The 72,089-nt window shown below is 36.2% G+C and overlaps 2 protein-coding genes and 1 long non-coding RNA gene across 4 annotated transcripts; 1 reads left to right on the top strand and 2 right to left on the bottom strand.

Moving 5' to 3' along the window:
• Positions 1 to 7,760: 7,760 nt before the first annotated feature.
• LOC129031614 (uncharacterized) lies at positions 7,761 to 21,244 on the bottom strand. The gene is made up of 3 exons (XR_010123269.1): positions 17,685 to 21,244; positions 15,967 to 16,063; positions 7,761 to 11,387 (listed from the first exon to the last, which is right to left on the bottom strand). It is a non-coding gene; the product is annotated as an uncharacterized LOC129031614 (long non-coding RNA).
• Positions 21,245 to 26,779: 5,535 nt separating this feature from the next.
• On the bottom strand, positions 26,780 to 31,890 carry LOC134737867 (uncharacterized). The gene is made up of 2 exons (XM_063649444.1): positions 31,399 to 31,890; positions 26,780 to 29,073 (listed from the first exon to the last, which is right to left on the bottom strand). The coding sequence occupies exon 1, from the start codon at positions 31,888 to 31,890 to the stop codon at positions 31,483 to 31,485; it is 408 nt and encodes a 135-aa protein (XP_063505514.1). The 3' UTR covers positions 26,780 to 29,073; positions 31,399 to 31,482.
• NUF2 (NUF2 component of NDC80 kinetochore complex) lies at positions 31,634 to 65,991 on the top strand. 2 transcript variants are annotated; one of them, XM_054478132.2, is made up of 14 exons: positions 31,634 to 31,842; positions 35,975 to 36,117; positions 37,426 to 37,500; positions 38,163 to 38,239; positions 38,772 to 38,833; positions 46,953 to 47,050; positions 48,228 to 48,301; positions 49,629 to 49,725; positions 50,612 to 50,674; positions 53,997 to 54,134; positions 55,940 to 56,080; positions 58,024 to 58,199; positions 59,180 to 59,315; positions 65,567 to 65,991. In XM_054478132.2, exons 2-14 carry the CDS (start codon positions 35,995 to 35,997, stop codon positions 65,699 to 65,701), a joined length of 1,395 nt encoding a protein of 464 aa, XP_054334107.1. In that variant the 5' UTR covers positions 31,634 to 31,842; positions 35,975 to 35,994; the 3' UTR covers positions 65,702 to 65,991. The 2 variants fall into 2 exon arrangements, with proteins under 2 accessions (XP_054334107.1, XP_054334105.1); XM_054478130.2 differs by lacking the exon at positions 31,634 to 31,842 and adding an exon at positions 31,848 to 31,984.
• Positions 65,992 to 72,089: the final 6,098 nt, after the last annotated feature.

Below are 72,089 nucleotides of genomic sequence, written 5' to 3'. Positions count from 1 at the left end.
GCTTTTCTCTTTTCTTTCGCTTATTAAACCTCTGCTCTTAAACTCACTCCTTGTTTGTGTCCACGTCCTCGATTTCCTTGGTGTGAGGCAACAAACCTTGGGTATTACCCCACACAAATGACACCTCTTCAATATTTAATCTTACAAACAATATCTGACCATTGTTGCTTTCTGTATAATTCTTGCCAAAACTATTGCATAACATTTCTTCATTGTTTACTAAGCCATCTCAGAGTGTTTATAGAGAAGTTTCTTTAGAATAATCTAATTATGCCTTTATTTGTTGCCAGCAGGGGTTTATTTATTCTCTTATAATAAACCCCACATTAATATCACATTTTCTCTCTCATGGCAACCAGTCCATATTTAGGTATCTTGTCCAGAAGACATGTGCAGCTCATACCAAAAAAAAAAAAAAATGAATATTTCAAAGATCTCACACTTTAGGGCTTCCATAGTTAGAAGAAAAAAGATCAGATTTCAAATATCAGAAAATGTGCTTCTCTTGATTCCTCTTTCATATCTTCACTAAATAGAGGATACATTTGATATTATATGAGATCAACCAATCTAAAGTATTTTATTTATAACACAATCCTAAACTTGGTGGTTATAATAAGAAATATTATTTGAAGTAAATTCTTTGGATTTAGCATTAGAGAGAAAAAGGCCAACATTACTTGTAAATGCCAACCACAGGAATTTAATAATTTAAAATAACAGAACAGTTTAGTCAAACTGTTCTCCTACTACATAGAGTTTACTGGTTTAATTAACTGAATCAAAAGGTTTTGTTTATATCATGTGAATCCCCAGTACTGCAGATAGTTTCGTCATTTCAGGGCATCCATTCTAAGAACGATAAATAAGCCCACTTATTAAAAAAAAAAAGGTTCTCTGTAGAATCATAAAAACTCTATGCTACTTCATGTCAAACCTGTAATGAAGCTTCCTTATTTTATTTAATGTGCTGTGAATTTTTGCCTTTGCAAAAATTATAACAGTGAGAAAATTACGGCGGGGGGCAGGGGGGGATCTAATCTAGCCAACCCCATCACGCCTTTACCCTTCAAGCTGCCCTAAAGTATTCCTGGGTTTATGGCAAGCTAACTTTGGGAGACATTTAGTTTATAGTTTAAGTGGTAATAGTACTTACCCCAAACTCAACCACCTTTGTGAAGTTAATGACAGACCACCAGGCTAGGAGGATAGAGGAGCCAGAATTCTGCTAATGTGTAGATATAAATGATAGCCGGCCATGATTCTAGAGGTCACAAGATATGCAACTTCCCCAATTACTTCAGCAGGTAACATCACTATTATAGAATCTAAGATTGGCCTTTTGAGACAGCATTTCAGTTTTTTTGCATGTCTGACAACCGATAGCTCCATCTGGATGCACCAACCACTCCTGTGGCCCCACCCAGAAGTGGCTCAGTGAAAGAGGCCAGCTTAGACTCCCTATGATTTCATCTCTGACCCAACCAATCAGCACTCCCCATAGCCTAGCCACTTGCTCACCAAGCTGTCTTTGAAAAACTCTCCAAGTCCTTGAGAAGATTGATTTGAGTAATAACTCCATTTCCTGAGTGGTGTGGCCAGCCTTGTGTTAATGAAATTTTTCTTCACTGCAATGACATGATCTCTGTGGCAATTGATTTTGTTTGTGCAGTGAGTAGGAAGAACTCGTTGGGATAAAAGGCATAGATGTGCCAATATAATTACTTTTCAAGCCCAAATAGAAATGATTTTTTTTTTAAATTTTCAACTTTTAAGTTCAGGGGTACATATGAAGGATGTGCAGCCTTGTTACACAGGTAAACATGTGCCATGGTGGTTTGCTGCACAGATCATCCCATCACCCAGGTATTAAGCCAAGCATCCATTAGCTATTCTACCTTATCTTCTCTCTCTTCTACCCTCCACCCTCTGACAGGCCCCAGTGTGTATTGTTCTCCAACATATATCCATGTGTTCTCATCATTTAGCTCCCACTTATAAGTGAGAACATGTGGTATTTGGTTTTCTGTTCTTGCATTGGTTTACTAAGAATAATGGCCTCCAACTCCATCCATGTCCCTGCAAAAGACATGATCTCATTCCTTTTCATGGCTGCATAGTATTCCATGGTGTATATGTACCACATTTTCTTTATCCAGTCTATCATTGATGGGCATTTAGGTGGATTCCATGGTTTTGCTATTGTGAATAGTGATGCAATGAACACACACATGCATGCATCTTTATAATAGAATGATTTATATTCCCTTGGGTATATACCAGTAATGGGATTGCTGGGTCAAATGGTATTTATACCTCTAGGTCTTTAAAAAGTCACCACACTGTTTTCTACAATGGTTGAACTAATTTACACTCCCAACAACAATGTAAAAGCATTTGTTTTTCTCCACAACCTCACCAGCATCTGTTGTTTTTTGGCTTTTTAGTAATAGCCATTCTGACTGGTGTGAGATGGTATCTCAATGTACTTTTGATTGGCATTTCTCTAATGATCAGTGGTGTTGAGCTTTTCTTCATATGTTTGTCGGCTGCATGTATGTCTTCTTTTGAGATGTTTTTGTTCATGTCCTTTGCCCACTTTTTAATGGGGTTTTTTGGTTTTCTGGTAAATTTGTTTAAGTTCCTTATGGATGCTGAATATTAGACCTTTGTCAAATGGATAGATTGCAAAAATTTTCTCCCATTCTGTAGGTTGTCTGTTTACTCTGTTGATAGTTTCCTTTGCTGTGCAGAAGCTCTTTAGTTTAATTAGATCCCATTTGTCAATTTTTGCTTTGTTGTAATTGCTTTTGGTGTCTTCATCAAGAAATCTTTGCCAATGTCTATGTCCTGAATGGTATTGCCTGGGTTGTCTTCTACGGTTTTTATAGTTTGGAGTTTTACATTTAAGTCTTTAATCCATTTCAAGTTGAGTTTTGTAAGTGGTGTAAGCAAGGTGTATTTGTTCATTTTCACACTGCTATAAAGAACTACCTAAGACTTGGTAATTTATAAATAAAAGAGGCTTAATTCACTCACAGTTCCACATGACTGGGAAGTCCTCAGGAAACTTACAATCATTCCAGAAGGTGAAGGAGAAGCAAGGCACATCTGACATGGTGGCAGGAGAAACAGCAAGGGGAGGAAGTGCCACACTTTTAAACTATCAGATCTTGTGAGAACTCACTATCATGATAACAGCAAAGGGGAAACTGTCCCCATGATCCAGTAACCTCCCAGTAGGTCCCTTCCTTGACACTTAGGGATTACTATTTGAATTACAATTCGAGATGAGATTTGGGTGGGGACACAGAGACAAACCATATCATTCTGCCCCTGGCTCCTCCCAAATCTCATGTCCTTTTCACATTTCAAAACACAACTATGCCTTCCCAACAGTCTGCCAAAGTCTTAACTCATTCCAGCATTAACCCAAAAGTCTAAGTCCAAAGTCTCATCAGAGATAAGCGAAGTCCCTTCCAACTATGAGCCTGTAAAATAAAAAACAAATTAGTTATTTCCAAGATACAATGGAGGTACAGACATTGGGTAAATGTTTCTGTTCCAAATAGGTAAAACTGGCCAAAACAAAGGGGCCACAGGCACTTTGTTTTCAAGTCTGAAACCTGGCAGGGCACTCATTAAAGCTTAAAGCTCCAAAATAATCTCCTTTGGCTCCATGTCTCACATCCAGGGCACAGTGATACAAGGAGTGGTCTCCCAAGGCCTTGGGCAGCTCTGCCTCTGTGGCTCTGCAGGGTATAGCCCCCACAGCTGCTTTCATGGGCTGGCATTGAATGCCTACGGCTTTTTCAGGTGTACGGGGCAAGATGTCAGTGGATCTACCATTCTGGGGGCTGGAGGATGGTGGCCTTCTTCTCACAGCTCCACTAGGCAGTGCCCCAGTGGGGACTCTGTGTGGGGACTCCAACCCCCCATTTCCTTTCTGCATTGCCCTAGTAGAGGTTCTCCATGAGGGCTCTGCCCCTGCAGCAGACTTCTGCCAGGACATCCAGGTGTTTCCATACATCCTTTGAAATCTAGGCAGAGGCTCCCAAAGCTCGGCTCTTGTCTTCTGTGTACCCACAGGCCCAACACCACATGGGAGCTGCCAAAGTTTGGGGCTTGCACCCTCTGAAACATGGACCAAGCTGTACCTTGGCCCATTTTAGTCATGACTGGAGCTGGAGCAGCCGGGATGCAGGGCACCAAGTCCTGAGACTGCACAGAGCAGCAGGGCTCTGAGCCTGGCCCACGAAACCATTTTTCTCTCTTAGACTTCTGGGTCTGTGATGGGAGGGGCTTCCATGAAGATCTCTGACATGCCCTGGAGACATTTTCCCATTTGTCTTGGCTATTAACATTTGGCTCCTGATTACTTATGCAAATTTCTGTAACAGGCTTGAATTTCTCCCCAGAAAATTGGGTTTTCTTTTCTATTGCACGGTCAGGCTGCAAATTTTCCAAACCTTTATGCTCTCTGATTCCTTTTTAAACCTAAGTTCTAATTTCAAACCATCTCTTTGTGAGCACATATAACTGCACACTTTCAGAAAAAAATGGGTCACCTCTTGAATGCTTTGCTGCTTAGAAATTTCTTCCTCCAGATACCCTAAATCATCTCTTTCAAGTTCAAAGTTCCACAGATCTCTAGGGCAGGGGCAAAACACTGCCAGACTCTTTGCTAAAGCATAGCAAGAGTCACCTTTGCTCCAGCTCCCAATAAGTTCCTAATCTTTATCTGAGACCACCTCAGCCTGGACTTTACTGTCCATATCACTATTAGCATTTTGGTCAAAGTGATTCAAGAAGTCTTTAGGAAGTTCCAAACTTTGTCACATTGTCCTGTTTTCTTCTGAGCCCTCCAAACTCCTCCAATCTCTGCATTTTACCTAGTTCCAAAGTCACTTCCACATTCTTGGGTATCTTTATAGGAGCACCCCACTCTACCAATACCAATTAACTGTATTAGTCTGTTCTCACAATGCTAATAAAATAAATCTTTATTAGCAGTAGAGGTATTCAAACTGAAAAAGATGCTTTAAAGCAAACATTTAGAAACCTTCTTGATTGGCTGCCCTCCAAACTAAAAAACTAGGTTATAATTTATTCTAACTATTAACCTTTTCCTTTTGTTTTCATAAAAATGGCCTAGGTCATGGGATAATCCACTAACTCAGTTTCTGGATTGTGAAACTTCTTGGGAAAGTTTATACCCTTAAAATAATTATTTGATGTTATGACTGATATATTCCTCATTTAACAAGGTGGCTGATTTTAACCTTGGCCATCTGATTCCAGAGAAGCTGACATTAACCACTACACAATATTGGTTCCCAGATGAGTACATGCAAATTGTTCTCTCTCCCTATGGTCTTCCTCTCTTTTTCCAAGATTCTTTATACTTTTTCTACCATCTGTTTATCCCCACACCCAATGCCAAGTACTTGAATCCATCCTGAAGTGGAATCTTCAAAGGCATCAAGGTTTTAAGCAAATATCCTGGCTTCAGTTTGATGGATGACATCAGATTGATATCGTGAATCTTCAAGTGAGGCTTTGAAGCCTTAATTTCTTCAAAACATGGTATTTACAAGACCAAAATCCCTTACTGTTGCTAATACTGACTGCCTGTTATTACGCTAAGTATCAATCTTTTTTTTTCAATCAACTCTCTGTTTTCACAGAAATGGGCAGAGTACAGACAAAGGAGTGAGAGGAAAAAAAATTTATCCTGCTACAATATCTGATGGCAAGTTCTTAGGTTGGCATCTTAGCCTTATGATGCTTTAAAAAGTCCAATCTGATATTTCTTATTAAAGTTCCAGTGAAGCCAACTTAAAAAGAGCCTTTATGGTTAATCACTACTCTTGCTACACTTATGTAAATAATCAGGACATGATGACAGTAGACTTATTTTGTAAACTAATCATTCTTACTGCAACTATCTTTGGCAGAAGTAGGGGTGGCTGTAGAGACAAAAATTATGTTCCAGTAGAAAACTATAGTACACCTGTTATTAGACTCTACTCCTATTTATTGTCTTTGAGGTTTTGCTATCTACCTGTAAATTTTAACTGACCCCGAATTCTTCTAATATTTGGCTAAGACTTTGCAAACCTCCTAAAACTAACATTTCAAATTTTCTTCCACCTTTCTGACATGGAATCACTAAAAATAAAGACTGCCCCTTTACTAAAGCCCTGTGAGCTAAAACTGGACTACTTGATATAAACTGCAGATAAATCATCATAACAGCTCATGCATGGACAACCTTCATGCTTGTTGCTGTGGGCCACTCAGCCATCACTGGAGGTATTCAAACTACAAAAGATGCTTTAAGGCAAACATTTAGAAACCTTCTTGACTGTTTGCACTCCAAACTAAAAAACTAGGTTATAGTTTATCCTATTAACCTTTTCCTTTTGTTTTCATTAAAAAGCCCTAGGTCATGGGATAATCTACCAACTCAGTTTCTGGATTGTGAAACTTCTTGGGAAAGTTGTAAACAGGAATATGGCGTGCTCAAGGTACACTACCCCAAAATATGACTGTAGAAGAACAGAATATGCCACCCTAAATCTTTGACATATTATTTTGAATGAGTTCTTTTGAGAAACACCAGACACAGGATTGGCCCTAAAAAATTACTTTTTTAGAGAGAGAAATTTACATCTGTAAAAGGAATCTTTATTTGTAAGAGTCTTTCTCCCTGCATCAGGAAGAAAAGGACACTAAATCACTAATGACTCTTAAACAAAATGGAAAAGGTATTGACTTAAGTTTGCATAATCATCCTTATCTATTGCAGATGGTGACTATCTGGGGCTGGTGTCAGATGGGTGGTTAAAATAATTTACCAAGACAGTTGGAGGTAAAGAAAGGCAGATTTATTAAAGTAGGAAAATGCATCCTAAGAAAGCCACAGGCAAATCAGCAAGAGAGGAGCTGACTACAAAGAGACAAAGGCTTGTTGGTGATTTTATAGCATGGTGCTTGTGCTGTGTGCTGAAGAGGGCTTTGTGCAATACAGATAATGTGTCAAGGTTTCAGTGAGCTAACTTGCATTTTTTGATCAGTAAAGAGTCTGGTGATAGCTGGACACACGAAGATTGTGAGTTATTTGTGTAGGAGAGCTATGTTTTCTGGACCATGAAGAAAGGTAGTCTTATACCTTATCTGCTTTTTCTTTTTGCTTTCCCTTGGTCCCACCAGCCTGATTCCCTTTCCCTAATTAGGATTCCCCATTACCTTTGTTTAAGATACTTTTCCTAGCTATCTCCTCTTAGCTGGGTCTTTCCCTACATCCTTCTTTCTTGTTTCAAAAAACAATGGCATTTATCCTAAAGTTTAAACTTTCTTTGAGATTTGCTCCACAGTTGTACTCATTTCTCTGGATCTTCTCCCATGTAACATGTAACATTAAGTATACATTTTAATAAACTTCTGCTTGTTAATCTGTCTTTTGTTACAAGGAATTTCAGTTAAGAACTACAGAGAAGAGAGAAAATTAGTTTTTCTTCTCTACAAGAACAAGAAACAAAATGAAATACATTCCCAATAGTTTCACAAAACAATTAAATCGTAACTAAATTTATAATAAACAAATTATTTTTGAAGACATTTGTAACAATAAAGGTACAAATCTTTTATCTTTTTAAATTTTTTTGAGCTGAGAATTGTTGACTGCCAAGTCATTAGGGAATATCTCCAAGACTGGTTTTGTTTGAAAACTGTTGACTTGTTTCTCTGAAAGAAAAGTACAGCCACTATTGTTTACTATTGATAGGTTTGTAGGACTTTTCAATCTTTAATTTCCTTGTTTGATATAACAAATATTTATTTGAACACTAACAATACACAAGGCAAAATGCAAGGGATGGAGGGAAAACAGGACACAGAAATATGAAATATGTATTTTACATATATATGTGCGTATCACTTCATTTGGAGTGACAGAGAAGACATATGCATGTATACAAATAAAGATAACTAATGATATAAAACAAGTAAAATTCTAAATTACTCTTATAATTGTGTAGGGGAGAGAAAATTTTCTATCCTCTGAAGGTTCAATAATTGAATCTATGAAATAAACTGACAGTAGACAGTTTAGTAGGAGAAAAGCTATTTTAATTACACACAGGAGTCCCACAAAGTAGAGGACTTGAAGAGGGGCCAGATGATAGAATTTTTTATAGCATCCTGAGCTAAAGAAAGGCGTAGGGGTTGGTGGTTTATGGGGGATGGTGTCTATACAAGCTGCAGGACAGTAAGAGGAAGGAATGCATGGAGAACAAAGGTTGTCTTGTTATACAGATAACATCTCTCAAGTAATAAAAGTTGTCTCCAAGGATCTCATCGGAAGAAGAGGTGATGGATAGTTTGTGACAAAGTCTTTCTGGAGCGTGGTGTCTCCTGTGAGTTAATCTTCCTTCACTGATGAGATTCCCAGGGAGGATACCTATGACTATTGTGTTACTTTTTGGAGGCTCTATCTTCAGCCACTTACGGGAGTTCAGAGAGAGCCCTTTCTTGTATTTGCTGTTTCCCAAGTGCCCTCAGTTTGAAATAATTAGCATACCAAAATGGTACATTTTGAGGTTTACTGAGCCCCAACAACTGCTACTATGCAGGTTAAGTAGATAATTACCTTGAAGCTGCTGGAAATAAAAAAAAAAATCCATGCTTGCCTTTAGAGAACAATCAAATTTCTGTGATAGAAGCACATACATGACAGGATGGCCATTTGTGTTTCTCACAGCCCTGCCTCTTAAATTCAAACACTGTTTCATGGGAATTGTTAAGCCAGTAGTATGTTGGGGGGTAGGCACCACAGAGATGAGAAAAGGAGCTGAATAGTATAGACATGTGAAACATGCAATTTAAGTATGCAGTGCAGTTTTACAACCTTATAAGAACAAATTATACTATTATACAGTAGGAGTAAATTTGAGCAACAGTTCAGTGTTTAAATTGTTAGTCTTCTGTCCTTTATTGCTGTATTTTATATATTGGGAAGAAAAGGCTGTGGAGAAGACAGTTGAGGAATGACAATCTAAGTGCCTATCTTGTACTTGCTTGTCTTTTCCATATTTGGAGGGCTTCAGCCATACCACAAAAGAGCAACAATGAAAAACTCAGGGAGTCCATTGAAGACAAATGGAGTAGTCTTTGGCAAGGACTTTTGGTTTTGCCTTTGTTCTGCCACCATAAGCTAAGTATATTGTGAAGGTCCCTTAATGTCTGAATCTGAGCTGCCTCATTTGTGAAATGAAGATAATAATGTCAACACAGGGTTATTATTGTAATAAACAATTGAGAAACAAGTGAAAATGCTTTGAAAAGGTGGAAACACATTATATGTGAAGGTGCTGCTGCTTTGTGTTGATGACAACTCGAAAACAAACACCGGGATATTTTCTCATGGAGGGAAGCTATCTTTGGGTCATGGAGATAAAACATTCTGAGAAATAATAGTTTAAATTATCTGTTTTCTTGTAGCCAGTACTACAGTTTCTGAGGAAAAAAAATCATTTCCATCAAGTAGATATTATTCTTTCCTGACTGAAAGACAAGAATATACAGTTTTCTTTCACCAATAGTGCCCCCAGTGTTTTGTCACAATTTTTCTCTCCAATTATTCTGAGACTATTTTTGAAAGGTAGCAGAAATTAACCTTTCTAAAATGACTCGTGTGTTTTCTTTTAAAAAGGAATACACATTACTACAGGGTATTAGGTCCTACTTTCAACTTTACAGCTTTCAATGCTTCCTTCATCTATCATTTACATTTATCATTAGTTTTTGTGTTTCCTGAGGTAAACAGTGAAATTATCTCTTTTCTAGAGAGGCAGAAAGATGAGCAGAAAAGAGGGGCTCACTCTGATATACCATTCCTGAAGTGTGAATGATATTAGTGAATCCCATGATGGTCTAAGGCTTGGAGAAAAGATGAGATAGAGGGCAGTGGTCTTGTGATTCTCACCTCAGTCTCACTGGGACAGAAGAGTGTCCTCTTGCAGGTGGAGGTCACCAAAACAAATGACAGCTAAGTTCTAAAGCAGCCTAATCTCATTGTTCCCAGACATTGAGCCCAAGATGCTTCTGTTCTGAATATGATTGATCGTATTTCTATCCTCTGTGATTTAGCTTCCATCACTTTCTCCATCTTACTTTAAATTCAAAATATCTTTCAGTGCTCAAGTACTAACCAGGTTATAAAGTCCTAAACCAAATCATTTGATAAAAATGTGTGATATGCCTGACCATTTTGTTCTTCTTTCATGTTGCAGCCTTAATTTTCTAGCAGCTCTTTTAAGACTGAAGGTACTCCAATAGTTAACAAGTGATAGCTGTAATTGGCCTCAAGAGGATTCATGAGTCTCATGGGAGATTCTGCTTGGTGAAGGGGAAGGTCACCTTCATCTAATCTGAAATAAATTTGAGAGTCTCACAAACATGAATCCAGAATATTAATAAAAACAAAGAAAGAAGCACTGCCAAAAATGTTACCCAAGCAAATCTCTCAAGGGCTAGTCTTCTGGGACTGATAAAATCACGTACATTTGCTTAAAGCCTGTAGGAATCCTAGTGTGTCACAGCTGTGCACTTACCAAGTGTATTGACTCCGAATACAAAGTGAGAATAAATCTAAGATACAGCTCACATTGTGTTGTGCATGGGGAATAAGTTTGAAAGCAGGCTACAGGCCTGGTATGGGAAGACAAGGGAATGAGTAGTTCTTCAGCTGCAAATCTATTTTAGATACTCAGCAATGAGGTTGCGGATAAAATATATGAATAAAGGTGGGTACTGGTGATAATTCATTTTTGAAAGAAAAATGCCAAAATAGGGAGGCATTATCTATAAACACATAATTTCAGCAATGGTGGTTATTTCAGTCTTTGACAGGGCACAGGACACTTTGGATAACTGTTCCTCTAGGTGCTATCTCAGAGAACAAATTTATCATCAATCTTTGTGGCCTATTTTAATGGACAAAGACACAACTGAGATAGAGGAAAAAAATCAGAATTCTAGAGGAAAAAAATCAGAAACAAGGGCAATTATCCAGAATGAGTCTTTTTTTTTTGAGACAGGGTCTCACTCAGTCACTGAGGCTGGAGTGCAGTGGCACCATCTTAGCTCACTGCAGCCCAGGCCTCTTGGGTTCAAGTGGTCGTCCCACTTCAGCTTCCTGAGTATCTGGAACTACGGGTGCATGCCACCACACCCAGTTAAGTTTTGTATTTTTTGCAGTGATAGGGTTTTACCATGTTGTCCAGGCTGGTCTCAAACTCCTGAGCTCAACCGATCCTCCCGCCTTGGCCTCCAAAAGTGCAGGGATTAAAGGTGTGAGACACCACGCCAGGCCCAGAATGAGTCTTTATAAAGAAAAAAAATGAGTCTATTACTGCTCAATTCTCCCCTTCACTCTGGCTTTCACAGGCCATGAGCCCCCGTGCTTTGTTATTCCTTTAAGTACACAGGATCCGTGAGACTCCCTGGTTCACCTGCTGACCTAAATTCTATACTATTTGGTCAGGCTGTAAATAATTAAATAGAAATTCTTGCTTTCACTTCATAATTATCGAAAGATACCCCAGCTTTTCCCAGGGTTCCTGGTTTAACCATGTGATATTTCAATTAGGAAGAAAATCTAGCTTTCTCTAGTATTGAAGAAATCAATTTAAAGTAAGTATTTGGACCAAATTTTCCAAATATTGGCTTCTTAATTTTTCCTGTTTTTTTTTTTTTTTAGTTCAGATAGATATGCTGTTCTTTATTTTAAGAAAAAGATTTTTTTCATAAAAAGAAAAATATTTTGAAAAACATTTTGTTAAATCTCTTGGGAGCATCTTCACCTGCTACATACAATAAAATAAGATACTCTGAAGACTAGAGGATAATAAGTAAATAACAATTCATGTGGCAATTAGTATTTAGTGAGCTCCCAATATGTGCCAGGTATACAGTGGTACTTATAACTTCCAAGCATAATGAGAGCATTTGTAGTCTTTTGTATATGCAAGGAAACTAAGTTTCAGATAGGAAATAACTTAAGATCATACAGAAGGAGAATGTGGATTTGAACCCAGAATCTTTTCATACCTAAACTTGTGATTTTCCCACTTACCTATATTTCCTTTTCACCTAATATGTTTCTTAAGCTATGTGTTAAAAACAACACTAACAGCCCAAGTTTTTCTTGGAAGTGATTCGTTTGGGATGATTCTTTACACTCTCCCTTGTCGCTACTGGTATGCAGTGTCACCCTGGATCAGAAACCTTCAAGCATCAAATCAAATTCTTTTGCTTATTCAGATTTCTAGCCTTCTTCCCTCCTACCTCTGGCTCTCTTGGTATGGCCCTGCCTTCCCTTTCTAATATTTTCTGCTTTAATTTCCCTTTACCCAACCAAGCCACAGTCAGACCAAATGACTAGCTGTCCTCTCTTCCTCTGTGCTTTCCCATCTCCAGGCTTTTACTCAAGCCATTCACTCTACTGGAAATGACCTTACCCCTTCCTTACACCACATTCAGAAGCCTTGATCCTGCCATCTTTCTCAGCCCAACTCAAGTTCTTCTCTTGCTTTTCTGACTGGAAGTAATTTCTCCCTCCTGCAAACCTTTATAGCACTCTCTTGGTATATTTCTCATGAACTCATCACTTTTTACTTTGTAATATCATTATTAATATTTGACTCTCATTTGCCCCTCTAGACTGAGTGAAGGATCTATGACTGATTCACCGTTTTGTCTTCCACAGAGCCTAGCTTCTATATTGAAGCTAACATAGATGTAAGAATGCTAGATTTTGAAAGAACACATAGTTAAATTTTAATTTCAAATGGAGAACAAATAATTTTTAAGTATATTTGGATATTTTTACATATTCAAATATTATATGAAACATACTTACATTAAAAAATCTTCATTCTTTATGTAAAATTCAAATTTAACTAAGTGTCCCATATTTTATCTGGCAATCCTCCCAACAAACCCTTATCAAGTAGTTTTTAAATAAGTGAATTGCATCTCAGTGGTTCAAATCTGCGACTATGGTATCATTAGCACTGGCTGAAGTAACTTCAAATAGTCGTAAATTAAGATAGCTTTGAAAAGAATCATAGTGGTAATTTAGTCCAATCTTCTAGCTTTTGGATTATTTTTTTAAAAACAGATCTCTCAGAGACTTGCTCCAAATCACACAACTAACACTCAATTACACACCTCTTTAAAATTGGAACTTAAAAATACAAAGTAGAATCATCAAAACGTCAGAGAGCTACAAGGATGAAGAGAACTTCTGTATACTTAAACTGTACTTCTGTATTTGCTCATTCACTCTTTTGAGACTGGCATTAGCAGCTCTATCAGTCCTTGTTTTACTGGTATACAATCAGGGGTTCCCAAACCCCCAGCTGCAGACAGGTACCGGTCTGTGGCCTGTTAGGAACCAGGCCACACAGCACGAAGTGAGTGGCAATGAGTAAGCATTACCACCTGCCTGAGCTTCACCTCCCATGAGATCAGCCGCACATTTGATTCTCAAAGGAGTGTGAACCCTATTGCAAACTGCTCATGCGAGGGATCTAGGTTGCACACTACTTATGAGAATCTAATTAATGCCTGATGATCTGAGGTGGAACAGTTTCATCCCAAAACCAATCCCCCCACATATCCAATGCGCTTGACACCCAACTCCTGCTCCCCTAACCCATCCCATGGAAAAATTGTCTTCCAAAAATGAGTCCCTGGTGCCAAAAAGGTTGGAGACCCGCTGGTCTACATGTCTCGCTATACATTTGTACACATTGTTGCAAATTGTAAAGTCTTAAGAGTCAGTGACTGTTCTATCTGGTCACTGATTAATCTTGCCTGGTTAATGAAATATGATTATAAAAGGACCCCCGAGATATATTCACAGAACCAGGGAAGACATAAGCAAAATGATCTAGGTCAGAATTTTTATTTCCTGCACTTCTGGCAGCAATTTTCTTCCCTAAATCTCTAGTACTTCTCGTTAGGATACTCAGGGGCTCCTGCCTGTCAGGCTTCTTTCCTTGCAAGGCCTTCTCTCTGAAACTTCTTCCTTTCATCAGAACTTTCCTGTCCTGCTCTTATCTGCTCACCAGATGGAAAAACAGCTCGAGAAACTAATCTGAGCAAAGGTGTTAAAGGCTGACATGGATTTAATAGGTTTAATATGCATCTCCTCCAAGAAGCAGGTCACTTCCTGTGAAGACTACTCATTTCCAAGGAGGCTAACTGCTTCCTCCTGCGAGCTACCACCACACTTCTATCAACCTTCTAGTATAGTACTTCTCTGGCTGAAGTTTAATTCACTGTATATTAATATGCACACACAATGTCTTCTTCATATTTATACTGCCAGCACCTACTATAGCATCTACTTCATAGTAGGCAATCAATATATATTTGTTAAGTAAGTGTTTTGTTAACTTGATTTAAACAGGTGATCCCTAGATGATTAATAGTCAATACAATGATTCTTCAATGATTACCAGGGCCACACATTGGGAATAATCAGTAAAGAAGTTTTTAAGGTCTTGGTCTAACAAGTAGCCTTCAATTATGTGTAGCATTTCAGTAATAGCATTATTATTGGTTCAAGAGTGTTTATAAGACAGAGCGTTATAAAACTCGAACTACTTGGTTTCTTCTAATTATTGTCTCCAACCATACTATCTTAAACTTTTCTCTCTCATTTTCTTTAATGCCATCCTGGCCAGACCATATAACTTTCTGGTTACTTATAATAATTAAAATACAGATTTGTCTAGTTTAAAACAGAAGGGGAGAAGGTAAAGTATGGCACGCTCTTTCACTCCTTCCTTCCCTCTTTCTAGGTCTGTTTCTCTGAAGTTAGGGGCAGAAAGGAGGAACAGAAAAATCATAGGTCATCTTACAAAACCATCCATATACTGGACTGAGATGTAAGGCTTTTATGGAATGATCCTGGTTTGGAATTTTGGAATGGCTGTGTGCTGTCCTGGTGGCTTCTGTTGATTTGGTGGTCTCTGTAAGGACAGAGTACTCACTTTCAGAAGTGTCTAGTTGTCCTAAAGCTACTAGCTCTCCATCCCTGCTGCAATCTTTTTTTCTGTGTGGGGGTTCCCTCTCTTTGCCCTGTGGCTGTATGGGCTGCTCTAGAGATTCCGCACCCCACCCCAACCACTGTATCTTTTCACACAGAGCTTCAGAAACTATTGGTTCTCTTTCAAGTAGTCATTACTTTGGTGGCTTGCAGCCCTACACGCTACACTAGTAAGCTTTCTGCCTGCAGAACATCTAAATGATTAATAGGTACTTTCCCCCATGTTTGCAAACACACTTTTCCCACAAATTCCTTGACAAGCTCTCCTAAGGATTCTCTCTTCATGCTCCACTGTACTCCAGTGGGAGCTCTACAGTGGGCCTGCAGGTTCTACAGATCAGAAAGGAACAGGAAGACAGACTCTCCCGTTTGTTGGCATCTCTATCTACTACGATTCTCTTGTAGCACATTCCCCTCACTTGACTATCCTCTTAGCCAACTGTTCTTAAGTAGGCTCACTAGTCCTCAGCTGGTCAGCTTGGAGTACTGCTACAAAACTGTGCTCCAGGGTGCACCTTCTGCTGCTGGTATATAGCTACCTTCAGATCTGCTATGGAGTCTATAACACAGATTATTAAAAGTTGGCTATACATCTGTTTCTTATTTTTTTTAATCTTTTTTATGACTATATATCTTAAACAGTTTCACCATTAGAAAACTATCATGTTATCTGAAAACTTGGGGCTTGAACACATTTTAATCATTTCTACACTGCTATTCCATTATTCTCATTTCAATTTTATCTTGTATATTCACTACATGCACAGCTTTAGGATTCACAAACACCGTCAGTCCTGGGTAAATGAGGATAATCCTCTCTGTGCTGTTGACTGAAACCTTACCTTCCTCTGTGAGAGACCCGAAGTGTCACCAATTCAATTAACTTTCTCCTTTTTCCCTCTGAAGATATCCAGACAGTGCTTTTTAAGCGCTCTGTTTCTAAGAAAAATAAAATGAATCACATGTACTCAGCATGTTGCACTCAAAGAGCATTGGTAATATAAAAATAAGTAATTAGTACTCAGTTTTCAAAGGAGGTAAAAATCCAAGAATTGCATCTTGTTCTAAGGCAAGCTGGTATAGTTGTCCTGGTTTGAGCCATCAGGCTATTTATATAGAGCCTGCCCAGGAAGGCTTCTGGCTCATGATGCTGTGAGCCATGTTTTATGGGTTGAATTTTGTCCTCCAAAAGAGATATGTTGAAATCCTAATCCCAAATACTTCAGAATGTGACCTTATTTGTAAATAGGGTCTTTGTAGAGGAAATCATGTTAAACTGAGGTAATTAGTTTGGGTCTTACTCTAATATAATATGATCAACGTCCTTATTAAAAAAAGGAAATTTGGACATAAAAATACACACAAGAATGCCATGTGAAGATAAAGGATATTGGGGTGATACATCTACAAGCCAAGGAATGCCAAAGATGGCCAGCAAACCACCAGAAGTCAGGGAGAGGCATGGAACAAATTCACCCTCACAGCCCTCAGAAGGCATCAACCTTCCTGATATCTTGATCTAGTACTTCTAGGCTCCAGGACTGTGAGACAATGAATTTCTGTTGTTTAAGCTACCTAGTTGGTGGTACTTGTTATGGCAGCCCTAGCAAACTGATGCATTATATCTTATTTCTAATCTCCTAATTTCTGAATTATATATATTCTGAATATATAAAAAGGGCTCACCTCCCACTTGGGAACAACTCCTTTAAGAAGTGAGGGCTGAAACAGAGGGAAGAGCTACTGAGATTCTGATATGAGATGAGGTTCCTCAAAGCATGGTTTTCCTGCCCTTAGATCTCTAGCTGCTATCCCTCTCTATCACATCCCTTTTCTAAGTCAAAGAGATAACAATGTCAAATAAAAATTGATTCTAGTGGATCCTCTACTTATTTTCTTCTCTGAAATGAAGTAATTTTCTTCCACATAAATCTAGGGGACTACATTGGCAAGTGGTAAAATAGTTGGAGAACTTAACAATGTCTTCTCAATTTTATGTGTGACATGAAAGTGAGAAATTTTTTTTTAACAGAAAGGAAATATCAAATCATGTAGAAAAAGTCCCTCATTTTACTAAGTAGGAATCAATACCCAAATGATTTCTAGTCCATTAATCCTTCCATTGGGTCCCATGCCGGTTAAGGATGGGAGATGCAGAAGCCTGGGGATTAGGAAAGTACTGTACTTCTGCAACTTAATGGCAAGTGAGATAACTCTGGCTTTAAGAGTAATAATAATAAAAAAAGGAGCTTTAGTAACACACGACCGGTTCAGTGATGAGATCTGCAGCCAAAAGCAATGTCTAGTACATGAATCAGAAATTATTGATACTACTCATCACTGAAGTACAACGGAATTTCAAAGGAAAGAAGTAAATTAATATTTATTGACCACCTTCATTGTAACACTACTTTATATCCATTATCTCATTTAAACTTCACCACAGCAGCCTTATTAGTAACCATATTTTATAGAGGAATAAACTGAGACTTAAAGATGTTTAGAAACCTTATCCAGAAAACAATGAGCAGTAACTGGCAGAAATGAGATAGAAACTTACATCTGCATCAGCCTGCCAGGATAGCAGTTGTTCTTTTTTTTTTTTTTTTTTTTTTGAGACGGAGTCTTGCTCTGTCGCCCAGGCTGGAGTGCAGTGGCGCGATCTCGGCTCAAGCAGTTGTTCTTAACTCCATGAACCATCTGCATCCTAATCACTTGCAGAACTACTTTAAAGTGTGAGTTTAAAGTTCCTAAACCCAGAGATCCTGATTCAGTTGGTCTGTGGGTGGGGTCCAAAAATTTGAGTTTCAAACAAGTTCAGCATCACATTTAATTTTTACACAAGTCAGCAGTGTGCTACATTTAAAAAAGTTATTCTTTGAAAATGATTCTCAAGTGATTCCTAATCTTTTACGTATTAGTTCAGATTAGTCACTATACCATAGAAACTGTGCCATTCTAAAATAGAATGAAAATAACCCCTCCCCATTTCAGTGTTTACCAGCATATTGTGTGACACAATAAGTATTTAATAAGTTCCAACTATGAGATTATTTGAATAAGTACAAGGAAAAGTTAGACATTGACACAGGATGGACAATGTTGTACTTTGACAAATAGAAACATTTAAAAATTATCATCTATTATAATCATCTAGAAAAAGAGATAACTTGACACAAAAAATATAGGAAAGGCATAATATTAAACTGTTTTATAAAGCAAATAAATTTAGTTTTATAAAAAACTTACTTCACTGTCCTTATTTTTCTCATTTAAATTAACAAAACTTCATCAGGAACCAAAACAGGTCAATGGATTGAGCCATGCCAATAGTTCACTGTCATGAGAATAAAAAGTCCAAAGAAGACTCAGTCTTTGACTTTAAAGGTATTGCAATTTAATTAAGATAATCAAATTTACCTGCATGAAATGACTCAAAACCAATATAAAATAGTATATAATTATGTACAGGCATACCTCAGAGATATTGCAGGTTCAGTTCCACACCACTGCAATAAAGTATCACAATAAAGGGAATGACACAAATTTTTTGGTTTCTCAGTGCATATAAAGAGTTATGTTTACACTATAGTCTGTTAAATGTGCAATAACATTATGTCTAAAAATATACAAATCCTAAGTTAAAAATACTTTATTGCTAAAAAATGCTAATGCTCATATGAGTCTTTAGTGAGTCATCACCTTTTTGCTTATAGAGGGTCTTGCCTTGGTATTGATGACTACTGACTGATCAGGGTGGTGACTGATAGGCCAGGTACAGTGGCTCATGACTGTAATCCCAGCACTTTGGGAGGCTGAGGTAGGAGGATCACTTGAGCTGGGGAGATAGAGGTTACAGTGAGCTATGGTAGTGCCACTGCACTCCCACTTGGGTGACAGAAAAAAAAGGGGGGGTGGCGGTTGCTGAAGGTTTAGATGGCTGCAGCAATTTCTTAAAATAATACAACAAATGAAGTTGGCCACATCAGTTGACTTTTCATGAAAGATTTCTCTGCAGAATGTGATGGTGTTTGATAGCATTGTACCCATAGAACTTCTTACAAAATTGGAATCAGTACTCTCAAACCCTGCCATTGCTTTACCAACAAAGTTTTGTAATATTCTAAATCCTCTGCTGTCATTTCAACAATGTTTAGAGAATCTTTACCAGCAATAGATTCCATCTAATGAAACCTTTTTTTTTTTCTTATCCACAAGAAACAACTCCTCATCCATTCAAGTTTTATTATAATATTGCAGCAATTTAGTCACATCTTCAGGTGCCACTTCTAAATCTAGTTCTCTTGCTATTTCCATCACATCTTCAGGTACTTCCTCCACTAAAGTCATGAAGTCATTCATGAGGCCTGGAATTAACTTCTTCCAAATTCCTATTATAATAAATTGACATTTTGACCTCCTCCCATGAATCACAAATAATCTTAATGGCATCTAGAGTGGTGAATCATTTCCAGAAAGTTTTCAGTTTACTTTGCCATATCTATAAGAGGAATCACTGAAGCAGGTCTAGCCTTATGAAATATATTTCTCAAATAATAAGATTTGAAGTTTGAAATTATTCCTTGATCCATGGGCTGCAGAATAGATGTTGTATTAGCAGGCAAGAAGCAATATTAATCTCCTTGTAAATCTCAGTCAGGGCTCTTGGGTGACTAGGAACATTATTAATGAGCAGTAATATGAAATAAATCTTTTTTTTCCGGTCTCAACAGAGTCTCAATAGGGAGCTTAAAATATTCAGTAAACCATGCTTTAAATAGATGTGCTGTCATCCAGGATTTGTTGTTCCATTGACAGAGTAGAGGCCGAGTAGATTCAGCATAATTCTTAAGGGCTGTAGAATTTTCAGAATGGTCAGAGAGCACTGGCCTCAACTTAAAGTCACCAGTTGCATTATCCTCTAACAAGAGTCATTCTGTCCTTTGAAGCTCTGCAGCCAGGCATTGACTTCTCTTCTCTAGCTATCAAAGTCCTTAGATGGGCCGGGCGCGGTGTCTCACGCCTATAATCCCAGCACTTTGGGAGGCCGAGGTGGGTGGATCACGAGGTCAGGAGATCGAGACCACGGTGAAATCCCATCTCTACTAAAAAATACAAAAAATTAGCCGAGCGCAGTGGTGGGTGCCTGTAGTCCCAGCTATTCAGGAGGCTGAGGCAGAAGAATGGCATGAACCCGGGAGGTGGAGCTTGCAGTGAGCAGAGATCGTGCCACTGCACTCCAGCCTGGGCGACAGAGCGAGACTTCATCTCAAAAAAAAAAAAAAAAAAAGTCCTTAGATGACATCTTCTTTCAAAAGAAGGTGTTTTGTCTACATTGAAAATCTGTTATTTAGGGTAGTCGCTTTCATCATCTTATCAAGATTTTCTGCATGATCTGTTGCAGCTTCTACCTTAGCACTTGCTGCTTCACTTTATACTTTGTATTAGTCCATTTTCATACTCCTATAAAGAACTGCCTGAGACTGGGTAATTTATAAAGAAAGAGGTTTAATTGACTTACAGTCCAGCTTGGCTGAGGAGGACTCAGGAAACTTACAATCATGGTGGAAGGCAAAGGGAAAGCAAGGCACCTTCTTCACAAGGCAGCAGGAAAGAGAAATGCTGAGCAAAGGGGGAAGAGCCCCTTATAAAACCGTCAGGTCTCATGACAACTCACTATCACAAGAACAGAATGGGGGAAATCACCCCATAATCCAATTACCTCCACCTGTTCTCTCCCTTGACACGTGGGGATTATGAGGATTATAATTCAAGATGAGATTTGTGTGGGGACACAAAGCCTAACCATAACACACTTTTATGTTATAAAGATGGCTTTTTTCCTTAAGCCTCATAAACCAACCTCTGCTAGCTTCAAACTTTTCTTCTTCCTCCTGTCTCACAGCCTTCATATAATTAAAGAGAGCTAGTGCCTTGCTCTGGATTAGGCTTTGGTTTAAGAAAATGTAGTGGCTGATTTGATCTATCCAGACCACTCAAACTTTCTCCATATCAGCAATATGGCTGTTCTGCTTTCTTATCACTTGCGTGTTCACTGGACAAGCACTTTTAATTTCCTTCAAGAACTTTTCCTTTGCATTCACAAATTGGCTGTCTGGCACAAGAGGCCTAGCTTTTGGCCTATCTTAGCTTTTGATATGCTTTCCTCACTAAGTTTAATCATTTTTAGTTTTTACTTTAAGTGAGACATTTGACTCTTTCACTTGAAGGCTTGGAGGACATTATATGGTTATTAATTGGCCTAATTCAAATATTGCTGTGTCTCAGGAAATAGGGAGGCCCAAGGAGAGGGAGAGAGATGGGAAAATGGCTGGTCAATGAAGCAGTTAGAACACACTCAATATTTACTTATTAAGTTTATTCTCTTATATGGGTGTGGTTCTTGGTGCCCCAAAACAATTATAATAGTAACATCAAAGATTACTGATTGCAGATCACCATAATAGATATATAATTAAAAAGTTTAAAATATTGAGAGAATTACCAAAATGTGACAAAGACACAAATTGAGCACATGCCACTGTTAACAATGGCACTGATAGACTTGCTGAATATGGGGCTGCCACATACCTTTAATTTGTCAAAAATGCAGTATCTGCAAAGCATAATAAAGTGAAGTACAATAAAACAAGATATGTGAAGTGCAATAAAAGATATACTTATATATAATTGATATGGTTTGGCTTTGTGTCACCACCCAAATCTCACCTTGAACTGTAATCCCCAGGTGTTGAGGGAGGGACCTGGTGGGAGGTGACTGGATCATGGGGGTGGTTTCCCGCATGCTGTTCTCATGATAGTGAGTGAGTTCTCATGAGTTCTGATGGTTTTATAAGCGGCTTTTCCCCCTTGGCTTCCTTCACTTGCTCTGTCACCTGCTGCCATGTAAGACATGCCTGCTTCCTCTTCCACCATGATTGTAAGTTTCCAGAGGCCTCCCCAGCCATGCTGAACTGTGAGTCAACTAAACCGCTTTTCTTTATAAATTACTCAGTCTTGGGCAGTTCTTTATAGTAGTGTGAGAATGGACTAATACAATAATTGTGTGGGACAGATAGTAATTATATGTAATGGGAGACAGAAAGATCTGTATGAAGTGAAGTGGCAACTAAAGGATTGGTGAAAGAAGTGGTAGCTGAACTAAATTTGGCTAGGTTGAAAAGAGGGCAAAGGGAATCCTAAATGGAAAAGGAGCAAGGCGCACAGGGTAGAAGTAAGCTACTGAAAATGACAGTGATATGAACCAGGATTGTTTAAGGAAACTAGCCTGATTAAAGCAGAGAATACATTTTAAACAGTATTGGATGATTAGGTTAGATAAAAAAAGGTAGATTGTGATGATGTGAAAAATGGATTACTAGACAGGAGTCTGGACTCCAGCAGATATAAGAGCATTACAGTTTCTCACACAGGGAAGAATCCAAAGTGAAAACATTATTTTGTACTGGTAAGTAATCTGTCCTAACTTTTGGTTGTGAAAACACAGGGTCTGACAAGTTCAAGTATAAAATGAATTCTGGTTGATGGCATGATGGCTATTGTATTTGTAATCCACACAAAATCTCTGCAATATCTGCCAAGTCTGATTTATCTTGAGATTAGAATCTTAGTTTAAACTTCTACTTTCTACTTAGCTAACTACCTGCATGGTTTCCCATTCTACTTTCTGTCTTTCAACCTAAAATAAAAATATAACAGGGTGAAATAAAATGTACTAATTCCCCATATAACGTTACACCTGAGCTGTGGTAAGGGGATAAACAGTGACTTCAGATAAATAGTTCAATATCAATTGGGGTAGAAATGTCTCTTAACACAATATAGTCTGGTTTATTCTAAAGAAATAATGTCAAAATTATGTTACTATAAATTCCTCATGCAGAAAAATAGTTATTTTCTTTAAAAAATTAATCCTCAGGGTAGAATAAATGGTTAAATGTGTTTTGTTTTAGTTAATACTAACTCTAGGAGAAAATCTTCAGAAAATCCCTAGCCAATGAACAGAACCAGAGGCAACTAGCAATCAACAAATCACTAAGCTGTGAAATATTTAACACAAAGGAAGAAAACTGAGAGAGAACTTTATTCTCTCTTTGGAGTGATAGGAGATTCTAGGAAAGAAAGGGATGGGAGAGACCATAGAGGCTTCCAGCGGAATGAAAAACAGTCAGGAATGAGACAATACATATGTAGGACATCTCTGAAGGCCTAGAAGGTCTGTGTGAGACTGCCAACCCACCCAAAGGCTTATGGAGGGAGAGAGACACACAATCCCTTGAACAACAAAGCATAGCAAAAAAATTCAAAGTATCCAATCAACTAAATCCTTCCCCACGGAACTGAGGAATCCTTCATGGGTCTACGTATTTTGTGTTGTACTGTAGGGAAGTGGTAGAATAGTAGGTATCTAAGGATACAATCCTTTCTAGAAGGATTCAGGGATAAAATCTGTAGAACATAAAAAGGGTCTGCTGCACAGGTTACAAAAATTAACACTGCCTCCACCAGTGTAAGGGTTTGAGATTAGGAAGCACAGTATAGGAGCTAGGGACAGAGCTTCTAACATTAATTACTTGGGTTCAACTTTTCTCTTCCTGGTTTCCTAGATACATGACCTTGAGCTAGTTGTTCCAGTTTTCTTAAAGTAAATAAGGTGTGTGTGTGTGTGTGTGTTTATAAATGGAATAGGAAGAGAAACTACTTCATGCAGTTGTTGTGATAATTAAATGAGGTAATACATGGAGAAGACCTGGCATCTGGTACATCTTCTGCAAATACGCACTATCATTATTATAAAATATTGTATAAAGGTGTATAAATGGAAATTATCTTAATGGATTGTCCTAGGAACAATATTCAGGTATTAATTTTGAATAGATATGGTCAATCTGTGTTTACGAGGTTGAACTTGCTTAATAAAGAGTAAAGAAAAACTGGCAGTCGATTTTTCCAAAGACTAAAGATGAAATGAGATAATATTACTTGGTACTTATATAGAAATGCATAGACTTAGACCCCTTTTTGAGAAAACAGGATTAGAAAAAGATATAGAGAACTTAGAAGTGATTTTCTCCTAACGGTCCATATTAGAAAATGTACTCTAGACAATATAAATCACTATCATAAAGAATTCATGAGAATGATAACATGGCACCAGAACTGTGACAAAACACCAATGAAACAAAACAACAACCAAAAAAACCTACTTATCCCCAAATTTTTCTGATTTATGATAGTTATTATGGGTTTCATTTTTTAAAAATTCCCCTTCTGCTATGGCATGAATGTTTGTGTCTCCCCAAAATTCATATTTTGAAATTCCAACTCCCAAGGTGATATTAGGAGGTGGGGCCTCTGAGAAATGATTAATTAATGACAGGGGAGCCTTCATGAATGGGACTAGTGCCCTTAAAAAAGAGGTCCAACAAAGCTCATTCAAGCCTTCCGTTATGCGAGGGCACAGCTAGAAGATGCCATGTATGAACCAGAAAGCAAGCCCTCACCAGACATCAAAGCTGCCAGAGCCTTGATCTTTCCAGCCTCCAGAACTGTGAGAAATACATTTCTGTTGCTTATAAGGTACCCAGTTTGTGGTAGCTTGTTACAGCGGCCTGAACGAACTAAGACACCCTTCTAAAATGTGTTATAACTGACTAATTTAAAAATTAGAGTACAATCACTGCTCGGGTGACACATGCACTAAAATCTCGGAAATCACTAATAAAGTATTCAACCATGTAACCAAAAATGATCTGTGCCCCAAAAACTATTCAAATAAAATTAGAATACATTAAGATCAGTATTTTTCCTGAGAATCTCATTAACTCATTTGAAATAACTGAAAAATAGCACTGGATATTGTAATACTAATATTGAAAATATACAGAATATAAAAATTGAAGTTAGTCCGGGTATGTTGGCTCATTCCTGTAATTCCAGCACTTTGGGAGGCCAAGACAGGAGGACTGCCTGAGGCCAGGAGTTCGACATCAGCCTGGCCAACATAGTGAGACCCCATCTCTATAAAAGAAAACTGAATTTTAAAAAGTCACATTGAACAAAAAATTTTAAGAATATCTAATTTGTTTCAGCTGATAATTCCTAAGGTTCTCTATACTAACTATATTAAAATAATAGAGCTTGCTGTGAAAGTTGGGGAAATGATACTAGAGAGGTTAGAGTTTAATATAGCAACTTTTTGCTTCCCTGGATCTTGTTTAGAGCTCACCACAAATTAGCAAAGAATAGGTACTTTATAGTTCCAAACTAAGAATTCCATGCGAGTCCTTAACAAAGATACTGTATTGCAAATGTACAGCTCAGTTCTCAAATCCACTAATAAAGATGAACACAGCTGAGAAGTCAAGTGGATTAACAGGCTTGTAATGATGAAAGGGTAATAAAGAGCAGATAGCTATTTTGAATTCAATGCTATTTTTCTTCTTAACCCTGGGCTCTAAACATGTATTCTAATGCCAATAAATTTAGAATCTAATTTTTTTCATCCAGAACATTGTGTTCAATGTTTATCACTCTAATTTACTTTTATGAATGAAAATGAAATAAAACTTTCAAAATATGTAAGGTTAACATTAATGCAACAGCGCCACCCAGTGAATATGCTGTATATTCAAAAGTGTTACTAGAATTTACCATTTTCTTTAAATACTAGTGTACTTTCAAAATATCTATCGCCTCAACCATTTATATAAAAGTATACACTACAATACTAACTCAAAAATATATAAAAGCATTATGCATTTTTACTTACCCATTTATAACTACAGTTAAGATGTGCTTTCTGTTATTTGTGATTAAAGGGTTTTGCATATTAAATGCTACCTATGTCAGCAAGCTAGAAATGTTGGCTGATGGGAGAGACATATCATTATTTCCTCTCATATGAAACATTAGGCAGGTATAAAACAATGACACTTGTTTGCTTTTGTAGATTTTGTATATATCTCATAATACAGTACATAGTTTCAAAGATTTTCTGTCTCATGCCCTTAATATAAAATGTGTGTTCATAATTTCACTTCATCTTGCTATTACTATTCATAATTCATATAAGTGAACTGAATGATGGCATCAATAATACAACCATAGAATTTGTAAACCAATCAATAACGTAATGTGGTGCTTGAGCACAGGAGTTTGAGGCTGCAGTAAGCTATGATGACACCAGCCTGGGCAACAGAGTGAGACCCTGTCTCAAAAAAAAAGCTAATATGATATAATATCAGATAGCATTTTAATATTCCACTCTATAGTGACTAGAACATCGTTGGAGTATTGCTTTCGGTATTAAGTCCACAAAAATCTAATGGAACACTTTTTATGTCATCTTTTTATTTCTCAGGAAATAGAAATACATTGGAGGAAAAGGCAAAAAGAACTAAAATATATTCAACAAAAAGAAAATTTCTTTTTCATTCTGACCTGCTAGTTTCCCTCCTCAGAGGCTACTACCATTACTTTGTTAGACGCATCATGTCTCAAAAGGAGTTCAGTTCAACAACAAACACTAATTGGGTGTGCAGTTTGTACCAGGCATGGTGTTAGGTGTTAGAACATCGAAGGTCATTAAGAACCAGCCCTGTGTAATAGTGGAGACAGGCACAAAACAGATCATTTCAATATAACATAAACTTTTATTTTTTTAAGTATGCAAAGAATCCATCTCAGACCTCTCTTTTTGAGTTTCAGAATCATTCATCCAATTGCTGTGTATCTGGACATTGTCATGTGTATGTTTCAAAGGCATGTTGAGCTAGACATGTTTAAAACTGAATCACCAGTTACCTCCCAAGTGACTCTGCCTCTGTGTTACCTAAATCAGAGACTGGCATCCCATTTATCTGGGTACTCAAGCCAGAAAATTTCATTCGTACTTATCAAGCATCTCCAGCATATAAAGATTTGTGCTAAGCTGTGGATACATGACAGCAAATAGGGTAGTCCCTGTCTTCACTAAAGCTTGTTTAAGAAACTCTATCCTTGATTTCTCCCACTTCTGCCCTCACAATTCAGTCACCAAGTTTTTTCACTTCTACTTCCTAAAATTCTTCTGAGATCTATTTCTATCCATACTGGCAATGCCCCAGTATAAACTGCCCTCTTTCTTTCCCTGGATTACTACAATTATCTCCTAACTGGTTTCCTTCTTGCTGGTATTGCCACCCTTTGAGTTCTTTTTCTCAGAGTAGCGATTCATCATCTAAATACTAACCTAATCATGTTGAAACCATTCAAAGTTACTATTAGCCTTAAGAAGCAGTCCAAACTTTGTGACATCATCACTAATGTTCTTCATGATCTGGTCCCTGTTTACCTCTCCACCCCTGTCTAGAATCTCTCAGTTCCTAGACTGTGTTCTTCTTCATAAACATTGTTAGCCTCTATCTAGAATACTTCTCTTTTACCCTTTCAATTCCTAGCTATTCTCAAGCATGGAGCCAATAAGACTGAACTGCTTTTTTTTTTTTTTTCTTTTTTCCCTATGAGAATGTAAATTCTGTCAGGAAATTATTAGATTGGTTATTGCCATATTTGCTTGTTCATTATTGTATTTCTAGTATCTAGCTCAGTGTCTGGCACAAAATAAGGGTTCAATGAATATTTTCTGAATGAATCCACAGATGTCAAGAAAGCAGAGAGAAAAGTCAACTAACTCAGACTATGGAATAAGGAAAGGCTTCTTGGAAGAGCCCTAAAAAATTAGTAAAGATAAGGAAGAGTCAGCCAAAGAAAACAAAGACAGTCCAGACAAAGTCAACAAGAATGCAAAAGGTCTCAGGTGGAAAGCAGCCTCATGAATGCGAAGTGGGTAGGATGGGAGATGGTACTGGAAAGGGAAACAAGACTGGGAAGGAAAACAGTGGCAAGATAATGAAGACCCTAGCACACCAGGCCACGGAGTTGGACTATCTTGAAGGTGACTGCAGAGGAAGATTAGAAATTTAAGGAGGCAAGTGAAATAGATTTACATTTGAGACTGGTCATTCTGGCTGCTACTTACAAGATGGATTTGGTAGTGTAGGTGGGGGTGGTAGTAGTTACAGCTGAAAGCAGTGAGATGAGATAGAATTGGGAGTGCAAATGAAAGCAAAGGACAAATTAGAGTTTGAAGGGCTTGTGAGCCTCCCAAAAGTCTGAACTTCAAGGAAGAGGTCAAGAATAGCAGTAGTTTTAGAATCCATGAGCAAATAGGTTAAAACAATGAGTGGACAGTGCTCACAGGGAAGATACAGACAGAAAACAACTCAAGGTTGGAACTTTGGGAAATACTATTTAATGGGTAGGCAGAGAAAAAAAGACCCCCAAGAAGCATGAGACAGGTAGAAAAAGATGGGAGAAATGCAAAACGAGTTTCAAGGAGGGTTTGATCAATGATACCAAATGCAGAAGAGAGCTCTAGAACAAGAAACAGTGGTCATACATTGGTGGAGGAAGTACATTTCATTTTCTGAGACAGACAAATAAGACAGGTGGATATATGTGGCATTGACAGAAGTGGAGAGGGAGGAAGTTATATATTGTATGATGGCTTTAATTTTCTCAATTAACTGGGAAAAAAGTACTGGGATTGTGTGTGGTCCCTATGGAATCTCTATTCATAAGAATGGGTGCCTGATGGCAAGTAGAGTGTAGGACCCAGTCTTAGTATTTCACCTATTCCTACCACATTAGACCAAGTGAATCAACTTTTTGTCCCTATTGATCTGTTAAACAAAGTAGAAATAACAATTTGGAAACCCTGTCACTTAAAAAAAGAGATTTTTTTAAAGCACTAGATATCACAGCATCACCACTTGCATTAAAGTCCTAGCTGCAGGCTGCCATGTTCTCTTTGGAGCACCCCCATCTTGTCACTCAAAGGTCCACTCAGTCCTGATAGGTCTGTCATCCAGAATTTAAAGTGCAGTCTAGAAAAGGAACATGAAATTAAAATTAGAAAGGCAATAGACACAACAAATTGCAGATGCATACGAATGTGTTATGTGCTTGAAACACACCTTAAGACCACTCTGGTCACTTTCTATTAAAGAGGGGAATTTAGGTTGGGAAGAGGAATGAAGAAAGGATAAAGTTTGTGAGAAATCACTGAAAGTTACAGGACAGGAAAATTACTGATGATAAAGGATTGTCAGGAGTCAGGGAAAGAGCTGAAGATGGAGACTGACAATCTGTCATATGTCACTTTGTGTCATTTTCTCCAGTGTTTCCAGCTAAGGATTTATAGACAAGATTCAGGGATAAGATTTTGACAGGCACCTGAGTCAGAGGCATCAGACACAGGAAGTTTGGATGCTGATAAATCATGCAGTCTAGGCTGTGAAGGGAGGTATTAGCAGGAGGGCTGACAGGGAAAATGAAATAGTAGGGCAAATGTAGCACATGTGAAGGTATAAAATTATGATGCTACAATCAGAAAGAATACTAAAGTTTTCTGCAATAGTCTGTGTTTTTATGGGTGATAACAAAACTCTTAGACTAATGTCTAGGGTGAGAATTCTGATGTTCCACCTTCTACCTTACACTGACCAGAATCAGGCAACTAAAAGTTTTAAAAAGTCAGATTTAACCTTCTAATTAAGGTAATTTGAATAAACACTCATTTTTTAAATAAATAATTTACTTCTAATATAACTCAATTTATCACATCAACAGTAATATTAACCCCCAAATAAACAATATTTATTGTCGATACAACAAAATGGTTGTCTTGCTCTTTTCTTCCTTTGCCTCATTTTTCTCTTTCTCCATGGTCCATTCTAATCTTGGCTTTCACATAAATCGCTTGTTTTTTTTTCTAGATCCTCAACAACAATTTAGACATTTGTTGAGCACTTGCCACTTGCAAGGTATTTTCCTAGGGACCATGTATAAATAATAATAGTCAAAATAACAGCTAATACTTTTCAAGTACTCACAATTTTGCCAGGCACTTAATTAAGCACTCTACAGGAACTAATTCACTTAATCTTCACGATATCCTATAAAGCAGATAAAACTGTCACCCTATTTTAAAGATGCAGAAACGAGCTCAGTTAGGTTAAATAGCTCACCTAAGTCCACCTAGGTAGTAAATGGTGTAATCAGGGATTTCAATCCAACTCCCTTTGACCGTAGAGATGTGCTCTCAGTCACTATGCTATGGTTCCCTTCCCTGCCTCTAAGGACATATGATTTGGTGGAAGTTATGCACGTATCAGTAATCAATTTGATTTGGCAAGTGTCAATGAGACAGGTCTCTTTTTTCTGCTTTCCTCACTGACTCTAATATTTTTTTAAAATCTATTTTCTTAACCTCCTTTTGAGTCTTACTAGATTCCGACTTTGAGACTTACATCAGTAAATAGACATTGAAAGGAAAGACACACAGCCCTGAACTAATGACATGAAATGTATTTTTATTTAGAATTGGTATAGACTTCACTATCAATAGGTTTAGTCCTTCAGGACAGGACAAAGCACCGGAATTTTTGTCTACATTCAATACAACCTTTCTAGCACTTTTTTTCACATAATTCAGTTCAGGCTCCCTATCCAACACACGACTGTCACCAGATGATGCTCTACTCTGTGACCAGATATAAGTCCTACTACGTCTTCTCGTGTCCCAAACCTCAACAAAACTTAATGGCTTTCTCCCCTGACAACTAGGCCTGCCATGGCTTCCTAACTTGTATTAAAGGCAGTGTTTCCACTCTTGCCAAAACAAACAAACAAATACCATGTAAAAAAAATACAGATTTCAGGGCCCGTTATCTGAAGAATGCAACTCACTCAGGAATGTGCAAGTTTGGGAAACAGTTCAGAGGGGAAAGCACTGATTGAAGAGGGAGAAGCTAAAATCAGGAGACCTGGTTTCTACTTTACAGTCCCACTTACTGTATAACTTCTAACAAATCACTTCTCTCTGAGTCCAGTTTTCATATCTGTAAAAGCGAGAGGATTTGACCAGATGAACTGTTATGTTCCTTCCACCTCTTGAAGTGGTGCTTATGAGCACAGAGTCAGAGGATGTGTGTTCGTATCCAAGCTATGATACTTGTCAACTACTGTGCGCAGAGAACTGCATTCTCTGATTCAGAGCCCTCACCCGAGGGGATGATAGTATCTCTCCACTCTCCCTTTTCTCCCCTTTAATGAAGTCTAAATGAGATGATGCTTACAAGCATCTAACAAAACCCGGCACATAATCAATGTTCAACAAGTTATTTTTACTCTGGAATTCTATAAATTACCTCTGTACTTCTTCCCTTGTCACCTGAACTTAGTGAAGTTTCCTTCACTTGGTTTTGCTCTTCAACTCGGACCCCGAAAACGCTCTAAACGCTGGCGGAAGTCACGCTGAGCTGCGCTAGACGCTCAACCCCGGTCTCTTCCCCGAAACCGCGGTGCTCCCACTTCCTACAGTCCGAGGTTCCGACTCGACGCCAGCTCCGCGAGCAATGGTTCCGCCCTGTGCCCTGCCCCTTCCATGACAACTCCAGCCCCACCGGCCTGGCGTCTCTTGAGCCCAACCGGCATCCGTCGCGGTTGGACTCGGGCTTGGCGGAATGGGGCGGGACTTCCAGTAGGAGGCGGCAAGTTTGAAAAGTGACAACGGTTGACGTTTGCTGATTTTTGACTTTGCTTGTAGCTTCTCCCCGAACTCGCCGTCTTCCTGTCGGCGGCCGGCACTGTAGGTGAGCGCGAGAGGACGGAGGAAGGAAGTCTGCGGACGCCTTCTCCATCCCAAGGCGCGGGCAGGTGTCGGGACGCTGGGCCTGGCGGTGTTTTCGTCGTGCCCAGCGGTGGGAGGAGACGGGAGAAACCAGAGCCTGGGAGGTAAGGGGCGGGCCCATCGTTACTTTTTATTTGATTTTAGCCCCAGAAACAACCAGAGCTCAGTTCCTACTAAACTAACGGGTGTTTTCTGGTGCAGCATAAACCGAAGAAGACGAGCTTGAGCTGAAGTTGTTCAATTTAGGCATACATTTGTGTGTGATTTTTGGAAAGGTAGTGGTAATGTGGCTTATTAGGCTGCAGATGCTTGTCAGCTTTTTACACATCTGCGTTGCCAAACGTTTCTTAACCAAATCCAAAACCATGAATGAAAAGGCAAAAATATCACACCTAATCCAAAATTCAAAGGAAGAGAGCAGCATATATATATATATATATATATATATGTATATGTATATGTATATATATATATATGTATATGTATATGTATATATATATATGTATATGTATATGTATATATATATGTATATGTATATGTATATATATATATATGTATATATATATATATATATATATAGCACTACGCATGCGTAAAGCGATCATTTTTTTTTCCCCTTTAAAAGTTCAAGGAACGTTTTACTTAATTCATTGAAGTTGGGAGCCATTTCTGTTTATTTTTGTTTAATCTCTGCCTCGTGGAACTGTGATGTCCACAAATAGTTTATTTTAACAAAACGAAGTGTGTAAAATTTAAGAGTACTACTAAAATTTAACAGTAGTACTACTACTTATTCTGCTCAGCATCGTGGTGCTGCAAATAAACGAGAAACTAGAGAAGTAATTAGCAGTTAATCTCTGCTACTCGTTAGACAGAGTATTACTGCATATATATTAAGTCATTTATATACTCTATCCCACCTAGGAGCTCAAACTATGTAGTTGGAAAGTGTCTTTCTCCATCTCTCGTTAATGAATAAATTGTAACTGAAATTGTGCTTCGAAAGAATGATAGAATTTGGATATTGGAGGAGGTTCCAAAAGGAAATACTGGAAGTTTGGGGAAGTTAGAAGACTAACTTGGAGCAGAAATTTCATTCAATTATTAAAGGGTTAGAAGCCTAGCAGAAAAATTTGAATTTGATGTGGTGGGTAAGGTGAATAATTGAAGTATTTGCATACAAATATTATATGATGCATTAAGTGTTTTTATAAGGATTAATCTGATAGCAGAGTGCCAAACATTAGAGAAGAGAGGAACGAGTGATAATAATTATGAAGATACTTTACACCTACGCTTTCTATTGCAATACTCTCTAATTCAGATGCAGCTTTTTTGGAAAAGTGACTTTTTCTGAAGTCTTTCTTTGGTCCAGTCCTTTTATGAACAGTTTTTAAGTCTGTGACTTAGATGAAAATGTAGAATGCATATTTATGCTGAAGGGAACATCTAATATGTGATGCATCAGAATCTGGATTCCAAAAGATCCTAGCTCTGTGGCCTGGCAAGGTGGCTCATGCTTGTATCCCAGCACTTTGGGAAGTTGAGGTGGGAGGATCACTTGAGCCCAGAAGTTCAAGACCAGACTGGGCAACATAGTGAGACCCCATCTCCACACACACACAAATTAACAGGGCGTGGTGGTGTGTGCCTGCTGTAGTCCTGGCTACTTGGGAGACTGAGGCAGGAGGATAGCTTGAGCCTGGGAGGTCGAGGCTGCAGTGAGCTGTGATTGTGCCACACTGCACTCCAGCCTGGGTGACAAACTGAGACCCTGCCTCATAGAAAAAAAATAGACAAAAGGTCCTAGCTCTAAAAGGAAAGCTTGCAATCATGAAATTTAATGGCAGAAAGTACAAATCCATGCTTAAGGTTCAAATAATCAGTTTATACAACAAGAACACAAGTGACACAGCAGATGTGACCAAAAAAAAGAGAGGAAAAGGGGGGAAGAAAGAACAGGGAGAAGCCGTCTTGATACAAGACGGTCACGATGAAGTTCTTGGAGTTTCAGTTGATCAGTAAGTGCTACAGCAGAGGCCATTAATACTGTGTCCTAGACCGACCATATCTGGAGTGTCGTGTTCAGTTTGGGCACTACATTTTAAGAAGATATTTACAAAATTGTGTTAGAGGAAGATGAATAAGCTGGTAGTTTCTAAAACAACGTCATATAAGGAGTATTTTAAAGTTACATATAGCCATACATAAAGAAATTATGCTTATTTTAAAAAAGGGAGGGCTTAGCAGAGGTATAATAGCTTTCTTCATGTTTTTGAAAATGGCGTCATGTAAACAGAGATTAATATATTCTATTTAGTTGCAGTGACCGTACATAGGACCAGGAGGTAAAATTACAACAAAACATATTTCCACACACTATGAGGAAGAGTTATTTAATTTGGAACCATAATAAAGTGGGAAAAAGTTGCATTGAGAGTGAATTCTGTGATGTTGTCACATGTTCAAGTTGAACTGGGAAGTTATTTGTTAATTGTTGCTTAGAATGGCTTCCATTTATTAGAGGTTAGGCAAGTTGCCAAAGCTCCCCTTTTTAACCCTAAAATTCTAAAAAAATTAGGAGCCTAAAGAAATAGATTCTCAGAATTGTGGGCCACTTCAATTTGTTTGCAAAATTGAATATATTCACATTGGGTCTCCAAGATCATTTTGCTTCACTGGAGAGTAGGGGATCTGAAGGTAACACAACAGGTATTTAAGGGAGTGGCTGAGAGCAATAGCAGTGGCTGCTGTTGCTGCTCATTTCCCTCTTGCTGTTACTACTGCTATTTTTGTGGTTACAGAGAGAGATATGAAGAAAATGAAAAGATCCTAGCTTACGGGAATCTCACATTGTGGTGTCAGAGTTCTTTAAACATAATTCCAGTACATTGCAACAAGTATTATAACAGGGGTAAATGCAAGGCTCTAGGACAAGTTTTCTTTTCTTTTCTTTCTTTCTTTTCTTTTCTTTTTTTTTTTTGACACAGGGTCTCTGTCACCCAGGCTGGAGTGCAGTGGTGCGATCTCATTTCACTGCAACCTCTGCTTCCCAGGCTCAAGTGATCCTCCCACCTCAGCCTCCCAAGTAGCTGGGACTACAGACATAGGCCACCATGCCTGGCTAATTTTTGTGTGTTTTGTAGAGATGGGGTTTCATCATGTTGCCCAGGCTGGTCTTAAACTCCTGGGCTCAAGTGATCCACATGCTTTGGCCTCCCAAAGTGCTGAGATTACAGGTACAAGGTTTTTTAACATCAGCATATATTGACCTTTTGAACTGGATAATTCTTTGCTGTGGGGGGTCACTTCATATGATGTTTGGCAGCATCCCTGGTCTTTATCCACTAGATTCTAGTTGCACCCACACTCCTGTGCTGACAAACAAAAATGTCTCCAGCCATTGCCAGATGTGCCCTTGGGGATAAAGTTAGAGAACTACTACTCTAGGGGGACAGAGGTAGGAATAAGTCACTATATGAAGACAGTAGGAGAAATGGTTTTTTGTTTTCTTAAAGTTCTCACTCTGGTGATAGGATTTCCTGCCAATTATATCATCTATTCTTACTCAGTTTTTTTTCTCTCTTCTATTTGCATCTACAACCTTATTAGCCACCTCACTATATATGTATTGAATAGGATGTCAAAACTGAATACAATTTTTTATGCCCTATATTACTGTTGTTTATATATAGCTTCTGCTGATGATGTTGCCTATATGCCTTGCTTTGAGAATTAATTATTAGGATTGGTCTTGTTAAGCTCCCTGGCCCTCAAATGTAAAAGAGAAGCACGTGGTTTCTCATCTACCTATTCAACCAAAGTCCTCCTTCCCAAATGTGTTGTTCTCTTTCTACAAAAGAGAACAACACTAGGAAAATTAGCAGAAAATAACTGTGTCACCTTAGAATAAAAGTAATTTTAGGATACATATATAAATACTTGTCTTTATCTTACTAAGATATTTGATGATAGTTAACACTACTATGAATAGTTCAACTTTGGCTCGTTCATTTTGTCCTTATGTTTATTAGTTTCTGGATAATGAGAACTACTGATCATGTGGTATTTCTAATTTTTTTTTCTTCCTTCAGATTAACAGGAAACTTCCAAGATGGAAACTTTGTCTTTCCCCAGATATAATGTAGCTGAGATTGTGATTCATATTCGCAATAAGATCTTAACAGGAGCTGATGGTAAAAACCTCACCAAGAATGATCTTTATCCAAATCCAAAGGTAAAAGGTGGTTATGTTTGCATGTGGTTAATGGTATTTAAGGAAAAAGTAAGCTACTAGGTCTATCATGTGGCAAGAAAGGGATATGACCTCCTATTTGATGGAGACCAGTCATTTTCATCTAGAGAGAATCTCTCACCTAGCGTAATTTAAAAATAACACTAAGTTTATATGTGTGGTGACTTCTACATTCCCATTAGGATTCAATTCTTTAATATAGTCGTTTTCTTAAAAAAAAAAAGCTTCTAAACCATATTAAAGTATATTAAATTTTTTATTATTATTATTGGAATGGTGGTCTGAGAGTATCATTTATTGGTAGGGCTCGAAGGAACTTATTCCAAGTGGTTTTCAGCCACAAAAAGTGCTTAGAAATAATCCTCTTTGGAAGCCTACAGATTAATTTTCATGCATTATGCCCCAGGGGGAATTGACTTGTTTTGACAGGTATTGTTTTTTATATCTTTAGTTATTAAATACAAAATGAACTATTTATGTGTCACAGAAAATCCCAAAGTCTCCTTCCAGTTTCTTGTGTTGGACTTGAAGTGATAACAGTAAAACCTGGTTTAATGATGTAGAACTCAAACTTTCTGATCTCACTACCCACTTTGATTCTTGAAAATGGAAGAAATACTCTTAGAATAACTGATGTCTTCAAACTGAGTAAATTCAGCTTTCTTAAAAGATTACCACATTTTCCCTATATTTCCCATCTTAATGCTCACCCAATAAACTTGTATTAATATATGGATCAGAACAGATTCACAGGCCAGCATTTAGGAACTGCTGTTTTAGAAGATCCGGTTTTTAAAATTCTATGTAACCCTATTACATTTATACCTCCTGATCAAGGGTTCCCTTAAACTTCAAATCTAAGGAAACCTTAATATCTATGGCAGCAAACAAGATTTCCTGTGTTCTTTAAAACACACACACACACACACACACACACACACACACACATTTTCAATGTGCCATTATTTTTGCCACATGCCTGACAGCCTGTTCTGAAAGACTAACTCTTCTTCCATTTCCTAAGGTGGGTGAGTTGCTTGGATTGGATTTGGATATACTTGCTCTCATTCTTAAACAGCTGATCCCATTGACCACTTATATATGATCAAACCAAGCATCATAGGGTGTTTTTAAATTTGGAAAAATTAAGGAATATTTCAAAGGAAATGGAATAATTTTGTTGCCTTTTTCTTCTTTGCTTTCATTGATTATAATATTGTATGGTAATGACGATAGTGACATAGCTTTAGAGTTATGCATCGGAGTATTCAAAGTTGTTTTTTGCTGTAGCCTGAAGTCTTGCACATGATCTACATGAGAGCCTTACAAATAGTATATGGAATTCGACTGGAACATTTTTACATGGTGAGTTTAAGATGAGGCAAAATTATGGGTTTTTGTTTTGTTTTGTTTTTGTTTTTTTGCTGCAATTCTGCTTACAATGCATACTGGCTTTTAGGATAGGAAGTTCTTTATTTTTAACAAATTCAAAGACATATAAAATTAGTGTCACTTACAATGGGATCTTATGCATAATAATGGTTTATATCCATAGCTTTAGTAAGATGAAAACCATAGTAAAAGACTTAAATGACACAGATCATTGATGCTATGCAGTTGTTATAGATTTATAGATTTGTTTTCAGAGACTACAATAAACAATAGCTAAGTCTTCATATTGTTCACTTCTCAGGAAGAACTCCCAAATTAGAGTAGAAGATATGCAGTAAGATTGAAACAATTGAAATGAGGCAACTGAGCTTTTAGCAAATTAAGTATTTGCATAGTACCTGATATTTAGTAAATGCTAACCTTATTCCATTTTTAAAATTCATTTAAAAATCTTTATTAAGCACCTAGTATGAACCTAGCGTTAATAATGATGAAAACTCTGTATTTATACTAAGATATGTATTAAGATTTTTAATTTAATGATAATAAGTTAATATATTTTTATCTTGGTTGAAGATTTTTCTCATTTTGTCTAATCAATGTGCAATGTTGATTTTGTGGTTTATTGCATTTAGATGCCAGTGAACTCTGAAGTCATGTATCCACATTTAATGGAAGGCTTCTTACCATTCAGCAATTTAGTTACTCATCTGTGAGTAAAGAGTGATTTTATTGTCTTAGTCTACATTCATATTTATATTACATTAAGTTTTCTTAATGACATGGTTTTCTTTGGTAAGGAATACCTACTATGTTCCTCTTCATTTCATGCCATATACATTCAAACTTTCAAAATTGTAGACTGCCACCAAACAGAACTGCCTCCGACTGTGCCACTTTCTCAGCATATTTTCAATTGAACTTCTAAGATACTGTGTCTAAAATTGTTTACCGTCTTTGTGAAGAGGTTTGAGTTCTTAAGAGTCTTAGTGTCACCAAGTTTATGTACTATTTATTAGAATCTATAACTATACTTTAGTATTGCATGACTACATGATTAATATACAGAAAAAATAGATTTCAGTGCTATAGGGTTATACATTATAGTAGAATTCTGGCTTCGTCCACTGACCTTAAGAAATATATCCAGAAATCTCTTTCTGAAAATAAGATGTTTATATCCTATAGCTTAGTATTTAATGTGCAAAATACTTTTCAATATCTTTTTGTACTTCATCTTCAAGGGACTCATTTTTGCCTATCTGCCGGGTGAATGACTTTGAGACTGCTGATATTCTATGTCCAAGTAAGTGAGAATTTAAAACAATTTTAATGTCTGGCTTCAATCTACCATTTCACCTTTCCATCAGTAAATGTAAAAAAAAAAAAAGAAAAAAGAAAAAAACAACTTCAAGGAAATTGGCTTTAAAAAGTATATCCCATTTTTAAGTATGAATTTTTAATATCTTGTTGGATTTCTTTTTTTCCTTTTGAGAGCCACAGAAAAGCTGTTTTTCTGATTTTTTTTTAAAAACTCCTTCCATTTAAAAAGTGTTCTATAAATTTGGGAATATGAGTACAAATAATATGTAAGTATGATTTTGCATAGTGGATTCATCATACCAATTTATCAAATGTAACAATTACTATTTACCATATAGAAATTATCTTTTATCATTAAAAGAATAGTCATAATGTTATATTAGAATGTAAAATTCTAGCTTTAATTGTCCTTTAATTCGACTTTGATATTTATCCATCAAGTTATTGTAAGTTAAGAGATTTGGTGTGTGTATTAGGCTATTCTTGCATTGCTATAAAGAAATACCTGAGACTGGGTAATTTATAAAGAAAAGGGATTTAATTGGCTCACAGTTGTGCAGGCTTTACAGGAAGCATGTTGCTGGCATCTGCTTGCTTTTGGGGAGGCCTCTGGAAGCTTAGTCATGACAGAAGGCAAATGGGGAGCAGACATGTCACATAGCCAGAGCGAGCAAAAGCACAAGGGGGAAGGTGCCACACACTTTTAAGTGACCAGATCTTGTGAGAACTCACTCACTATAGACAGGACAGCATCAACCATACTCTTAACTTTACAATCCAGCAGTCATGCTCCTTGGTATTTACCCAGATGAATTAAAAGCTTGTATTCACACAAAAACTTACACACAGATGTTTAGTGCAACTTTATTCATAATTACCAGAACTTGAAAGTAGCCTAGGTGAATGAATAAACTGTAGTACATCTAGAGAATAGAAGTTATTCAACACTACAAGGAAATTAGCTAACAAGCTATGAGAAGACATAGAGGAACATTAAATGCATATTATTAAGTGAAAGAAGCCAGTCTGCAAAGCCTACACAGCTATATATCATTCTGGAAAGGGCAATATTGTGGAGACAGTGAAAAGATCAGTGGAAACCACTGGTTAGGGGTGAGGGAGGGATGAATAGAATCCCTTTAGCACTAAGGATTGTTAGGGCAGTAACAATACTCTGTATGCTACTCTAATGGTAGATACATGTCATTATGCATGTGTCGAAACTCAGAATGTACAGTACCAGGAGTGAACTCTAATGTAAACTGTGGATTTGGGATGATAATGATGTGTCAGTGCAAGTTCATCAGTTGTAACAAATATACCACTCAGGTGAAGGAAGTTGGTGGAGAGGAGTTTGTACATGTGTGGAGACCCAAGGTATATGGGAACTATCTACTTCCTGTTTAGATTTACTTTGAACTTAAAACTCCTTTCAAAAAGGAAGTCTATTAAAAATTAATTGACTGTATATTTATATGTGTCTATTTTTGAGCTCGCTATTCTACTCCATTATCTGTATGTCTATCTTTATGTCAAGCAGTACTTTGATTACTTTAGCTTTACAGTAAGTCTTGAAATCAGTGTTATTCCTCTTTCTTCATCTTTTTCAAGATTATTTTGGCTATTCTTGTCCTTTGCATCTCTATATGTATTTTAGTATTTCCAGCTTGTCACTTTCTACCCTTGTTCCCCTGAAAAAGCCATTTTGATTGAGATTACTTTGAATGTATTGTTCATTTGGGGGATATTTGACAATTTAATAATATTGGGTCTTCTGATCCGTATGCATGCTATATCTCTGCATTTATTAACGCTGTTAAATTTCTCATAATGATGTTCTATAAATTTCAGAGTGCAGGCCTTGTATAATAAATTTGGTTAAATTTATGCCTAAATCAAATTTTTAGTGGTTCTGTAAATTAAATTTTCTGATTAGTCATTGTTAGTGTAGACAAGTACAATTGATTTTTATATATTGACTTTGTTAAAATCACTTATTATTTGAGTAGATTTTTTTTTTGTAGATTCCTTAGGATTTTCCTTATTGACAATTCTCAATCTTTGTTTGAGAACAAAATTTTTTTCTAATCGAGATGCCTTTTATTCTTTTTTTTTTTTTTTTTTTTTTGGCGTTTCTGCACTGGCTAGGACTTTTAGTATAATGTTGAATTGAAATGATGAGAGCAGTCATCATTACCTTGTTTCTGATCTTAGGGGGAAACCATTTAGTCTTTCATTATTAAGTATTAGTTGTAGGATTTTTCTTAGATGTTTTTTATCAGAATGTACAATTTTTACTTTATTTCACTGACAGTTTTTATCATGAAGGGTATTAAATGCCTTTTTGGCCTCTAGTGAGATAATCATGGGTTTTCTCTTTTTTAATCTACCAAATTACATTATTTGATTTTTGAATATCAAGCCAACCTTGCATTCAGGATGTGTCCTGATTGGTTATGATATATTTTTAATATATTGCTAGATTTGATTTGCTAATATTTTATTAAGTTTTTTTGTCTGTGTTCACGATGGATATTGTTCTGTAGTTTTTTTGCAATGTCACTGCAGTGACTGATCTGAATATCAGGATATACCAGTCTCATACAATACATTTGGAAAGATTCCCGCTTCCATTTTTGGGAATTGTTTTATAAAATTTGTATTATTTATTTCTTTTTTGAATATTTGGTAGAATTTACCAGTGGATCCATCTTGGATTGCAGTTTTCTCTCTGGGATAAATTAAGAATTCAATGTCTTTAATAGGTTAAGGGCTATTCTGGTTGTTTATTGTCAAAACTCCTGAGTGAGCTTTGGTGATTTATTTTTTTAAAGGAATTTTTAGGTTGGCAAATTTATTAACATAAAATTGTTCATTATATTCCCATATTATTTTAACGTCATTGGGGTAGGTAATAACATCTTCTCTATCATTTCTGTCATTAATAATTTGTTTCTTTTTTCTTTTTTTTCCTAACCAGTCTGGTTATCAGCTTATCACTTTTCAAAGAACTAGCTTTTGACTCCATTGACTTTTCTATATTTCTGGTTTTTGATTATTATTGAATTTTGAGCTTATTTTTATTCTTTCTTCATGGTTATTTTGGGTTTCATTTACTCTTTTTTTCTAGTTATTTTTTTTTAAGGCAGTAAGCCGAGTCCATTAATTAGATACCTTTCTTCTTTCCTAATATAGGTATTTATTGCTGTAAATTTCCCTCTAGCACTGCTTTAGCTGCATCCCCCAAACCTTGATATGTTGTATTTTCATTTTTATTAGGTTCAAGATCTTTTCTAATTTCCCTTTTGATTTCTTTTTTCATGTATGGGTTATTTATAAGTGTGTTGTCTGCTTTCCAAATATTTGGGGATTTTCCCACAATTTTTTCTGTTACTGATTTGTAAGTTATTTCTTTTGTGATCAGAGAATATACTTTGTATCATTCGAATCCATTTAATGTATTCACACTTATTTTATGGCCCAGAATATGGTCTGTATTTGTTCACTATGGTGGCTGTAATAAATTACCACAAACTTGGTGACTTAAGATAACATACATTTATTCTCCTATAGTTCTAGTGGTCAGAAGTTCAAAATTGGTTTCACTGGGCCAAAACCAAGGTGTTACTAAGGTTGCGCTCCTTCAGATGGCTCTAGGAGAGAGTCAGTTTCTTTGCCTTTTCTAGCTTCTAGGGTTGCATTTCTCAGCTCATGACCTTTCTGTCTTCGAAGCCAATAGCATATTTAAATATCTTTCTACTTTCATGATCACATTGCTTTCTATTTTCTGTGTATAGTCCAATCTTTCTCTACTTTGCTCTTATAAGGACACTTGTGATTGCATTTAGGGCCCACCTAGATATTCTAGAATAATATTCTCATTTCAAGATCTTCAATTATACTTATAAAGCCACTTTACAAATAAGATAACATGCACAAATTCCAAGGAGTAGGACCTGAACATCTTTGGGTGCTATTATTCAGCCCACCACATGGTCTACCCTTGTAAAAGTTCCATGAGCCCTGTTGTTGATGAGTGGAGTGTTTTAAACATGTTAATTGGATCCAGTTGGTTAATAGCGTTGTTCAAGCCTACTGGGTCCTTACAGACTTTTTTGCTGGTTGTTCTTTGAACTGTTGATAGAGAGATGTTAAAATCTTCAGCTATGATTGTGAGTTTGTCTGTTTTGTCTGTTCTTTTAATTTTTGTTTTATGTACCTTGAAGCTCTAGTTTTAGAAGCGTACACATTTAGAATTGCTATATCCTCTTGATGACAGTCTTTGTTCTGAAATATACTTGATTTGATATTAACATAGCTACTTCAGGTTTCTTTTCAGTAATATTACCATGTCATATCATCCTTGTAACTTGTGCCTTTAGATTCAAAACGGGTTTCTTGTAGACAGCATATGGTTGGGTCTTGCTTTTTAAATTCAACATCACTATCTCTGTCTTTTAATCCGAGTCTTAGACCATTTACATTTAATGTTATTATTGATATGATTGGGCTTAAATCCACCTTTACACTATTTGTTTTCTCTTTGTCCTGTTCTTTAGTCCTGTTTTCTCCACTTCCTGCCTTATTTTGGTCTATTAAAATAAATTTTATTTTATATAATACTATACATGAAAAAGATATTCTACCTTGTCTGTTATTGGCTTATCAGCTATATGTCTTTTTAAAATGGTATTTGCTCCAAGTTTCAGTATACATGTATATATCTTTAACATACCATTGTCTATCTTCAAATATATTATACCTTACAGTAATATACTTTTATTTTCTCCACCACTGGTCTTTGTGCTATTGTGTCATAAATTTTACTTTTACAGGTATCATAAACACCTTAATCGATATTAGATTTGTGTGAAACTGTTATGTTTTAAAGGATTTTCTATTTTGACATTTAAAAAATCATGTAGAGGGTACAAGTCCAGATTTCTTACATACATATATTGTGTAGTGGTGAAATCTCGGCTTTTAGTGCACCCATCACTCAAGTAGTGAACATTGTACCGAATCAGTAATTTTCCAACCCTTGTCCCTCTGCTACCCTCCCACATTTTGTAGTCTCCAATGTCTGTTCTACTTTGTATGTCCATGTGTACCCATTGTTTAGTTCCCACTTACAAGTGACAATGTGCAGTATTTGACTTTCTGTTTCTGAGTTATTTCACTTAGGATAATGGCCTCAAGTTCCAACCATATTGCTGCAGAAGACATTATTTCTTCTTTTTAGTGGTTGAGTAGTGTTCTCTGGTATATGCATACCACATTTTTAAAATCCAATCCTCCACTGATTGACACAGGTTCATTTTATATGTTTGCTATTGTGAATAGTGCTACAATAAACATAAAAGTGCATTAATCTTTTTGATATAATGATTTCTTTCTTAAAGGGATTTTTTATATGAGGAAAAATGTCTTCTATATTAACTCACATTCTTTTAAGTACACCAAATTTCCATCTGGTATGATTCTTCTTACACATGAAGGATTTTATTTAACACTTATTATAGTGCTGTTAAAAAGCCTTTATTTCACTTTAATTTTTGAAAGGTATTTTTCTTGAGGCCAGATGCAGTGACTCTCACCTGTAATCTTATCACTTTGAGAGGCCAAGGTGAGAGAATTGCTTGAGTCCAGGAGTTTGAGACCAGTCTGGGCAATATAGCAAGACACTTTTTCTACAAAAAAATATTAAAAATGATCCAGGTGTGGTGATGCATACCTGTAATCCTAGCTATTCCAGCAGCTTAGATGGGAGAATCCCTGGAGTCCAGGAGTTCAAGGCTGCAGGGAGCTATGATCGTGCCACTGCATCCCAGCCTGAGCAACAGAGTGAGACCCACTTCTTTTTGAGAAGGAAAGAAAGAAAAATGGATAAATAAAAGGTATTTTTCTTGAGCACTCAGTGGATATGAAAAGTCAACTTTTCAATCCACAGTTGGTTGAATCTGCAGATGCAGAATGCACAGATATGGAGGGCTGACTGTACTATGCCATTTTTTGTGTGTTTGTTTTGTTTTGTTTTTTGTGGGTTTTTTTTGTTTTTATTTTTGAGATGGAGTCTCACTCTGTCACCAGGCTGGAGTGCAGTGGCACAGTCTCGGCTCACTGCAACCTCCGCCTCCCAGGTTCAAGTGATTCTCCTGCCTCAGCCTCCCGAGTAGCTGGGACTACAGGTGCGTGCAACCACACCCAGCTAATTTTTGTATTTTTAGTAGAGAAGGGGTTTCATCATGTTGGCCAGGATGGTCTCAATCTCTTGACCTCGTGATCCGCCCACCTCGGCCTCCCAAAGTGCTAGGATTACAGGTGTGAGCCACCACACCCGGCCACTATGCCGGGTGTAAGGGACTGGTGCATCTACAGACTTGGGTTCTCTAGGCATCTTGGAACCAATATCTAGTAGATACTGAGGGACTACAATATAGAATTCTTAGTTGACAGTTTTTTCAGTGCTTTAAATATATTGCTCCATTGTCTTCTGGCTTACATTGTTTCTGATGAGAAGTCTATTGCTTTTCTTATCTTTGTTTCTCTCTGTATAATGTGTTTTGTTTTCCTCTGGCTGCTTCTAAGATTTTTTTTGCCTTCTAAGCTAGTTGTTAGCAGTTTGAATGTAATGTGACTTTTAGGTGTTTTTTTTTTGTTTTTGTTTTTTTGTTTGTTTTTCTGTTCTTTCTTCCCTCCCCCTACACCCCTGCCCCCCATTTAGGTTTGTTCACTTCCTTGGATATGGTTATTGTTTTTATACAATTTGGAAAATATTCAACTATTCTGTAAAAGTCTTTTTGTCCCTTTTTGTAGGATTCCAATTACACATTAGTTAATGCTGTTTGATATTGTCTCTCAGCTCACAGATATTGTATTCATTTTTTTCTCTCTGGACTTTATTTTAGATAACTTCTATTATGTCTTCAATTTCATGAGTCCTTTTTATTTTAGGTCTAAACTACTGTTATTCCCATCAGTGTAATTTTTATTTCAGGTATTTTTCAACTCTAAAAGCTTAATTCAGATCTTTTTAAAAAAATCTTTGCTTTTATTTCTTCATATTGCTGATTCTTTTCTCTGCCCCCTTTATTTATTTATAAAGGCTGTTTTCACATTCTTATCTACTAAATCTACCATGTATTTATTTGTGTTATTTTTTAATATGTTTCTGTTGATTGATTATATTTCCTTATTATGGATCATGTCCTTTTTCTTGGCATGTCTGGTTATTTTTAGCAGATGCCAGACATTGTGAATTTTACATTGTTTGGTTGCTGGATTTTTTTTTTATTCCTTCAAATATTTTTGATTGTTTTCCTGGCCTTAGTAGTTTCTTCATATTCATGAACTAATTAGTACTTAACTGAGAACCTGAGGGGATTCCTCTACAGATTTCCAGAACTCTTTCTCTTTACAGCTTCCTCATCTTAATACTCAGTTCCATAAATCCTAGTTGCTTTGGCTTCTGCAAACTCTAAACTCTTGTCTTCTTGACCTAGCAAGATGCATAAGTTTTATTTGTGTTCTGTTTCGCTGGAGTACAGCCTGAAAACTCTTCAGTCATGGGCTGGTGCAGTAATGGAATTCACCTCATTTGTTTCTCTTGGAGATTGCTGTCCTATATTGCCTGTTGTCCAGCATCTAAAATTTGTTGCTTCATGTATTTTTGTTTTTCTAGTTTTTTAATATGGGAGGGTAATTCTGGTTTCTGTTATTCCTTCATGACCAAAAGTGGTTTGCTTTTTTATTTTTTATTTAATTAATTAATTTATTTATTTTTATTAAAGTTTTAGGGTACATGTGCACAATGTGCAGGTTACTTACATACGTATACATGTGCCATGCTGGTGTGCTGCACCCGTTAACTCATCATTTAGCATTAGGTATATCTCCTGATGCTATTCCTCCCCCCTCCCCCCTTAAGTTATTAATACAAAGATAATTTTTACCTTTAAGTTAGAGCAGATTTTCTACACTTTGTTATATCCTATACAGTTTTATATATTATGAGCAGAATATATAGTGGAAGAGGATGAATTTTCATTTTCATATTATGTTAGTTCAAAGGTTTATTTAAAGAGTCTTGCTTTCTATTTTAGAAGCAAAACGGACAAGTCGGTTTTTAAGTGGCATTATCAACTTTATTCACTTCAGAGAAGCATGCCGTGAGACGTATATGGAATTTCTTTGGCAATATGTAAGATTTAAATATGTTTTGGGGTTACATGCCAGATCAGTAACATTATTTATGAACTTATAATCTGTTTTGAAATGATTGTCATAGACAGCAAATTGCTGTATTGCCTTTAGAATTGAATTCATTTTTATATTTATATTAACTTGCAGATTTTAGTTACTGGATAGCATATCTCAGAATCAGATTTTCTTTGAAATTTGGTAACATTATGGAGAGGCTGAGTTCTGTTTGTTTTAAAATCTTGTAGCTGAGGCTTGTTTTCCTATATTAGGAAATGTTAGAGAATATTGATATGTTTACATTTTTTTCTTTGAAGTTTGCGTAGCTAGTGTAGCTTTTATTAAATAATGGACGTATTTGAGGTTTATATTTGCCTTGTAAATAATGGCATAATTGGACTGTTTGTGGTGGTGTTTATCATGCTTGCCCAGATTCAGTCCAAGGCAATCTCTTTAACAGACAGAAACTCATTTTCCTTTCATCAACAATTTAGAGAATTGGGGGAGATTATGAGTCATCTGTGTGATTTTTCCCATTTATCTTCAGTAATGGGGTACCATACTCTTAGAAAAGCACCAGAGTAACTCCAAACAATTAGACCCTAGGCTTCAGCTTTACCGAGCTATGTAGATCCATACTTCTTTGCACAAATCATGCTAACCTTATAACTCCTAAACATCATATAATCTTCAAAGCTTACCACATTCATGTGCCAAAATACACACACTCTCATAATTTTGCTTGGTTAATTACTCTACTATGTTTAAGACAAACCTCAGACATCTATCACCTCTACGATGTCCTATCATCCTTCTTCCCAGCCATTACCCAAGTTGGGTTAGATGTCACTCTTGTTGGTTCCCATTATGTTAAAAATAACAAGCTATTTTGTGGGTTTTTATTCTTGTATCTGGCTCCTCAAGGAGGCTTAGCTACTTAAGGTCAAGACCTAATAAGTTAGTCTTCTTGAGAATTCTCAGTACCGAGCCCAGTGCCCATGATGAGAACCCAGCATTTGTGTTGAGTAAAGAAATTCCTAATTCATTTGTCATGAAGGCCTAACTCTATCTTAAATTTTTTATTTCTGATGGTTCAAACTATAGTATGAGTAAGCATTTTGGACACACTGATTGTGTTGAAATGCACTAATATGAGATGATTAAAATTGCTTTAATAGAAATCCTCTGCGGACAAAATGCAACAGTTAAACGCTGCACACCAGGAGGCATTAATGAAACTGGAGAGACTTGAGTAAGTGAGAGATTTACAAGTAAAATAAATGCAATTTCAAAATGCAAAATGAATTGTTAAGTAGTATTTTACAACCCTATAGTCCACCTTGAGTCTCTTTTATCTCCCTTAATAAATAGCAGAGTATTTATGAGTTTGCCTTTTCTAAAAAAAAAAAAAAAAAAGAAAAAAGAAAAACTAGTTTTTCTTCTAACTCTTAATTATATAATACATCCTTTGGCTTTTTTTGTTGTTGTTGTTAATGTGTTAGCCTGATTTGTTTAAAGCCACTAGCTTACTCTCCTGATTTATGTCTGGAATATTGTCTTATGTAGGTGAGCAGTAACTGCCTGGACTGTCTTCCTTCAGATCAGTTGATTCCATCAAATGTTTACTCCTACAACAGAGTTTTCATTTATTTGTTTTGTTTTTGGCTTATAGGTAATGTAGGGGAAAGAGTCACTCAACAGTTGTGATTTCTTGGCCTTCCTTATATATATATTGATTTTGAGCAGGATTTTTAAAATCTCTTCTAATTTATAGATGTCTTTGAGGTTATCTGTTTTAGATGAGAGATTTTCTAACCTGCCGCTGGTTAAAATTGCCTTTACAGGCAGCAGTAAGCTGAAAAGACTGGGGACAGGCAGACATTAGAATATAACAGGGTAAAAGATGCCACCAACTAAATCAAAACAAGAATGACAAAGTGGAGAGAATATTTGCAGCACATGCCACAAAGCCTTACCAACTCTAATAACAAAACCCATGTAATATTCCTAATATACAAATATAATATACAAAACTACAAAGCAGCCCTGTAAACTGACAAGAAAAATGATAACTTTAAAAAAATAGACAAAGGCTTTAAACAGGCAGTTTATATAAAAATAGCTAATATATCAGATAGGCAAAAACTAAATTTGAAAACGTTCTTATAGAAGAGACTTGAACACGTGTAAGTGTTGTAAGGAAGGACTAGTAGCGGAAGAATGGATGGTATGGTAGTAAGAGATGTGAGGCAATGATAGCCAGTGCAGAGGTAGAGAAATCAGCATTACCAGAAGGAATACAATATTCATTTTATTAGGAGTGAAGTTAGAAAGGATAGGTATGTGTATGGATGGATCCATAGATTTAATAGTAGAAAACTGAAGGAGCTCATTTGATTTTTATTTTCTGCCTGTAGTGGAGGCCAGATCTTTCATTTTAAATGATTGCCACATGAAAGGGTGTAATTCAGAAACATAAAAGTAGACGATTTCTTCATGTAAGTTATTTGAGGACAGGGATTTCATTTTAGCCTTTCAAAAGTGAAGAGCAGTATTTTAATCTATTTTGCTGTGTTAAGTTCTGTTCCAGTTGAAGAGCAAGAAGAGTTCAAGCAGCTTTCAGATGGTATTCAGGAGCTACAACAATCACTAAATCAGGATTTTCATCAAAAAACGGTATCTGTTGTGAGGCACCTTAAACTTTAAAAAATAAAATTTGTTTGTAGATGTGGTGGGACATACAGTGGAGGTAACAGCACATTGCTTTCTCTATTACCAAAGAAATAGAATATATTTCTATGCCCATTTGTGCCCCTTATAATGACTATATACTTCTCTCAACCATCTAGAACCGTGATGGTTTTTGTTGGCAAAGTTTTTTGTTGTCTTATTGAATAGAATTTTTTAGGGTTTTCCTGGGTGTAATTTCACTGCTTCCAAACCATGCACTGTGGCACCCTGGATACTGCAGTAAACCCTCAAGAATGCCTCAAAATATCTTAAATTTTCAAGGGAACCACTGTAGTACTCAGCATCTGTCATATCCTTCTTGAATTCAAGGTAGTTCAGTTTCAGTTTTTGGTCACATTCCTTTCATATCCTTGTGAAGCTGGGATTTTGGCATTTGCTGTGATAAAAGCAAGTACAATGTAAAAATCACTGTGACACAGGAAATGAGAATGTCTATATCCAATCTGAAATATACGCTCCAAGGTATGTGAATTTATGCAGTGCCCAATAGATACATACATCTAATTTGGAAGTACTCGAGGTTATTTAAGAACAAAATAAAAATTTTTTCTTTCAACTTATATGTATTATTTTTCAAAGGGCTACAATGTTAGGACATAAATACTAGGCCATTATTTGGAGTTAACTACTTAGTAAAGGAACTCTTAGATATTTCTTTTGGCTTAGGAGCATCATGAACAGAGAAAGTTTGAAGAATATCTGATCTAACACATTTAACTCCTTTCTTACCTTAATTTTATGAGACAGCAGTGAGTGGCTAAATCTAAATGTTTTGAATCATTATAAAACATGTGTTTGCTTTTTCCCTTAGATAGTGCTGCAAGAGGGAAATTCCCAAAAGAAGTCAAATATTTCAGAGAAAACCAAGCGTTTGGTAAACATCTTTTCTTTTCACTAGCATTTAAAGTTTGAATATATTGTGTGGAGGAGTATTTTAGCTGTGTGTGTTATTATAGTCAAATGTTTCTCCCTTTTTCCCTTCAAAATGAAACAATCTTTTTCAACTTAAATATAATAGATGACTATTGTTTTAAAAAATATCAAAACACAGAAATATATGAAGTAAACATCACCTGAAAGCTCACTATACAATCTGATGTATATCAAAGATTATGTTTGCTATGCAAATGTAAATATGCATGTGTAATTTTACATAAATGATATTAGGCTCAATACAGCTTACCTGCTTTTTTCTCCACTTAGCAATATAATACAGTTATGAATTTTAAATAGATCCTCATTATATTAATGCTTGCATCTAGTTGAGCATTATATGTATGTGCTGTCTTGTAGATCCTTTTAATCCCCTTCTGATAGACTTTTACATTGCTTCTAATTTTTTGCTATTAAACAAATATATGTATGTGTATATCATATGCATACATATGTACATACATACACTTCTGCAACAGGCTGCTTTTATTTAAAATAAATTTTTTTGTTTAGGATTTCTGGGTCATAGGAAATACACATGTAAAATTGACCAATGCAGCCAAACTGATTTCTAGAAAGATACCAATTTATATTCCTACCAGTAGAACAAGAGACTGTCCCTTTCCCTATACCCTTGCCAAAATTAGATGTTTTCAGGCTTTTAAAATCTTTGTTACTGTTACATTGAAAAAAAAAATCTAATTTTATTTTTATTTATTTTAGTTTTTAGTTTTTTTGAGACAGAGTCTCACTCTGTCACCCAGGCTGAAGTGCAGTGGCGCAATCTTGGCTCACCGCAACCTCCACCTCCTGGGTTCAAGCAATTCTTCTCCCTCAGCCTCCTGACCAGCTGGGACTACAGGCGCGTGCCGCCACGCCCAGCTAATTTTTGTGTTTTTAGTAGAGGTGGGGTTTTACCATATTATGCAGGCTGGTCTCAAACTCTTCACCTCGTGATCCACCTGCCTTGGCCTCCCAAAGTGCTGGGATTACAGGCATGAGCAACCACACCAGGCCAAAAAAATCTCATTTTAATTTAATTCCTTTAATTCTAATGATTTTTGTCCATCTTGCTTAGTGATTTCTTGTTATTTCTTATTTTGTATATTACTTGTTTGTGTACCTTGTTTATTTATTTATTTCATTTATTTATTTTTTTATTTTTTTGAGATGGAGTCTCACTCTTTTGCCCAGGCTGGAGTGCAGTGGCATGATGTCAGCTCACTGCAACCTCTGCCTCCCGGGTTCAAGGGATTCTCTTGCCTCAGCCTCCCAAGTAGCTGGGATTACAGGCATCCACCACCACTCCCAGCTAATTTTTTTGTGTTTTTAGTAGAGATGGGTTTTTACCATGTTGGCCAGGCTGGTTTTGAACTCCTGACCTCAGGTGACCCGCCCACCTCGGCCTCTGAAAGTGCTAGGATTACAGGTGTGAGCTACTGCACCCGGCCACTTATTTATTTTTCAAGAAACTCCATGAATTAGGGATTTTAGCTCTCCATTTATTTGTCTGTCAAATTTATATATTTTTTTGCCCATTAAAAGGTTTATGTTTTTATGTAGTAAAATTTATAGATACGGCCTTTATGGTTTTTGGCTTTAATTGTGTACATAGAAAGGATTGTCCTATTCATCAGATTATTTTTTAATACTACATTTTCTCATTGTACTTTTATAGTTTCCTTATTGTTTTAACATGTATACTTTAGATCCTTGAGAAACTTACTCTGGTGTTATATTTCCCTTATTTTTCAGTCTTTTTTTAATTGGGAAATGCTTTCATCTGAGTAGTATTTACTATGGCTCAATTTTATTATTTATTTCTTTCTGTCTCATTTAAATCCAAGTTAAAACAAGCACTTTGTACTTATTAAGTTTAGACCTTTTATAAAGAGGAGAAAAGTGATGAAAGTTAACACTATTATAAGGAAAATAACCTCTAATCTTGTAGAGCATTAAAAAAGAGTAGATAATGTGGTGTTTTGCAGAACTCTAAGAATGAAATAACAAAATATACAGAAATTACAGGAATGCATTGTATCTAACATTCAGTTTTGGCCTCTGAGTTAGCTGATCAAAAAGTAAGAATCTTTTCTTTTAAGTTAAAAATATTTAGACAAATTACACAACACAGTAATACATTCCTGTTATGAAATATTCTCTCTTTACATATACACACACCCATACATACATATATATATACGTATGTATATATAGAGAGGGGAGTATACACATATATAGAGAGAGACAGAGAAGGGTACGAAATGTGAAAGGCCTTCTCTCAGCCCATTTTACCTTGAGGTAATACTATTCCCTTCCTTTTTCCAACACCATATGCATACACATATAGAGGCACATAATCATGTGTCACTGTTTTGTTGTTCTGTTTTTATAGAAATGTATTTATGTGTTATATGTTGATCTGTGAATTGGTTCTTTCAGATAATATATCTGGAAAATCTTTCCTGTCAGTACATAGAGTCATAAAGGGTCCCCAAACAATGTAAATACAACTTATCAACAAATATCTGAGAAGAAAATTCATAGGAATTTTTTTTGACATAATTTCAGACTTACAACAAAATTTCAAGAGAATTTCCAGCTATCCTTCACTTTGATTCTTCAAATAGTTACACTGATTTTTGAAATTCAGGAGAAGGGAATTTGTTTTCATTCGGCAAGCATGTAGTGAGCACCTTCTCAGTGCTATAGCTTTGTTTGGGTACTGGGAAAACCAGGATACATTTTCACAACTCCAATTTGCTCAGTCTTATGAAACACATATTAAGTACATAATTATAGTATAGAGTTGCATGTACAAAAATTGTACTATTTAAAGAAGAAATGTAGAGAAAATGGGAGCAGGATTTTCAGGGATCAGTACAAATTTAGCAGGCAGACAGGAGTGGGATAATGATATTCTAGGAGGACCCTGCTGGTCAAAGAAAGATCACTTATACTTGTCTAAACATAAGATCAGAATTACCAGATTGTAGGGTGCAGTAGGGAACTGGTGGGAGATGAGACTAGACAGGAAGAGAGTTAAGAGCCATGTAATGAAAGGCTTTGAATGTCTTGCTAAGGAGCTTGATCTTTGGCCTATAGACAAATGTGAGCAATTAAGTAGGTAAGTGATGTGTTCAGAATTTAATTTTACCCCCATTACAGAGAACATGGACCTAATTTCTTTGTTCTTTCCCATTACTAGAATGGTAAATCACCAAGTTTATTATATCTAATATATAAAAATGTTTTCTCAACAGAATGAATTAAAATTGTCAGTGGTTTCTTTGAAAGAAATACAAGAGAGTTTGAAAACAAAAATTGTGGATTCTCCAGAGAAGTTAAAGAATTATAAAGAAAAAATGAAAGATACGGTCCAGAAGCTTAAAAATGCCAGAGTGAGTTTTCTTTTTATTTTAATGCTTTTGTATCTAAAAAAAAAAATTGGCAAATTCTTGTTTAATTATATGTTAATTTTTGGATTTCTGAATTATCTATACTTCTCTTCCTCTTAAACTTTTTTGACCTTATTTCTAATCTGTAGCTTTTCTCTAGAGTGGATATGGGGAAAATAAATATAATTTCAAGACATTTGTTCAATTATGCAACAATTTTTCGAGGCTTTTCTCTGGGAGATCAAAACAGAAATACTGGGTCATGAGATTTAATTACTTTATTACAAGGCCGGAAAGTATTAAGTAATTTTACAAACAATTGTAATTATAAATTATAATATATACTATAACAAAGTATAAGGTATGCATGTGTGTGGATAGGGGTATATGAGAAATCTCTGTACCTTCTGATTAATTTTGCTGTGAATGTGTAACTGCTTGAAAAATTAAAATCTGTTAATAGTATCAGAAAGAGGAAAGAAAGTATAGACTGCTTTGAAATAATGTAATAAGGGGAGCCCAGTTTAGTATTGGGCTGGAAGTACAGGTGGAAGAGGGAAGGAAGAATGCTACCATTCTTCAGATGGTAGCATAAAAAAAAGACACTTTTCATTTTAAACATGGCAGTACCAAGGCCCAATTCATTGTGTATGGAAGAACATTAAAGGCAGAGAGAACAGCATATGTGAATTCTGTGGGGTAGTGGGGAGTAAGGTGTGTTCAAGATTATGGGTTACTGTAGGAGATGGATTGACTTGGTGCAATATAAACTTAGAAGTGGGTAGACAATTTACCATCTTTTGTGAAGCAATGTTTTTAAACTATTAATTTAAAAAACATATGTGGTTTGTCTTTGAATTTGTTATCCAATTCATTCTTGACGATTAAGGTTATCACACTAGAATAGACAAAGATCACCAGAACAGAAATGAGAACCCAGAAATAGATTTGAGTATTAATGAGAAAAGGATGATTTATTTAAGACACAGTTCTGGCTCAATTAGCTATTCATCTGGAAGAAAAGGGTGTTGGGCCTACACTTTGCTCTTTTACAAAAATAAATTTTGTATGTATTGAAAATTTACCTTAAAAAATTTAAGTTTTACAGATTTTAGGAGAACATTTATATAATCTTGGACTGGGATAGATTTTTTAAATTAAGATTGGAAACAGAAAATCTATAGAGAAAAGTAGACATATTAGAACATAATTACAGTGCATATGACAGGTAGAGGGATTATATCCATGATTTGCAAAGAGTATTTACAAATTAGTAAGAAAGAAAAAAATAAGGTAGAACAAAGGGTAGGCTAGTGAGGACAAGGGAAGGAGTCTTTATATTGTTACCATGGTTGTAGTAAATATATGTTCATTTTGTAATTTTAGAAGATCAGTTAATCTTTTTAAAAGAATTAGCTGTAGTAGTCGTTATTATACAAATGAATAGGAAGATTATAAATGAGTAATACGATTGATTGCCCAGGAGTAATCAGAAATAGTTTGAGTATTAGCAAAATAAACTATTTTAATATCATCATTATTAACTTTTGGAAGGTATTTCATTGAGTAGCAAAATTATGGCACTTTTCCTTTGTTTGAAGATACTCGGCAATTAAAAAACAATTATTTGTGCTTAAACACATGTCAGTAATAGTGCTGTATTACTGACCTAGAAATTTAATTGTTCCCTGCTCTTAAGGTTTCAGTATTAAATGCGGAAATTATTTAAGAGCAAACAAACTGATGTTACTGCAGCTTTGTAAAGAAGAATATCAAACTGTGGTCTTTTTGTTTTTTGTCTTTCAAAGCAAGAAGTGGTGGAGAAATATGAAATCTATGGAGACTCAGTTGACTGCCTGCCTTCATGTCAGTTGGAAGTGCAGTTATATCAAAAGAAAATACAGGACCTTTCAGATAATAGGGAAAAATTAGCCAGTATCTTAAAGGAGGTTTGTATTGTATGGAATTTTGATGTCTTTATTATATAACAGCTTACTATAGTTCCTTGTATTTTGCTTTCACTTTTTGTTATGTTTTCCTAAAGAAAAACAGGGTCATTCTACACTATAATAGATGTGGCAGTGTATGCTGTGAAAAAGACACTTTTCTTTTTAAACATAGCAGTAGCAAGACCCAATTTTTAACCTTCCGATGAAATTAATAATAACCCAGCACATTGCTGTGTATATTTTGGAAAATAGTACAGTAGCTCCCCCTTATCCTCAGGGGATTCATTTCAGGACCCCCAGGGGATGCCTGAAATGGTGGATAGTAACAAACCTTATATATATATATGTTTTTTCCTTTACGTACATACCTATGATAAAGTTTAATTTAAAACTTAGGCACAGTAAGAGATTAACAATAATTACTAATAAAAGAACATTTATAGCAACATACTGTAATAAAAGTTATGTGAATGCGGTCTCTCTCTCAAAATATCTTATTGTACTAAAGTCAATAAGTTTAGTACAATGATGTGAGATGATAAAATGCCTACATAAAAAATTGAAGTGAAATATTGCTAGGCTACTGTTAATCTTCTGACCATACATCAGAGTAAGGATCATCTGCTTCAGGTGATCCTAGATCCTCAAGGCACTGTGATGTCAACAGTTGGATGTTGATGACTAAAGAGCAAGTAGTGTATACAGCATGAATCTGCTGGGCAAAGGGATGATTCACTTCCAGGGTCAGGGCTGGGCATGGTGGCTCAAGCCTGTAATACCAGCACTTTGGAAGGCTGAGGCGGGAGGACCATTGAGACCAAGAGTTGGAGACCAGCTTGAACAACATAGCAAGATGCTATCTCTACAGAAAATTTAAAAAATTAGCCAGCTATAATGGTGTATGTCTGTAGTCCCAGCCACTTGGGAGTCTGAGGTGGGAGGATCACTTGAGTCAAGACTGCAGTGAGCTATGATCATTCCGCTGCACTCCAGTCTGAGTGACAGAGTGAAGCCCCATCTGAAAAGCACACACACGCACAAACATCCAGGGTGGAATGGAGTAGGATGGCGCAAGATTTAATCACACTACTCAGAACAGCACACAATTTAAAACTGATGAATTGTTTATTTCTGATACTTTCCGTTTAGTATTTTTAGACCACAGTTGACCAGGGGTAACTGTAACCATGGAAAGTGAAGCCATGGATAAGGGGAACTACTGTCATGGGATTTTAAATTTGTTCTACCAGTTGGAAATGATCTTAGCGTCAGAAAGTTCCAACTTAGTGCCCAACACTGTATCTAGGACCTATGGAGAGATTTAAAGTTTATTACATAGTCTTCTGCCCTGAAGAAATGAGAGCTAATGGCGGTTTCTCAGGCTACAAGCTTGAAAATCCTTTTTTTGCTTCTTAACTTGATCATCTTCATCCAGGCTGCACCTCCAGGATAACTAACATTACATTTGATAAACAATTTCTTTTTTGAGATAAGTAGGGATTAGAAGGTGAGATTGCCCCAGGTATTCTTTCCCAATTACATAGTCCCCTCATCTGCCATCGTGTTACCCAAAAAAGATGTGTATATATTGCTTTGAATTGTTTCTAGCACCTACCCTTTTCCCTTTATTTTTACTACTTTAGTTCAGATCCTAACCCCTTCAACTCTAGTCTCTTAGCTAATCTTTTTAACATGTCTCCCTTTCAGTCTGTGCTGATAGAAAACACCTCTCTAGTTATCATGTCCTTTCTTGGTATCTCTGGTGCCTCCCTGTTGTCTCTTCTGGTTCATCTGCATTTTTCTGCTGGGCTTTCAGGCGTTAAAGAGTTTTATCTTTTTTTAAAATTGTGTTTAATTATAGTTCATCCTAGAAAATAATCTTTCATTTTATTTGTAAGTCCTAATTGGTTATGTTGACTTTAAATACTTCTTATAAAATACAGAGCCTGAACTTGGAGGACCAAATTGAGAGTGATGAGTCAGAACTGAAGAAATTGAAGACTGAAGAAAATTCGTTCAAAAGACTGATGATTGTGAAGAAGGAAAAACTTGCCACAGCACAATTCAAAATAAATAAGAAGCATGAAGATGTTAAGCAATACAAACGCACAGTAATTGAGTATGAAGTTGTTTTCAATTTTAGTGTATTAGAAAGCAATTATGAAAAGCAAATACATTTTTCCCCCAGGATTTCAAAACCTCGGTATTTTCCAAAAGAGTTTAAACAGTTTTATCTTTATTTCACCTTTAGTTGACTAAAACAGATGAGTTAATTATAAAACTTTTACTGCTAGGTCTAGATTTAGAGATGTCTTAGCTACTCTTTTCCTGGATATACAGTTCCAATTCCTTTGCATCATTCTTCAGAAGGGTTCTGATGCTACTGATTATTTCATTGCACTTTAGAGATAGTGGTCTAGCTTGCATCAGAATTAACTAAATGGCCTATCTTATAGTCCATCTGGTCTGTAGAGTTACAGCATTTGTGTTTTGAGAAAAAGTCTCATATTCAGGTAAGAAGTAATACTTTCCTCAGTATGTAAGTATGTTTTTAGCCGGTATACCCATCAGTTCTGAGAATGTGTTTAAAATACCTGCCCCAGATATGTCTATAATGTCATTCCTTCAGTCCTAAAAGGTGCGTTAGAGATCATCTGAGTATTTCCTTCATACTTCCTCTTGCAGATGAAAAAGGGCAGAACCTAAGGATTTTATATTTGTTGCCAAACTGCCTTGTAGAAAAGTTAAACTGATTCACATCCCCACCAACAGTACCTAAGTGTGTACAACTGGGGAAATGTAACTTAAAAAATCTTCATTTTAAAAATTTATGTATTTATTTATTTACTCATTCACTAACCCACCAATGAGGGGAAAAAAAATCTCATTAATATATTGAAAGAAAGAGTTCACACTATGTTATGATGTGATTATAGTATCACACTTTGGGGTTTTCATTCCTTTGCTTTTATATCTTAAGAAGAGTTTTAGGTTTGTCAAATACTGACACATGGTCACTTTGGAATCAAAACTAGAATTGTGTTTGCCTTTTTAGTTGCTGAAGAGGATTAAATATTAGCTGTCTCAATTTTCTTTTAGGGATTGCAATAAAGTTCAAGAAAAAAGAGGTGCTGTCTATGAACGAGTAACCACAATTAATCAAGAAATCCAAAAAATTAAACTTGGAATTCAACAACTAAAAGATGCTGCTGAAAGGGAGAAACTGAAGTCCCAGGTGAATATGTGTTCATAAGAAGTTGATTTCGAATAATCTGTCATGTATTTGAGTTGTTAACTGAAACAAAACAGCTTACTTGGTCTCTGTGTGTAATGAGACTTTTAATGATACCTAAAATTATTTACTCTTTATTCTTGTTTTGAATATATTTACTGTAAAGCTTCATAAACAGTCCTAAATTTAATAAGAACAGGCGTCTTGTCTCCTACATTTTTATCTTTAAAAATGCTAGTACAGTGCTAAACATAAAATGTTTACCTGTTTCTATCCTTTTAACTGCCAATGTCTCTAACTAGTAGTCTATTCCTGATATATTTATTAAATATTTATTGTCTCCTTATCTTTTGAAGTTTGATTTATATCTTCAAGAGTGTTCTACCAGAACAGTAGTTCAAACTGCTCTGCCAGAAATCACAAAAAATTGCTATTTATTATGCAAAATCCCTTAGCCTCTTTTTTTTTCATTCTTCACCTTGTCTACATTGACAACTTAGATCAAGGTTTCTAAAACCGCTGATACCTGATAAATATTTAAACATTTGCTGCCATTACTTTCCGCCATCCACACCCAATTTGTAAAAGTTCTTAATACTAACAGAGCCACAGCAGACAATTCCCTTATCTGTTCTCGGTACCTTATCCCCCAGAAAGATTATGTTGTTAGCACTTGCACATGTGAGCATTATCTTAAGGCTACTTTAAAAGGAAGGAAAGGAAAGGGAATGGAGTGAGGAAAAGAAGAGGGAAACTGGAAGGAAAAGAAATAAAATGGTTGGGATTTCACGTCCGTGGTCTTCCCAATACCTGGCCTGCTCTTTTCTGTTTTTTTTTTTTTTTTTTCCTATACCTCAACTACTTTTATTGTTCCTGCCTCTTAACTTGATATTCACCAAGAGTCAGTCTCTCTAGTATGGCAATTAGAAAGACTTAGCAGATATTGGCCGGGCGTGGTGGCTCACACCTGTAATCCCAGCACTTTGGGAGGCCGAGGCAGGTGGATCACGAGGTCAGGAGATTGAGACCATCCTGGCTAACACGGTGAAACCCCATCTCTACTAAAAATACAAAAAAATTAGCCGGGTGTGGTGGCGGGTGCCTGTAGTCCCAGCTACTCGGGAGGCTGAGGCAGGAGAATGACGTGAACCCGGGAGGCAGAGCTTGCAGTGAGCCGAGATTGCACCACTGCACTCCAGCCTGGGCGACAGAGCAAGACTCCATCTCAAAAAAAAAAAAAGAAAGACTTAGCAGATATTTAATCCTGCTTCTTAACCGAATCAAATCAATAAATATTTATGTGTTACTACATGGTCTAGGAACAGTTAGTGAACCAGTTACTAACAATTTAGTAACTAGTTACTAACTCAAATTCGAGAAACCTTTGTCTATCAGTCATAAGAGATACCCATGCCTACCTTATATTACTTTGAGTTTTATGCATGTATGTCTTGCCAGTTACATTTTCCATTTCTTAACAGTAGCAATTGTCTATTGTTAACCTTAGCATATCATGTCAAACCATGCCTAGAATGGTGCCTTATGTGTAGTATGCTTTCCGTAAATATTTATAAAATTGAAAGGTCATCTAGCATGGTGTTTCTTAAAACTAGCTGTGTATTCAAATTCAGTGAGGAATTTTAAAATGAACAAATCCTCACCCAAACACATTGATTAGCATCTCCAGCAATGGGGCCCATGAAATTGTGTTTTTTAATGTGGCATTTGAGAACCACTAATAGGCTTGGCTTAATTGTTTTCAATGGTATAGAGTTTTCAATAGGTATGGCCACCCAAGCTGTTCTACAAGGGCAGCTTTAATTGTTAAAATTCTGTCTCTTATTTTGAGTTTAAAATATTTATTTCTGTACTCTATAGTCAGCCCAGATCTTCTCTGTGGAGCAAATGTGTACCCTTTTCTGCTTAATAACCCTTCAGACATTTGAGGATAATGATCATGGTTTCTTTCAGCCTTCTCATATTCAGGATAATTAGTCCTAGTTTTCCACCATTCTTTATATAGCTTCATGTTCAGATTTATTACTGTCCTATTTACTGTTATCTCTATTTCCTATTTGTCGTTATTCTGCTTAAGATTTAGAACCCAGTGCTAAACACAATCTTCCAAAATAATGATGTGACCAGCCAGACCCAAAGCACATTTTTAATGAAGCATAATATTGGGGTAGATTTTTAGCAGCAGCATCTTGCCCTTGACTTATATTGACCTTGTGATCAGCTAAAGGACTCCTGTCTTTTCCACATACAGTTCTGCCATGTTAAGAGTTTTTCACCATACTTTAGCGCAACTGTTACTTTTAATTCAGAATTTTACTATTTTAGGTTTTATTTATTTCAACCTAGATTTCAAAATGTCAAGGTTAGTTTTAATCTATCATTCTATCTTCCACCTTAACTATTTCTCGTTGCGTAGTGTCACCTGCAGATTTGATCAGCATGCCTTTTTCTTCAAAATAAAAATGTTTACTAGAACAAGGTCCTTTGCTGCATTATAATTTTTTCATCCTAGAGGCATAGAACTATTGATCAAAACTTTGGGTACAATTGTTCAACTTGCTAAGTTGTTCTTACCTACCTTGATTCAGGCTACATTGTGATATCTATTTGTTACACAAATGGGAAGGTCTCTAAATACTTTGGTAAAATCAAATACTTTTTGTCAAAGAACTCTTCTTAGCTTACTTTATAATCATCCTTCATGAAAAGAAAAAAGGATATGTTATGATTGCCAAATTGTTCTTTGTGCAGTTCTGTTGCATTTTGTGATCATCAGTCTTTTTTCATTAAATGTTCTTTCCCATAGATAATTTATCTCTTCTAATTTCAATTATTATCTTCATTTGGATAGCTTTCAAAAATCTATGTTTCTTGTTCTGGCCACTCACAACAAAAATAATATTTTAAAATTACATTCAATATTTTCCCACATCTGACCTCTTCTTCACTTTCTCTTTCCCTTTTCTTTTTCTCTTTTGCTCAACTTTTTCATAAATTTCTTTGTATTTCTCAATTACATCATCATTTTCTATCACAAAGCATTGAAATTTTGGACTTGCTTTAGATAATCCTGACAACCAGATAATCACCAAGTTAATTTCATGATTGCTTTTACATGGTGGTACTCTTCATACATGTACATAGCCCTTCATACATACAGCCCTCTTACTATTATACATCTATCACATAATTTTGTAGTAGTCATGGATTGCAGCAACATTTGCTAAGTTTCTTTGATTTTAGATTCTTCTGCATCAAATATGCCTTGAATACTAAGTACTACCACGTTTATCCTGCTAAAATATTGTTCTCAATACTACACTTTCTTGTTTAAAACAAGGGCCATTTTCCTTCAGTTCATTCATTCACCCAGTCAGTATTTCAACAAATGGCCAATGTATCTGCTAGGTGTCAGGCTTCACACTTGATTCAGAGAGTAAGTTGTGAACTAGGCAGGAATGATTTCCACCTCTAGGACTTTCAAAATTTTCTATCTGGCTGGGCGTGGTAGCTCACGCCTGTAATCCCAGCACTTTGGGAGGCTGAGGCGGGCGGATCACGAGGTCAGCAGATCAAGACCGTCCTGGCTAACACAGTGAAACTCCGTCTCTACTAAAAACACAAAAAATTAGCCAGGCGTGGTGGCAGGTGCCTGTAGTCCCAGCTACTTGGGAGGCTGAGGCAGGAGAATGGCGTGAACCCGGGAGGCAGAGCTTGCAGTGAGCCGAGATTGTGCCACTGCACTCCAGCCTGGGCGACAGAGCGAGACTCCGTCTCAAACAACAAGTTCTATCTAAGCTAATCATTTCCATTATTTAAGGTCCAGTAGAAACTATGTCTTCCACATAACTTTCTTTTACTTCTTTGAAGTATCTTTCTCTTCTCTCTCAAATACTATAGCACTCAGTCTATTCCAAATAATCTGGATCTGTGCTGTCCAATGGAGAGCTATTAGTAATATGTGGCTATTTACATTTAATTACAATGAAGTAAAATAAAAAATTTTGTTCTTTATTTGCACTAACTATATTTCAGGTGCTCAATATCCAGTCTGGTCTGGTTATACATTCATTTAGGAAAGAAAGCATAATTGGTATCTTTCATTGTACTATTGTACTATTTACAGTGCTACTTATACAAAGTACCCAATAATATATTGGGTTGACTAATTTATATGTATGTGATAAATGGCTACACTGGCTGTAAGACTCCATGGATAGTGTATAGTCTTAAATATTTCTGATTTGAAAGGGAGATAGTTATCTAGACTGACACTGTCCAACAGAACTTTCTGCTGTAATGAGAATGTTCTTCTGTATTGCTCAATACTGTAGCCAATAGGCACATGTGGCTATTGAGTCCTTGATGTGTGGCTGGTGCAACTGAGGAACTGAATTTTTAATTTCATTTGATTAAATTAAATTTTATTAAATTCAAATAGTAGCCACATGTGTCTAGTGGTTGCTATATTTGACAGCACAGAACTAGCCTTTGACTTTAAAAATATTTAACTTCAATGAGGCTATCACAGTAAGACTTATTATATGTGAATTAGGGTGGATTAATATAAAATTCCACTTGGATGTAGAATTTAATCGAAAATGCTAAAATACATAGTATTTGTCAGGGATACGATCTGTCATCATTAAACATCTTGTGAGGGTTGGCTTAGAACTTCAAATGTTTTTATCTCTGTGCCTGTGCCACTGGAATTGGGCCTTAATGTTTCATTCACTTGTGACTCTACCAGCAGGATTTTGCTCCTCCTTGAGAGTGTTATTTGTTCTCAGAAGGAAAGTATTCCTTTGGGTATTTTGAAATGGTTGGTTCAGATACGTACAGATTGTATATCTTAATTTAGTCACACTTAGTTTTGATAGTTTCTCATAAGGAATATCTTTCTACCAAATTTATTCAGCTTTCTTTTTTAGAATGAATAAACATATGCCCCTATAGAACTAGAAAGTTAAATTGATTTATAGCTGCTGAATGTGCTGTTTTTTTTATAATGGCGTTCACACAAGCTAGCAACTAATTCACCTTATTTTTCCTACAAGATTTAAGAAATAAAGCCTTCAAAAATTTTGATTTATTTTCCTATTGGTTCATATTCTATCATAGTTGTAGTAATTTGATACCTGCTTAGATCTCAGAAATCTAAACACACTCTTCTATTTTTGTGTTAGGATTTAATAACTATGTTTGGATTTTTGGAGAATGTTTAGTCTTAAGCATATATTTACATTCACTTAATCTGTAGTAATAGTTCTCAAACTTGCATAGGTGGCAGAGTTGCTGGAAATAGTGTTCTTTTTTGGAACACTGTGAATTTATACTATATCAAATTATAATCTATGTAATTTATTCAAAATCAGATAGTATCTCTGCTAGAATTTAAACTAAGATAAGTAGTAGCCAAAATTTTAGGCTTAAGAAAAATTTAGTGGGAGAGACACTTAAAATTGAGAACATTGTATTCATTTACTGCTTTTCTTCCCCCATTGGAAAAAGATGACTGTTTTATTTCAGTGGCAAAACACATCCTGTAACCTTGTAAAATACCATTTTCTTGTGGTATTGTGTATATTGTAGTTTAAGAATTGTTTTGTCTAAGAGAAGTGAATAATGAAAGGAGGATCAATATTATATTTGACAAGTATGAAATAGAAGAAAATGTGTACAGGCTAATTTTTTTCTTATTTAATCTATAAAAATTGTTCTCTTTTATTTTTTAAAATTCTTAGCACATCCATATAGGCTTGAACTATCTGATCAGTTTATTCAAACAACTCTAAAAGGTATTAATATATTTTTCAGTCCTATAGATTGCTTATTAAATCTGTTTGCATACCTTTTAAATGATAATCAGGGTCAAATGCAGAGAGTATAGTTATCTACAGTAATGTAGTTATTTTCCATGTTTAATATGGAAAGCTCTAAAGTAAAATTTTTCCTTGATAATTATAAATATGTTTGTTCTTATTGTATTAGAATCCTAACCATTGTCTCATGTCTCTCCTTTGTTCCTTAAGTAGCAAACTTTTTTGATGTGTTTGTACAGCTTACAGAATGAATTTTTAATTAAAGCAGACATAGACATGCACATTTGTGTGTGTGCATAAGAATTTAGGCTTTAAAATATTAATAAATATGAATAAACTTGGAATTCTTATAACTCATTTGTAGTTTAGGTTGTTGCATGGAATAATTATTATTCTGTTTCATTTTCTACTTAGGAAATATTTCTAAACTTGAAAACTGCTTTGGAGAAATACCATGACGGTATTGAAAAGGCAGCAGAGGACTCCTATGCTAAGATAGATGAGAAGACAGCTGAACTGAAGAGGAAGATGTTCAAAATGTCAACCTGATTAACAAAATTACATGTCTTTTTGTAAATGGCTTGCCATCTTTTAATTTTCTATTTAGAAAGAAAAGCTGAAGCGAATGGAAGTATCAGAAGTACCAAATAATGTTGGCTTCATCAGTTTTTATACACTCTCATAAGTAGTTAATAAGATTAATTTAATGTAGGCTTTTATTAATTTATAATTAAAATAACTTGTGCAGCTATTCATGTCTCCACTCTGCCCCTTGTTGTAAATAGTTTGAGTAAAACAAAACTAGTTACCTTTGAAATATATGTATTTTTTTCTGTTACTGTCATGGCTGTTGTTTTGTTTATTGACATAGAGTTGTGGCATTATTGAGTCCGGACTGTGCCCTCAGCATTGTGGTTGAGATCTCATTTGATCCTTACTTAAGCAATTCTAGGTAGATATTTTTATTACTACATAGATAAAGTAATTATGAAGGTCCTAAAAGATCAGATAGCTGAAGCAAAATTTGAACTGTACTCTTTATGATACTGAAGTCTAGAATGTTTCAGTGTACCACAGTTTTCAATGTAGTTAATTGAAAGAGAAGGTTTGAGTTTAGTAGTCGATTTCTTCATTGATGCAACTGGCATTTTTTTTTCAAGAAAAATGAGTTAATATGTGTAAAGTGACTAAAACAGTGCCTGGCACATGGTAAACACTCGATAACTCTTATCTATTAGTATTTAAGGTCATTGAAGCTCCAGGTACTTTCCTCTTTGTCAGAGATAATAAAATGTTATTTTAGGGAGTGACCAGGCTTTCAATGAAAGGCAAGGCCCTGGAATGGAAGGAGCAGCAAAAGCTGGGTGTGCAGGGAAGAACAGATGAGGATACAAAAAATTGCGCTATTGCCTTGTCCTTTCCTAGCTTCTCTTTAAATATTCGTGAGTTTTCATTCAGAGAAAAGGCTGCCTCTAAGGCAAGGTTAACAGGTATAAACATCACCAAATCTCTCTCATATTTTAAAAAGTTTGACCCCTTGGATCTATCTCCACCTTTACTGCACTTTTTTTCACAACCAGATTTCTAGAAAACCTAATCTATACTTGTGAATTAGTTTCATTCCTTGTTCATCACGGAATTGTTATTTCTATCCATACTAATCTTCTGAACTTTCTAAAGTCACCAAAAAATTCCTAGTTACCAAAATTTCATGCATACTTTTTAATCTTTCCTCAAATTCCACCTATCCAGTGCTTTTTTCATTTTGTCTCAGTAACACCACTCTGTTGGTTCTCCAGAACCAAAAAATTCCTTGTTTTCTTGTTAATTTTTCCGCCCTAGAGCCTCATTCTGTTTTCACCTCTTGTGTTTCTGTTCTCTGTGCTTCCATCTTGCCTCTCCTTATTGTAACCTCTATATTTCTCCTTGAAAACTTTTATCTATACCCGCAGCTTCCAGCACAAGTTAAACACCTGTAAAACTTAACTACCTTTATGTTTTTTTAATTAGATTTATCATATCCCCTGATTTTCAGACTTGCATGTCCATTGGCCAGTAGGTGTATTTAACTTATTGGCATTCTGATGAAGCCTAATAATGGACCCTTTCAGAATAATGGGTTTAATACATGATATGAAATGCAGGATAAAAAGGGAAACCAATTAGATTCAAATATGATTATCAAATATTTAAAAACATAATGGTTACTAGTATCACTAACTACACTTGTGCCATGTTGGAAAAAGGACTCATCCACTTTCTCTCTTATGCTACTATAGCTCACTCCCTTATATCCATTTAGTTAGCAAGAACTACAGATTAATGTACCCAAATCTCCCTCTCACATCTCCTTTGCTTATGTTGCAATTTGCATCCTCATCATTACCATACTTGCAATAATCTTACCAGGCTCCCAGTCTCTAACCCACTTCTATAAAGGCATTCGAGTATTCTATCAAGCAAATTAGATAGTGTCCGTGATCTTTGCAGTTTTTTAGCTTTTCAAACTGTCCTGCCAGGGTGTATTAGTGAACTCACAGGGGAATCATGGAATATTTTAAATTTCCAAAGGAAACAACAATATTTGATATTTGTGGGACACCGTCACAAACTACTAGTTCAAGGTCATTCAGAATTTCAATGTTAAAGCATACTACATTCCTTTCAATGACATCATATCTTTGTGGAGCTGGGTTTGGCATTTGCTGAGATAAGAAGCAAGTATCACATGAAAATCGTAGAATAGGAAATGAAGATGACAATGTTCAATCTGATTCCAAGGTTTGATTCCAAGGTTTGAGTAGTTGTATGGTGCCCAATAGGCACAGATACCCAATTAGTAACTGGTTAAGAGTAAAATAATAAAAATATTCTTTCAGTTTATGTTTTATTTTAAAACACTCATTGTTAGGACATAAATGCTTATTATGTTTTCCGGACCTAACTACTTAATAAACAGAACATTAAGTATTTTTCTTGGGACCATTCCTTTATAGGATAAAGTAAACCTGCAGGAATTTCAAAACCCTTCATAATCTAGACTTTCTTACCTTTTCTCTTGCCACTTCTCACTTGAACTTTGTCCTCGAGCAATACTGAGCTATTTGGCATTCATAGCACTTCACACTTAATGTGTTTGCACGTGTGTTTTTTTTTTCCCCCATAGTTTATAATGTCTTTCCTTTGTTCAACTGGAAAATACTCATTTTTCAAGTCTAAGACTTTTGTGTGTGTGTATGAGACAGGATCTTGCTCTGTCGCCCAGGCTGGAGTGCAGTGGGACAATCTCGGCTCACTGCAACCTCTGCCTCCTAGGTTCAAATGATTCTCGTGCCTCAGCCTCCCGAGTAGCTGGGACTACAGGCGCGTGCCACCACACCCGGCTTATTTTTGTATTTTTTTGTAGAGACAGGGTTTTGCCATGTTGGCCAGGCTGGGCTCGAACTCCTAACTCAAGTGATTCGCCCGCCTCGGCCTCCCAAATTTCTGGGATTACAGGCATGAGCCACCGCTCTTAGCGAAATCTAACGCTTTTTAAACTGTCAGCTTTTCCTTTTTTCTTTTATTTTTACTGTAATTTGTATCATTATATTGTATTTTTTTTACACATGTTACAGCTTGCTGGACTTAAGGTTTCTCAAGGCCAGTAACTAATCTGTTTTAGTATTTCTACTCTAGCATGGAATCAAGTACCTGGTAGTCTCTTAAATGTTTACTTAAGGAATAGCCATCTCTCTCCTATGACCAAAGCATATAACCTTGAGGCCAGGTTTATCCCAGCAAGAAACATTATCTTTTATGCATCTTTTTATGCCAAATAACAACATGTTTCAGCAGTTTGATATTTTCACTTTCTGTTTTTGCCACCAAAGAGGTAAAAAGCCTTATTTAAGAGGCCTTCAGTATAAGCCACATTTGGCTGTTTTGACTAAAGAATAACAGTAAATTTAGGATTTTCCCCAGCACCTTCTTGAAAATGACTACTCGGATCATGTAATCTTTTAAAGTTTATTAATGTGGGGAAATTAATACTCTGCAGAAGCAAATGGCCTCATGGTATGTGGCATGTGGCGAAGCCTGATCTTAAAGGAAATACTGTGCAGACACAGACTTTAGTTATCATTTATGAGTTCAGGTACTTAGCTATATGTAGAGAAAATATTTAATTTCAAGTTCAACTGACATATTTCAAGGAGCTAATCCATTTTATGACAAAGCAAGGGAAATTGAAATATGCACCTTGCAGGCTGAAGTTAATACATCTGATTTTAGTTTAACGGGACGTTTCCTATTTTTAGTAAGACCAGAAAAGTTTCATATGAAATTCTATTTCAAATTCTGGGCCTGCCACTTATTTCAATTAAGTTGGCACTCTCCCTTTGATTGAAATATGCTTCTCATCTTCCTAGCGATATTGCCACCAGGGGGCATAATATAACTTGCATAACCAATGCTAAAATAGCTGAGGATTTTAAGGTTTGAAACTTAAAAGCTGAAAATTTTTAAATAATAGTAACAACTCAAAAAAAAGAAGTGTCAGAATTTAGAGATAATCTGTTTAAAGTTGAAATAGGTTCTAACTAATATCGTAAGATTATTTTAAAATTTTGCTAAAAGGATGACTCATCTCAAGTCTCCAATTCTGACCTTATGTATATTATCTTTTAAAAATTGTTTGTTGGCCAGGTGCGGTGGCTCACGCCTGTAATCCCAACACTTTGGGAGGCCGAGGCGGGTGGATCACGAGGTCAGGAGATCGAGACCATCCTGGCTAACACGGCGAAACCCCATCTCTACTAAAAATACAAAAAATTAGCAGTGCATGGTGGCACGCACCTGTAGTATACATGTATATGTATATACATATATATATATACATATATACACATATATAAGTAATCTTTAAAAGATGTGTGTGTATATATATATATTTTTTTGTCTAAATCATCCTCTTAGTAATTGGTTCAGGATTTCTAGTTCAGATTCCATGCAACTCTTAAAATTGAATTTTTCTGAGACAAGAATTTGAGATTTCATACAACAAGCAAGTCTTTTAGGAAATGAACCTAGAATATCACCTGGGATTCTCAGTGTAACATTCTTTTCTTCTGGTAATCTTATAAAGTAAGTTCCTACCACCACCAACCTCTAATCCATTCTTACTGCCATAACATAGAACTTTCTAAAATACAAACTTGATCATCTCTCCCCACTGCTCTACAAATCTTTGATGCTAACCCATAATACTTTAAAGGGCAATATTTTGATGGAGACCATATAGTGTGGTATGACAGTTCTCAAACTGTAGTGTGTGTAAAATTTTCCTGGGAAACTTGTTAAATATGCCACACTCCCCAGAGATTTGATTTGGTGGGTTTCTGGGGTTCTACACATGAAACAAGCATACTAAATGATTCCAATAACAATAATCCTAGGCTATTATTTTAAGAACTGCTGTGTGACTAAGAACATACACTAGAATAAGTCCTCACACTACTTCTAGTATAACAAATACAGGAATAACAAATACAGTTGAGTGCTGAACAATGTGAGAGATAGGGGCACCAACACTCCTTACAGTGGAAAATCCATGTATAACACTTGACTCTCCCGAAAATTACTAAAAGCCTCCTGTTGACTTACCAATAACCTAAACAGTCAATTAACACATATTTTATATATTTATCATATAGCATATTCTTACAATAAAACTAGAGAACTGAAAATGTTTAAAAATCATAAGGAAGAGAAAATACATTTATTTTTTATTAAGTGGAATTGGATCATCACAAAGGTCTTCATCCTCATCTTCATGTTGAGCAGGCTGAGGAAGAGGAGGAAGACGAGGAATTGGTATGGCTGTCTCAGGGGAGGCAGAGGCAGAAGAGGTGGGTGGGGTGAAAAGGGAGGCAGGCAATCTCGGTGTAACTTTTCCTGAAAAAGATCCATGTATAAATGGTCCTGTGAAGTTTGGCCCCATGTTGTCCAACGGTCAAGTGTGTATCTCAAGCATGAAAACACTGAGTGAATTCTGGAAAACAATTAGCAAAGTGCCTGCCACACATCGAACACTCAAATGGTAGCTGATGCTGTTAAAGACAGATATATCTGTTAGACTGCTTTGGGGCCAATTTGATATGTTTTATATCTTCTGCACTACTTCTGTTATAATTCTTTATACCTAGTTAGCAGTGAATAAATATTTGCTGAATTAAAGAATATATCTGCATATCCAAAATGGGCACAAGACCCTAAAGCAAGGAGTTTTCAGGAAAAGAAGTCAGCCTTGTATTTTTAGTGCAAAGAACAAGGATCATGACAGTTTTATCCTACCAGGGGAAAAAAGAATCAGGTATGCTCATTTTTAAAAACTGCAAATTTCACTTGGCTCCACTGGGTGTCACTGCTAACTCCTCTTTCCTGTTTGAGCATAGGTGTAAGGATTGCAGGACATTAGAAGGAGGATTTTCAAACCTCAGTATTTATCAGAACCACCTGGAGGACTAAAATGGATTATTGCCCCAGAGATTCTGATTCTGTAGGTCTAGGGTGGGGCTCTATAATTTGCATTTCAATCAAGTTCCCAGGTGAAGCTGATGCTGTTGGTTCAGGGATCAACATTTAGAGAAGCACTGCATTAGAGAAATCTAACCACAACTGGGGTCAGGTTCTTCACAGGTCTTCTATAGCAATGCTTCTTACATTTGGACATGCTTACAAGTCACCTGGAAATCCTGTTAAAATAAAGAGTCTGATTCAGTAAGTTGGAGTGGAGCCTGCGATCCTGCATCTCTAAAAATCTCATAGGTGACGCTGAGGCTGCTGGACCACAAACCACACTTTGAATAGCCTTCCTGCTTCTCGTCATTGATTCTACCTTCACGTCACCAAGTTCTCTACCCTTCAAGGCTGAGGTGATGAGAGATATAAAATGCTT

Source organism: Pongo pygmaeus, chromosome 1, assembly GCF_028885625.2.
Source record: "Pongo pygmaeus isolate AG05252 chromosome 1, NHGRI_mPonPyg2-v2.0_pri, whole genome shotgun sequence".
NCBI lineage: Eukaryota > Metazoa > Chordata > Mammalia > Primates > Hominidae > Pongo > Pongo pygmaeus.
The sequence above is the reverse complement of the archived record's forward strand: the minus strand, read 5'-3'. Positions and strand labels throughout refer to the sequence as shown.

Bases quoted from the DNA above. Each gene is read 5' to 3' on its own strand.
- LOC134737867 (XM_063649444.1), bottom strand. From the start codon at position 31,890: ATGGAGAAGGCGTCCGCAGACTTCCTTCCTCCGTCCTCTCGCGCTCAC.
- NUF2 (XM_054478132.2), top strand. From the start codon at position 35,995: ATGGAAACTTTGTCTTTCCCCAGATATAATGTAGCTGAGATTGTGATT. The intron at 47,051-48,227 runs GTAAGATTTAAA...TTGCTTTAATAG, and splicing joins TGGAATTTCTTTGGCAATAT to AAATCCTCTGCGGACAAAAT. The intron at 49,726-50,611 runs GTATCTGTTGTG...TTTTTCCCTTAG, and splicing joins AGGATTTTCATCAAAAAACG to ATAGTGCTGCAAGAGGGAAA.